Genomic DNA, 60,948 nt, shown 5'->3' with positions numbered 1-60,948 from the left:
GGATGATTGTATATATACATTAAGCACTGCACTTATTTTAATTATATTGTTTTTTCACATGATATAAGGAAGTGACGTTTATTTAAATTTCATTTGATATTATAGAGCAGCTCGCAAGTTTTTATTCACATTCACCCGGAAGTTCCCCCCCCTCCCTCCTCCTCCCCCGGCCGCTGGGCCATTTCAAAGTGCAGCATACTTCGTACAGCAGGGAACCAGGTCTGAAGCCACAAGGCCGGTTTCCCTTACCCGAGATGGTGGCGACTGCACCCGAGAGCCAATTGAAAAATCAGCTCAGGTGAAGACAGCGCTGGATTCATGGACAGCTAAGTGTCCGAATATTCAAAGTCAGCAGGTACAGTATTGTAGCTGCTGACTTATTTTTTTCTGAAGGAGTCTGGAGCTCCGCTTTAATGCCTATACTGTAGATATTGGCGTTCATCTATTATATGTGGCATATACACCATCTAGTGGCCAAAATGCAGTACAGTTTTCTGAAACACCTCAATGAGAAAATATACAACTTTTTGGCTACTAGATAGAGCTGATGATGATATAAATTAGAATGTTAGAGAAAATATAGGCAAGATTCAATGAGCATACACAAATGTGTGCGACATTCGGCCATCAAAGATTTTATAAAGTGATCTCCTGGTGTATCGAATTGTTATGCAATAGTGATCAGCCTGTTTTCACACCATGTGATTTGTCTTCTATAGTGTTGAGGGCAATCTTTTTTTTTTTTTTTTCCCTATACAAATGGTTTTTTTTTAAAGAAAAGAAGTGGCTTGAATTAATAAATGAAACAAGGCACATGGGATACTGCATGGGATAAACAATCACAATGGAAAACTAATGACAAAAAATGGATAACAATTTAAAATTAGGCGACCAGCTCTTGGGGGTTCCATACTGGACTGAGTGTTCACAACCTCAAAAAAAAAGAAGTTTTGGGACATCAGCTAAGGATTCAGAATTTCTTCTACATAGGGAGACAACATAAGGAAGAATGGAGGGTGGGTTCACAGTTTGTTCGCTGTGCTCGGCGCGTCACCAGCGTACATTTATAAGTCCTCCTTATTTAAAATGAATTCAGATGGCTCCACTTTGTTCCGATCTGTGCAGTCGCCCGGTCTTTGATCTTCTGGAAAATTGTCAGCTAACTTCACCCCTCTCTCATAACACTTTATCAGAGTTACATTGTAACTTCTCAGAAAAGTTTTGTCTGCCCAACGTTTCCGCCTAAGGATCCACAAAGGAGACTGAGATGTATCGGACGCCTTTCGTAACACGAAGCCCTTCGTGGTAATGAGTCAGTCTTCCTGGGTGCATCAATGCCCAACCTTTCCTGGGAGCTCTGATAGAACAATTATAACGGATGAACCTGCAGCCACCTCCCTGCAAGATAAAAGAAGACCAGATGGTTGAGTCTAAAGGGGACCGGTCATTACAAAAAAGGTATAAGTTAGTGTCATCAAATCATATTAGTAAAGAAAATTCCTCGTCATGAAGAGAAATTCTGCAGATATTACACAGCAATGTAAAATACATGTTCAATGACAAATAAAACCATTTCAGCGCTCACACCTGCATACCACCTATGAACAAGATTAATATTAAAAGTACACATTTTATTCTCTCAATTAGTCCAATATACTGTAAAATGACACCAAAATTACAACTCTGGCACAAAGCAGGAAAATAGTTAGGAGTAGAAGAGGAAATGAAGGTTAATTAGGGCTAACTAGGGTAAACTAAGGGGTATATTTATGAAATATTTGCTGTGCGAATGTCTTGAGCATTTGCACTGCCATTTGGAGTAATCCTGTATTTAGAACACCTTTATTTGTTATGATAATCTGAACTATTTTGTGGCCATAACATGGTAATAATGTGGTAATTTCCTGCAATACCTCAATCAGGAAAATACAACATTATGGCCATCAGATGGAGCTGACGGTCATAAGAAAAAAAATAATATAAGCAAAATACAGGATTATTTGTGATAGCTGAGTGAATGCTTGAGACATCCACACAGCGCATTTTCTATAAACTAACCAAAACATTTTTTTTAAATAAAATTTTGTACACTTGTCAGGTTGCTTTAACCGCTTCACCCCCGGAAGATTTTACCCCCTTCCTGACCAGAGCCCTTTTTGCTATACGGCACCGCGTCGCTTTAACTGACAATTGCATGGTTGTGCGACGTTGCACCCAAACAAAATTGATGTCCTTTTTTTCCCCACAAATAGAGCTTTCTTTTGGTGGTATTTGATCATCTCTGTGGTTTTTATTTTTTGCGCTATAAACAAAAAAAAGCGTCAATTTTGAAAAAAAACACAATATTTTGTACTTTTCGCTATAATAAATATCCCCATTTTTTTTTTAAAAAGCTAATTTTTTTCTCAGTTTAGGCCCATATGTATTCTTCTATATATTTTTTGTAATAAAAATAAGTGTATATTGATTGGTTTGCGCAAAAGTTATAGTGTCTACAAAATAGGGGATAGATTTATAGCATTTTTATTATTATTATTATTTCTACTAATAATGGCGGCAATCTGCGAATTTTATCGTGACTGCGACATTATGGCGGACACATCGGACAATTTTGACACATTTTTGGGACCATTGGCATTTATACAGCGATCAGTGCTATAAAAATGCATTGATTACTGTAAAAAATGTCACTGGCAGTGAAGGGGTTAACACTAGGGGGCGATCAAGGGGTTAATTGTGTTCCCTAGTGTGTATTCTAACTGAAGGGGGGATGGGACTTGCTAGGGGAAGAGACAAATCGGTGTTCATACCTTGTATGAACACACGATCTTCCTCTTCTCTCCTCAGAGAACCAGGATCTCTGTGTTTACACACAGAGATCCTGGTTCTCGCCGTGTCACGAGCGATCACGGGAGCATCGGCTCTGGGGGCGATCAGCGGGCGCGTGCGTGCCTCTAGCGGCCACCAGAAGAAGCAATTCGTGCAGCCGAGCCATGTTGCCGCAGTACAATATATTTACCTCCTCTGTTGCAGTGGATTTGCACAGGGCAGCCCAGATCCTTCTCTTCTCTGGTCCCTCTTTTGTGCTCCTCCCTCCTTCCTGTTGAGTGCCCCCACAGCAAGCAGCATTCTATGGGGGCACTCAAGCCGAGTTGCAGCCCTGTGTGTCCATTCAGACACGGAGATGCAGTTCGGTCCCGCCCCCCTCTCTCTCCTGATTAGCTAACTGATTTTGATTGACAGCAGCGGGAGCCAATGGCGCTGCTGTGTCTCAGCCAATCATGAGGGAGTGTTCCGGCTGAGACACTCTTGGACATCGTTGGACAGAGATGGGGCTCAGGTAAGATATAGGGGGCTAAGGTGGGGGCTGCACACAGAAGGTTTTTTATGAGGGTACAACCCCTTTAACTGACATCATATGCAGATGGAAAGTAATGCCTTTGATCTGCAGATGAATGAAACACAGCAAATACAAAAGTAACAATGTTACTTTGTATCGCTCTGAGTCTGACCAATATTTATAAACATTGTTTCAGGTTTTTTTGACAGTTGCTGTATTCACACAGATGTTCCCAGCTTTCATTTTGACAGTCAGGAATCACCAACAAGTGCCAGGGGAGGACTGGCAGAGGGGCAGAATGATGGGATGTACTACACCCGGCCTTGTGCTGGTGTCACAGGGACAGAAAGTGAGGTAAATTCTCCCAAATAGGGAGCAAAAGAAAGCCAAGAGACGTATTTACTATTTTATAGTCTATTCAAAACTAAAAAAAAAAAAATGTTTTGCCAAATGTTGGACTTTCAGTAAAGTATGTGAAATAAAAGCCATCAGTGTTAAAGGTCCATCACTACCATTCAGATCAATAACCCATTCTGAAATCAAGAGATTAAAAAAGGCAGCTTGTGGGACAACACAGACAGTTCCTCTTTCAAACACAATTTGCTAGAGCAGGCCAATTATTTAACAGGCAGCAGAAACATGGGACTTCTGTGGGGTGACTGACCTCGTAATCCTCACCCACGCTGTTTAGAGCGATGTTGATTGTAAAAGTGGAGGCATCATGGTGGGGTTCCAGGAGGGGCTGTTCATCTGGTTTGTACCGTACCACGAAGGCCAAATCAAACTGAGCCTGAAAGGATGAACACAGAGAGAGTGTGAGATATTGCCCTGGCAATCCTGCAGATAAATAAGGTAAACACTATAAAAAAAAAAGTAACTATCCAAAAAGCCAGTGAAACTGGAGGCCCATTCACTAACATTGCTTTCCATACTGAGACACAACTAGAGGGGCACAACGGGTCACCTGGTGCACTACAGTTTGGAATCTGAAAATCAGATTTAATAGTTAAAGACGTTAGAACCCAACTGAACATTTGATTTAAATCCAATAAATACATTCTAGGTGCATCAAGACAAAAAGGTCTTATAGTTCTTCTTTAGAAAGCAGCCACAGCTTCAATAGAAAAGCCTTGTCTTCTGCCAGCATGCAGTAGAAAAGGATCCTTGTTCTCTGAGTGGAAGCAAAGGTCTTTCTGCAGAGGTCCAGCATGCCCCCTGCTACATAGCACTGTAGTCTGAAAAGCAGACCTCTGCAGAGAGGCCACTGCTTCCACATACAGAAAAAAGGTCCTCTTCTGCAGCATGCTGGCAGGGGACAGTCTTACAGAAAATGAACTGTAAGACCTTATACACTTTCACTTTTTTTCATACACCTGGAATATATTTAGCCACTTGAAACTAAAAGTGGATTTGATCTTTTAATGACACTGACCATCTCTGTAGTGAAGTCATTTATTGAATGTTTAACTACATCATGACCTGAATTTGTGACCAGAAGGCATCAAACTGCACCCTGACTCTTATAAGGCTTATCATCACCCCCTGATATAGTGCTCCCACATTTGCCGGGATAGACTTTTACCTGTGGGTCCTTACATTTGGTTGCATCTTGGGTAAGATCCTGTGCAGCCCATGTAATTAAAATTGTCTTATATTGCCATTTTGTTTTTTTGTGATAATTCTTCTTCTCTTTCCTTATAGAAATAAAATTGTTTATGATTGCTCGCCATTATACAGAAACTCCTGAAGAAGCAGTAATATATCCGTGAAACATGTCGAGTGAAGGATATACACATGTCCTGTGTTAATCTGAAAGTGTCAACCCTTTAATGCCACTGCATCTATGTATTCTGAATATAGAGCATTCAGTGTCCTATGACACAGACTCTTTTTTGCTGTTATATGTATTTTTTCTATGTCTCCCTTTTTAACTAAGCAACTTTGTAATAAATATCATCTTTTATATATAAGTGTGTGTTTAAAGCCTTTGTATGGTACCATAAAAGTCCAATCACATATCTTCCTCATTATCAAGATTAAAGATCTCTACAGGTTGCAATATTGTAAATGTTTCTTTTTTTTAATATTTGATACACCTGGATAATGAATTACAAGTATAAGGATTAACATTCTGCAAAGGTCAGGGACGGGGATACAAACCCGCGTGTAATAACCAGGGAACATCTTTTCAGTCACTGGCGCTACAAAGTCCAGCAGAAACTTGTGCCATTCTTTTTCGAAGTTGATCTGGTTCATGTGAATGTCGATAGTTGGAACGTTTTCATATCCTCCCTGCAGCCGCTGGTCCTGCAATACATCAAGAGAAGGGATCGTTACTGCCACTAAATTACCTATTAACCAGCATGTTGTCTGTAAAATGTGTGGTGTATTATTGGCCTCTAGGTGGCACTGTGCACCTTATTTTGGATGTTTGTTTTTTTAAGCACTAAACAGCAACATCTTTTATAATAAACATTGAGGAAAAAAAATGAATGATACAGCATAAACTAATCCTGTACATTGAAGGGTAGAACTACAATTTATAGGGTCTCATAGCAACGCTTTGAGGGACCCCCACCCCATGACAACTACCAATTTAATTTGGGACAATAGTGTACGGCTGCCCATACATAGTTGTTTTTCTATTTTTTTGTTCAGCCAGCTGGATGAACGAAAAAACTGAACCAATTCACACATTCAGTGTGGATGTTGGAATCCTCCCCACTGTGTCATTGTATTCTGACAGATTGGAGACACAATGGGCAGGTGAACATCAGAACTGGACCACTGTCGGCAAAAATTATTATCGCAAAATATTGGAAATCAGCTGTCTTGCCATTCGAACAGCTAAACCACAAACTTTCCTGCATTATGATTAATAAGCGTATGACAGCAATCTTAAATGATAAAATGTGGATGTTCGAGAAAGTCTGGGACCCATGGGTCAAGTATTTGACTGAAGATCCTCGGTCTATACCCAATTAGAGCAGTTTCAGGATGATGGGATTTGGCACATGGGGTCATTTTCTATTTTCCTACTTTTCTCTTCAACCTTTGTTTTCTCTCCAGTGGCGGCTGGTGCTCAAAATTTTTTGGGGGGCGCAAACAAACTGAAAAATACTGAAACACCCCCCCATCAATTGCAGCCTCACTGTGCCCATCAATTGCAGCCTCACTGTGCCCATCAATTGCAGCCACTCTGCCCATCATATGCAGCCACGTGTGTCCATCATATGCAGCCACGTGTGCCCATCATATGTAGCCACTGTGCCTATGAAATGCAGCCACTTGTGCCCATCAATTGCCAGCACTTGTGCCCATCAATTGCGCCCACTGTGCCCCATCAAATGCAGCCACTGTGCCATATCAAATGCTGCCAGTGTGCCCCCCGCCGGCTGCACTTACCTGTCTCGGTGGGACAGCTCCTCAATGTCTTCTCCGGTCCTCTGCTATGATTGGACGCCTGGCATCCAATCCCAGCGCCTGTCATTTCAGCCAATCAGGTGACGGGTAACAGATCCGAGCACCTGATTGGTGGAGAGGCGGTTTAGTGTTGAATATTCGCTTTCCTAACACAGCTGAGTGACCTGTGAGCGCCCACTATGGCGCTCGCAGGTCACGTTTTTTGACGCCTATTAGAGCCTAGGGCTCTAATCAGGTGCTACAAAACCACCCCACGCCGCTGTAATTCAGGCGCCCTGTACCTGAAAAGGTGCCAGGAGCCTGAATAGGGAGTAGAAGCGGCGGCTATTGGTGCTAGAGGGGGTGGCAGGAGAGAGTGGGCAGCGCCCGGGCACCCTTACGGACGCACCACCACTGTTTCTCCCTTTAATTCCCTTTTTTGGTCTTTGCTGTAGTTTTACGAGGGTCTTCTGGCCTATTCCCTATAAACCCTGAACAGCGACTATTTCTTTAGTGTGAATTCAGATATCAGGGTGCCGAGGAATGTGGGATCCTCATTTTGCAGGTGTTGACCCCTTTCATTAATGCATACAGTAAAGAATAAGTGCATCTGCAACCTACAAAGAGTCACGAGCTGACTGTTAATTTGAAATTGCAATAAGTAGAGGCTCCATCTTTAATTGTATATGGAAATTAAGATGCTTTTTATTTAGGTCACATTTGAAGTTCTAAATGAAAATTGGGGCTACCCCAAACAGACAAGGCTAGTATAAGCTATATGGACAGCAAAGATCTATACTTGAAGGAACGCACACTTTAGGTGTACATATATGTTTACAAAAATGTTTGGATATCCACCAATTTAGCATATATTTTATACTGTACATGTTCTTTGTCAACAAGTCTGTATTCTCTTTTGTGAAAACCTTAACAAAAAATATTGAAGCAGAACTGGACCACTGGCCAAAAGAAGAAGGTGGTAATAAATAAGGAAGTCTCCGCGCTAAGGGTGAAAATTACAAGTGAATTGAATAGAAAATAAAATATAAAAGCTGCTCCCCTCAAAGTGCTCAATAAGTAAGCTTTGGGCTTGTGGGGGATATATAGTGATAAGGGGGCGCTGATGATGTATTAGTGTAATAGTAAAGTGCTTGTGCTTAATATTTCATAAACCAATGTGAACAATACTATATAAATATCATCATAAATTCATGAAAAATAATAATAGTGAGTATAATGTGCATCAGTAATATGGTGCTCCCAGCAGACATACCACACATCTGCCTACAAACCAAACATCCACAAATTGTGTAAAATATTCTGAACTGCTAAACCATCATGTGCATCATTTTTTAACATAAATGATCACTAGATGCAAACAATTATAAAAGTACAATATGCATCAATTCACAGAAAGGGAAGAAACCAAAACAAAAACGTCCATATATTATGTGAGGTAATCTGATCTTTCACACCATCACCATTGCCGGTTAGAACTTTTGGATAAATTAACACCCGGTGAGTATAAGTATCCTACTTACCAGACCACCATGACCTCTTTAATTAAAAAGATAGGTCAGGTGGGGCTTTGTGTGATGGTCTGTGGTCTTTACTTGTGTTAGGTAAATAATCCAGGAGGGAAGGAGCTCCGCCAAAATTTCAGAAAAAAAGTAGAAAAAACTATTCCATAGTATAATAATGTTTATTATAAAAGATATATATAAAAAAACAAAAGGCCAAGTGGCCACTTACTTTGTAAGAGCCTATCCTGGAGGTAACAGGCTCAACAATGTCAGGTGAGGTGTGGAGCCGCCGTGCTGCTTGCTCCCGCTTGCAGCGAGCGGCGTGCATTCCACCGCCTATTCAGCCGAAAAGCGGAAGTAGCCGGAAATGGCGTATGACCGGATGCCTCGACGTACGTTTCGTCGTAATGACATCGTCAGGAAGTGTGGCCTGGTTTGATGAGTTAGATTTTCTTTTACATCATGTGGATGGCCGTCACCGTGCATATGCGTCACTTACCTGGGGAAGAGATGCCACCAGGATGCAGTATGGGATGAAGGCAAACCAGCAGAGGCAGTGTGATGCTTTGGGCAAAGATCTGCTATGAAACCTTGGATCTTCCTATTAATGTGGATGTTACTTGACAAGTACCACCTACCTAAACATTGTTGCTGACCAAGTATACCCCTTCATGGAAACTGTGTTCCCTGATGGCTGTGGCCTTTTTCAGCAGAGTAATGCACCCTGCCATACTGCAAAAATGGTTCAAGAACGGTTTGAGGAACACTGAGCCTCACCTTGCAACCTACAGGATTTTAAGGATCTGCTACTGATGGCTTGGTGCCATATATCACAGCATACTTTCAGAGGTCTAATGGCATCCATGCCTCGACAGTTCGTGGTTGTTTTAGCAGCAAAAGGGGGACCTACTCAATATTAGGTGGGGGTCATCAAGTTATGGCGGATCTATATACTGTATATATGACATTTTATCCAGCATAGGATTTGTGAACCTGTTCAGAAGAATGATATTCAGCAGCCTGCTTACCTCTTTACTTCCAGATGACCACTGACCAAAGTGCTCCATTTCCTCCACCAGCTCATCACAGGCTGTTTCTGTGAAAACTGGGAACCAGTAGACATCAGGGCATGGCTGGGGATACCAAACAAAATCTGTGATTACCGAGTACACATCCTTTTACCAATAAATCATCTGTCTGATGCCCAACAACATTCAACCCACCTCCTCTTTGCCCAGGTTGTACTGAACCCACCCCAAGTCTGTGACTGAACAGTGAAAGGAGAAGCAGCACAGTGATGAGCTCATCTCTCTGCTGTCTCCTCCTATCAGCATGCTCCTTGTCAGTGCATAAACTGCCTGGCTCCTTGTACTGCTTCTCACTCTCCAGCTCTGCTGTACAAAGACTGGAAGAGGCGAATACCAGGTCACGTTCAGGTATGTAGACTACTTGTATTTAAATATATATATATATATATATATATATATATATGTATATATAATGGATGTATTAATGAAAAAGAGCTGCATTCATTTGTGTATAGAGTTCAGTTTCATGTTCTGTTATTTTGAGGGCTGTGTTAGGGACCCTCAACTCTTTGGAAACTATTTAACCTCTTTAAAAAAGGTGAAAAAAAATGTTGATTGGTCATTATAATTCTCCCTTCACATGAATCAGAATGTCAGAATAAGAAAAGTACAGTGTTATTTTAAGTGCATTTTTCTTGTCATAAATTAAAAAATAAATAATAATCTTCTCTAAGCTCAGTCATATGACCTAAAGCCTAGGCATGTTAGATCACATGGTCTCTGGCTTCTATTGAGTTTTTAGGGCAACTGATACTGCAGAGTCTTTACCAGACAGAACCGGTCACAAGTATGGAGCTATAATCTGAGACTACATTATGTAATGAACAAATATGGTTCCTCCATACTACTATATACTACATATACTGTATACTACAGATTATACCCAGAAAAAACAGTTTGTAAAACTAACATTCACTGATAGTATATGTGAAAATGGTTTATTTTGCATGTAGCTAGAAAAAGAAAAACTTGACTATAGTTTAATATAAGACTTACAGATTCAATATTGTTTCCTTTGAGGGCAAAACTGTGATTAGGATGGATGTACTTTTCTTTCCAGTCCTGTTTATTGAAATGATATATATTTTAATTTTATTACAATAAAATATGCTTCATCTAAAATATATAACATAGATATATGAGAGGGAAAGAGATAGAAAAGAAAAGAGGTTTATTATGACGTTGGAACCATTGGCAATCAAAATCCGGGGCCATCCAGATATACAGGGGGTTTATTGCGGGGATTGTGAGCACAAGTGTGCGTTGTTCACAGATGACATACTGCTACTTCTTTCTTCCCTGGTCACCTCATTACCCAATTTGCATCTGGTACTACGACAATTTACTTCTATCACAGGCTTGCGGGTGAACCATTCCAAATCCCAAGCACTGAAACTATCTTTACAAACACACATAGTCTACCTTTACAAAGCTCATTTCCCTTTAATTGGCAACCCAAGGCCCTTCTGTATCTAGGTATCTTTTTGACCCCCCTCCCTTCCCACACTTCAATTTATAGACGAAAATTACCTTCCCATGTTTAAAAAAATTTGGAGGATCTCAAAAGATGGTCAAATAATCCCCCTTCATGGTTCGGTTGAATGTACTCTGTCAAAATGACCATTTCACCAAAACTTTTATAATTATTTAGAGCCCTTCCGATATCAATAGTTATGTCTGATTTGAAGAAGTTTCAAGCAAAATTGTTGAAATTTGTATGGGGAGATAAAAGACCCAGGGTGAATAGACAAATATTGTACACATCAAAAATGAGGGGAGGTCTTGGAGTACCTGACTTGATAAAAAATACCATCATGCTACGCAACTGGCCCAATTGAACCAATTCCATACACTACAGTCCAGGCCAATAGATTAGCCACTTAATGTGGATGAAGGGGAAGATAGACCGGAGTAATGCTACGCCCGACTTTATCATTTTCCTTACACCTGTGGGACAGGCTGCTGGCCTTGCATGGATTTAAATCCCTACACAACCCATTGGCTCCCCTGTTTGTAATCCTTTGTTTACCCCAGGTCTTCACCCCCATAATTTTGCATGGTGGACTAACAAGGGTTTGATAAGAATAGCAGATTTCTGCGACCATAGAGGTGTCTTGTCGAAACAAGTTCTTCGGGAGAAGTATCATTTCCCCAATTCTGAACTATATCGCTACACTCAGATAGTGCACTTCTTGGTGACTTTGAATCGCACCTCTGAACTGTGCAGTACTTTCGACAAACACACTGGCCACATATCAAAGATTTATAGTATTTTGTCCTCTACTTTTACAAAGTTATTCTATATGCAAAAATGGGAGCAAGATTTAGAAATCAGTTTGGAAGTTGAAGAGTGGAGTAAACTGGTACAGTGTGTATTCAGATCTTATATTAATACCTCGTTGATAGAGGCAAATTATATGGTCTTGTTGCGGTGGTACATGGTGCCAGTGAGGGTGGCAACCTATGTCACGGGGGCCTCCCCGCAAAGCTTCAGAGGGTGCAGTATGGATGGCACCATGTTCCATATATGGTGGACATGCACAAAAGTGCAGAGGTTCTGGATACGCACGTATAACTTTATATACTCACTAACTCAAGTGAACGTCATTAAATCACCTCTGCAGGCACTGTTGGGGCGCCCAGTGCAGGGGACATATGAAGAGACTTATAGCCTTCATATTTGTAGCAGCAAAAATATGCATAGCCAGATCTTAGAAGTCCCCTACAGTCACTTTCCACCTGCTGAACTCTAAACTATCATGGATAATGGTAAATGAACATCTGTCGGCAATTTTGAACGATAAATATGCTTTGTTTGACAAAACATGAGATCCTTGGATTAAATACCTTTCGGATGCATTAGGAGATGGGATTGCCTCTGAAGTGCTTTTCTACGGGACTAGAGTGCTCTCTATTTCCTCTGTCATCTCCTATCCCTTTCTCTCTTCCTTCGATCTGAATTTGCATTTTGATGGACCATCGGGCCAATTGTAGTCTTCGGGACTACACAGGAGTTACGTTTGTATGTTGCATCAAGCAGATGTAGTAGAGGGGGAAGGGGGTCCACCTCTCAATGTTTTCCCTGATATGCATTAATATACATCTGTGAAGTACCGAGAGCGAGAAGGGTAACCCTGGAACTAAGACTATATTATGTATACATTTCCCTCCTAAATTTTGTATATCTCTACTTGGAAGAGAGGAGAGGGAAGGGAATATTGGGTAATATCATCACTTGATGCTTCTTATGTATTTTATAAGATTTACAGTGTTTCGTTATGGTTTAATTCTTCTATTTTTTATTTTCTCACATAAGACTAATATGTGGAAGATGATATACTAAGTTCAAGATCAACATATACTCTTCTGCAACGCAAACAAATCATATCCTGTTTTCTAATGCGCAATTACTCTTTGTTACAACGGCAAATGCTGAATTCGTACTTGTTCAAAATTTGCTGAATAAAAATATTGAAAAGAAAAGAAGAGAGAGATAACAGAAAAAGAAAAGTGCGAGAGAAAGAGAAAAGACCAAGATCAATACCACAAAGTCATAGATAGATAGATAGATAGATAGATAGATAGATAGATAGATAGATAGATAGATAGATAGATAGATAGATAGATACTGTATTCCTTCTTTGGGTTCATTCCTGAGGCATACAATTCCCAAGTCTCATCTTCATACAGTTCTCACCTGGGTGTTCTGAAAGATCTGCCACAGATCATTATGGAGGTGGCTGGTCTGATAATTATCCAGAGACAGGAGGTGGCCAAACAGTTGCCGGTTGGTCACAAACATGAAAACTCCCTGGAAGAAAAAAAGACGTCAGTACATGATAAGTGACACACATTCCATATTGGATTCACACACCCAGACAGCTCTCCCCTGACACACACAGAGGTGACAAACTATCACAAGTCAGATTAGCACTTGTGTTGACCCCCACGGAGTGGGAATGGTGCACATACAAAGTTCAGTAAATTTTCCTCCATACAGTGAGAGAAAAAAAATATTTGATCCCCTGCTGGTTTTGTACTTTTGCCCACTGACAAAGAAATGATCAGTCTATAATTTTAATTGTAGGTTTATTTTAACAGTGAGAGACAGAACAACATAAATATCCAGAAAAACGCATTTCAAAAAAGTTATAAAATCGATTTGTATCCTAATGAGTGAAATAAGTATTTGACCCCTTCTCAAAACATGACTTAGTACTTGGTGGCAAAACCCTTGTTGGCAATCAGAGGTAAGACGTTTCTTGTAGTTGGCCACCAGGTTTGCAAACATCTCAGGAGGGATTTTGTCCCACTCCTCTTTGCAGATCCTCTCCAAGTCATTAAGGTTTCGAGGCTGAGGTTTGGTAACTCGAAGCTTCAGCTCCCTCCACATACTTTCTATGGGATTAAGGTCTGGAGACTGGCTAGGCCACTCCAGGACCTTAATGTGCTTCTTCTTGAGCCACTCCTTTGTTGCCTTGCCTGTGTGTTTTGAGTCATTGTCATGCTGGAATACCCATCCACGACCCATTTCCAATGCCCTGGCTGAGGGAAGGAGGTTCTCACCCAAGATTTGACTGTACATGGCCCCCGTCCATCGTCCCTTTGATGCTTTGAAGTTCTCCTGTCCCCTTAGCAGAAACCCCCCCCCAAAGCATAATGTTTCCACCTCCATGTTTTAGGGTGGGGATGGTGTTCTTGGGGTCATAGGCAGCATTCCTCCTCCTCCAAACACGTCAAGTTGAGTTGATGCCAAAGAGCTTGATTTTGGTCTCATCTAACCACAACACTTTCACCCAGTTATCCTTTGAATCATTCAGATGTTCATTAGCAAACTTCAGACTGGCCTGTACATGTGCTTGAGCAGAGGGACCTTGCGGGAGCTGCAGCATTTCAGTCCTTCATGGTGTAGTGTGTTATCAATTGTTTTATTGGTGACTATGGTCCCGGCTGCCTTGACATCATTGACAAGATTCTCCTGTGTAGTTCTGGGCTGATTCCTCAACATTCCCATGATTATTGAAACTCCATGAGGTGAGATCTTGCATGGAGCCCCAGACCAAGGGAGACTGACAGTTATTTTGGGTTTCTTCCATTTGCGAATAATTGTACCAACTGTTGTCACCCTCTCACCAAGCTGCTTGGCGATGGACTTGTAGCCCATTCAAGCCTTGTGTGGGTCTACAATCTTGTCCCTGACAGTCTTGGATAGCTCTTTGGTCTTGGCCATGGTGGAGAGATTGGAATCTGATTGACTGATTGCTTCTGTGGACAGGTGTCTTTTATACAGGTAACAAGCTGAGATTAAGAGCTCTCCCTTTAAGAGAGTGCTCCTAATCTCAGCTTGTTTCCTGTATAGAAGACACCTGGGAGCCAGAAATCTTGCTGATTGATACAGGATCAAATACTTATTTCACTCATTAAAATGCATATCAATTTATGACTTTTTTGAAATGTGTTTTTCTGGATATTTTTGTTGTTATTCTGTCTCTTATGCCCTATACACAGTCAGTCTTTCTGATGGAATATGTGCAATCGAAGCTTGTTGTCGGAAATTCCGACCGTGTGTGAACTCCATCAGACTTTTTCCATCGGAATTTCCGACACACAAAGTTTGAGAGTAGGCTATAAAATTTTCCGACAGCAAAATCCATTCGCGTAAATTCCGACCGCGTGTGGACAATTCCGACGCACAAAGTGCCACGCATGCTCAGAATAAATTAAGAGACGAAAGCTATTGGCTACTGCCCCGTTTATAGCCCCAATGTACGTGTTTTACGTCACTGCGTTCAGAACAATCGGATTTTCCGACAACTTTGTGCGACCGTGTGTATGCAAAACAAGTTTGAGCCAACATCCGTCGGAAAAAATCCATGGATTTTGTTGTCGGAATGTCCGATCAATGTCCGATCGTGTGTACAGGGCATAACTGTTAAAAAAAACCTTTCATTAAAATTAAAGAATGATCATTTCTTCGTCAGTAGGCAAATGTACAAACTCAGCAGGGGATCAAATACTTTTTTCCCCTCACTGTATGTGAGAATGTACACATTAAAGTTTAAAATGCAACTCCACTTTTGTTTAAGAAAAAAACAATCCCCTCTGGTGATCAATATAGATTGCAGGGATTTTAGTACATTTGTAGCAGATTCACACCTTTTATTGTTGTGAAGAAATAGTGGTTTATTTCTCCATGTCCTGAGCAGGCTTTTTCTGAACAGGAGGGTCTGGTTCATTAAAAATCACCTGGTGTACTCTCAGTGTTCTAATGAGGTAAGCAGCAGGGTCAGCATCCTAAGTATTTATCCCTTGGGGAATATCTCACTAAAACTATCATTTATATTGCAGAGGATGCCTAAAATCTGACTTCCCAGATGTGCAGACGTCTGGGAAAAATCAGTGAGCCAATCACACAAGCTGGAAATTACATTTCTGGGGTTACTCTGTACACCAATAGTGTACAGAACGCCTCCATGCTGCATATTGCATTGAATTTTACAATTACAGCAGCTGCGGATTGAAAAGGAAAGGTAATTTTTAATAACATTCAATTACAATATGGCTTGTATAGCAATTATATATGCTATAATATCTTTTCCCCCACAGAAGTGGAGTTACCCTTTAAGTCTATATCTTTAAAAACATTGATAATGCAATGCAGACCAGTGTTACTGCTTTTAACAAGTGGCAAGTGGTTAATATTTATGCCATCCAATGAGAAATGGTCAGATTTTGCTTGTTGTGGAGGGAATATACTGGACAAATGGGATGTGGAGACTACATAAATATTCTATTATATACTGTGGGTGAACAGAGGCCAAAACATCTGTCTTCAACTTTTCTTTCATCCTTTGTTCCATTTCAGGGCTGCTGATCTCCTGCAGGCCACTTCCTGTCTGCCTGCACTCCAGCGATCCCCCCATGGCATTTTTCAGGGCAAAATTCCCGATGGTGACAACAATGGACCATGTCTACTTAATAGGTTTCCTGAAACAGCCCCTTGTAGTCACCACCAGAAGCCCATGTGACAGAGTGACAATGCATGAATGCAATTGAGAGAAGGGGCAGAACGTTGTCACCCTATAACAGGAAGTGCCTGAACAAGAACTCTTCATGGCAGGATCACCTTTTTTTTTTTTTATGAAAGCTGAAGATTTCGAAATAACGTAAAAGCTTAGATAAGATTTTAGAAATTGGATTTATATCAACTTTAATATGAATTGCAATCTTTATTAACCACTTCCTCTTGACACAATATCATAGTCCTTAAAAAAAAGAGTTCCTTTAAATGGTTGACTATTCCATGATCCCATTATGCATATAACCCATCCTGGAAGCTGCCCCCCCCCCCTTTTCCATGTTATAGTGACCTGTTTGCGGACGTTGTCACAAAACGCCATATCGGGGTCCAGGTGACCACTGCGGAACATGTCATACTGGTTCAGTTTAGTCCGGAGCACGCTGCCTTTCACCAAATACACATTGTTGATGTATGGGACGTTCCAGATGCCGCTGTAAGCACAGGCTCAGAGTCAGTAATTAGATGAACACGAGGATTAACCCGACATAATATAACCAAAGATGTTACAATCAGATTGTACAATCTATGCTAGTTTTACCAGCAGCTATGTGGTGTCAGTGATATTTTGGCCTTAGCCTTCTTTTAAAGGCTCAGTCCACTCAAAACTGATATTGCAGTGTTTACTGAATGCTGGAAAGCTAAACCTCCTGAAGTCCCTTTTATATATGTCATGAACCCCATCAGTGAGATAATAAACCAAGAAGAACTATATGTGTAACCACACCACAAAAACATCCGTGTGGACAAGTAGCCAGCACTCCATAAGTGTTTCACACCCTTAAACTTGTAAACCAATCAGAAAAAAGGGCAGCGCTGTCCAAAATATATATTCGTGTAAAATGTCATTAACGAATTAATTGCAAAATACGCTTCGACAAACTTCATAAACAGAAGTGAACTAAGTAAATACATATCCAACAATCTCACATACAATCATTTGCACAGAAAACAGTGTGATTAACCACTTCAATACCAGGCACTTAGACACCTTCCCGCCCAGGCCAATTTTCAACTTTCAGCGCTGTCGCAATTTGAATGACAATTGCGCGGTCATACAACACTGTACCCAAACACATTTTTTATCATTTTGTTCCCACAAATAGAGCTTTCTTTTGGTGGTATTTGATCACCTCTGCGGTTTTTATTTTTTGCGCAACAAATAAAAAAAAATTTTGAAAAAAAACAAGTTTTTCTTTGTTTCTGTGAAAACTTTTTGTAAATAAGTACGTTTTCTTCTTCAATGACGGGCACTGATATGGCTGCACTGACGGGCACTGATACGGCGGCACTGATGGGCACCGATGAGGTGGCACCAATGAGGTGGCACTGATGAGGTGGCACTGATGATGGGCACTGATAGGTGGCACTGATAGGTGGCACTGGTATGTGGCACTCATAGGTGGCACGGATGGGCACTTATAGGCGGCACTGATGGGCACTCGTAGGTGGCATTGACGGGCACTCGAAGGTGGCATTGATGGTTACTTATGGGTGGCACTGATAGTTGGCACAGATGGGCATGGATGGGCACTGATAGATGGGCACTGATGGGCACGGATGGGCACTGACAGGTGGCATGAATGGACACTGATGGGTGGCACTGATGGCACTGCTTGTTTGCAGTGATGCCCCTAAGGGTGGCATTGCTGGGCATCACTGCAACATAATGGTGCCAATCAGTGCCCATTTGTGGGCACTGATTGCCATGGGGTACATACCTGGCCATCCACATGTTGCCCCTTCCCTGGTGGTCCTAGTGGCGATCCCTGGTGGTCCAGTGTGGTGATCTGCGAGGGGGCTGCGCTGATAAACAATCAGCGCAGACCCCCCCTGCCAGGAGAGACGCCAATCGGCTCTCCTCTACTCGCGTCAGACGCAAGTGAGGAAGAGCCGATCAACGGCTCTTCCTATTGACAGCGTGATCAGCCGTGATTGGACACGGCTGATCACGTGGTAAAGAGCCTCCGCCGGAGGCTCTTTACCAAGATCGGTGGAGCGGTGTGTCAGACTGACACACCGCTCCACCGATGGGTGCGCTGCGGCATGTTATCCTGCTGGACGTCATATGACGTCCAGTCAGGATAACAGAACCACTTCCCGGACGTCAATCCGCCATAGGGCGGGCGGGAAGTGGTTAAGAGCCATTAAAGAGGAAGTAAACCCTGATGAGTTTACTTCCTCTTTGTTTCCCAGCAAAGGTAAAGCATAATGGGCTACTATGCATCGCATAGTAGCCCATTATGTGTCACTTACCTGAAACCGAAGCCTGCGATGTCACCGCTGTCCCCTCTGGTACGACGCGTCCATCTTCTTCCGGCATGCATCGTAGACAGAGGTTAGAAATTGGATTTATATCAACTTTAATATGAATTGCAATCTTTATTAACCACTTCCTCTCTGACGGAGACTTTTTACCATGTGATCAGTCGTGTCCAATCAAATAGGAAGAGCCGGTGATCAGCTTTTCCTCACTCGCATCTGACAGACGCGAGTAGAGGAGAGCCGATCGGCTGCTTTCCTGACAGGGGGGGGGGTCTGTGCTGATTGTTTATCACCACAGCCCCCCCTCGGATCCCGCCCAGGACCACCAGAGAAGCCGCCCAGGACCACCAGGGAAGCCATCCACACTGGACAACCAGGTATGCCCCCTAGACCCCCAGGGAAATACTAATCTGTGCCCAGGCAGCTGCCAATCAATGCCCAGGCAGTTGCCAATCAGTGTCCACTCACAATGCCTACTACTGCCAGTGCCATCAGGGATGCCTATGAGTGCCGCGTATCAGTGCCGCGTATCAGTGCCCATCAGTGCCATGTATCAGTCCCGCCTTTCAGTGCCCATCAGTGCCACCCATAAGAGCCCATCTGCAGTCTTTCATTGCCCATCAGTGTCACCTATCAGTGCCCATCAGTGCCCACCAGTGCCAACCATGAGTGCCTATCAGTGCCAGCTATCAATGCCCATCAGTGCTGCATATCAGTGCCACCCATCAGTCCCGCCTACCAGTGCCCAGTGCCCATCAGTGCCGCATATCAGTGCCCATTGTCAGTGCCCGCTCATTGGTGCCACCTCATCGGTGCCACCTTATCAGTGCCTGTCAGTGCCCATCAGTGAAAGAGAAAACTTATTTAGAAAAAATTTTAACAGGAACAAAAGCAAAACTTTTATTTTTTTCAAAATTTTCAGTCTTTTTATTTGTTTCGCAAAAAATAAAAACCGCAGAGGTGATCAAATACCACCAAAAGAAAGCTCTATTTGTGGGAACAAAATGATAAAAATTTCATTTGGGTACAGTGTTGTATGACCGCGCAATTGTCATTCAAACTGCGACAGCGCTGAAAGCTGAAAATTGGTCTGGGCAGGAAGGTGTATAAGTGCCCTGTATTGAAGTGGTTAATCTAGGCTTACCTATAGGTCAAAGTGGTCTATAAGGGTTTACAACCACTTTAAAGGCACCAAACAAACCATTGGTAACACAATACGCCACCATGGATTGAAATCGTGGAGAACCTGCAAGGTCCCCTCCTCAAGAAGGCACATGTACAGGCCCATCTTAAGATTGCCAATGAACATGTAAGGCTGTGTTCATACTATCAACGCATGCGGCTCACAACAGGGGTCCGGTGCGTCCCAGTTCACTGTTTCCGGTCCGATTTCAGCCTGAATGTTTAGTTGAATGCAGACCAAAAGATGCACAGGACCCCTGTGCAAATTTGCACAGGAGCCGCAGCGGAGATATGTGAACTGGCTTCTTAGAGCGACAGGCAAAGTCTTCTGCTATTGCGAATTGGATGTGGGGAACCCTCATCCAATACACAAAAGTGTGAACCCAGCCGAAATGATTCAGAGAAGGATTGGGAGAAAGTGCTTTGGTCACATGAGACCATAATTTAGCTTTTTGGCATTAACTCGACCCGCCATGTTTGGAGGACCAAAAATGCTGACTATGACCCTAAGAATACCATCCCTACAGTCAAGCATGGAGGTGAAACATTATGCTCTGGGGCTGTTTCTATGCTAAAGGTACAGGCCGACTTTGCCGCATTGAGGGACCAATTGATGGGACCATGTATTGTAAAATCTTGGAGAACCTTTTTCTCTCAGCCAGAACACTGAAAATAGGTTGCGGATGCGTCTTCCAGCTTGACAATGACTCAAAACATACCGCCAAGGAAACAAAGGAGTGGCTCAAGAAGAAGCACATTAAGGTCATGGAGTGGCCTAGCCAGTCTCCAGAACTTAATCCTATGGAAAATTTAAGAAGGGAGCTGAAACTTTGAGTTGCCAAGCAACAGCCAAAAAACCTTAAGGATTTAGAGAAGATCTGTAAAGAAGAGTGGCTCAAAATCCCTCCTGAGATGTGTGCAAACCTGGTCACCAACTACAAGAAACGTCTTACCTCTGTGCTTACGTACAAGGGTTTCTCCACCAAGTACTAAGTCATGTTTTGCTTGGGAATCAAATACTTATTTCACTCACTGAACTGCAACTCAATTTATAACATTTGTATCATGTGTTTTTTTTCTGGATTTTTGGTTGATATTCTGTCTCTATCATTTTAAATACACCTATGATTAAAAAAAAAATATATATAGACCATTGATTCATGGGCAAACATACACAATATGCAGGGGATCAAATAATTATTTTCCCCACTGTATGTGGTTATCCATTGTTGCAAGTCACTTTTTTTTTTATTTTATTTAGGACATTTTTTACTTTCCAATTGCCTTAAATGGCTCTTAATCATACTGTTTTCTGTGCACATGACTGTATGTGAGATTGTTGGATATATATTTACTAGTTCACTTCTGTTTATGAAGCTCCAAGGTCTGCACACTTGCCTAATATGAGGGGTTCCCACCATACCTGTGTTGAGCTCTTAGGTCTGCACACCTGCTGTGCCTATTATGAGGGGTTCCCACCATCCCTGTGTTGAGCTCCTGGGTCTGCACACCTGCTGTGCCCAATATAAGGTGCTCCCACCATCCCTGTTGGATTTTTTTTAAGAATATGAAAATAGTAATAGGAAGAACTGGAACAAAAAAAAGTTGGGTGGGAGGAGTGTCAGAAATTATGGCCAGGAGACTCAGCACAAAAGGCTCTAACTAGAAAATAAAATATCACTTTTTGGGTCTGCCCTGAAATCCTTGCTCAAAGGACCCGTAAATGTACTCACATTCTCCTTCTCTGGACGAGATCGATATAATCCTCTGATCGGGCATAAAACCCATCTTTGCTCAGCGCCCCCCAGAAATTGGACCAAAATTCCTGAACCCGGCTGACCATTGGGGAGAGGATGGACCTGAGGGGAGACATAGTGACCTGTTAGACCTATGCAGAGCACTGCTTTAATCATCACAACGGCGGCTATAGGTTCACTTTAAAGGGATAATGTTATAACCACAACATACTTGTTCTGTTCTATGAGTGTCTGTAGTATGCTGGCATTTTTCAGCACCACCTGCACGTCAATGCTGAAATAATATTCACACTCCAGGTTCTGTCGGCACATATCCCTGGAAGGGGGAAAAAAGTACAAAATTAAATAAAATCTATCAGGGTATAAATACATAGACAAATATGATTGTTAACCACTTAAGGAACAAGCCTCTTTTTGAGATGAGTTGTTTACAAGTTAAAAACAGTTTTCTTTGCTGGAAAATTACTTAGAACCCCCAAACATTATACATTTTTTTTCTAACACACTAGAGAAAAAAAATGGCGGTCATTGCAATACTTTCTGTCACACCACAGTCTTACAAGCACACTATTTTTAGAAAAAATACACTTTTTTGAATTAAAAAATAAGACAACAGTAAAGTTAGCCCAATTTTTTTTTATATTGTGAAAGATAATGTTACGCCGAGTAAATTGATACCCAACATGTCACGCTTTAAAACTGCACCCACTCGTGGAATAGCGACATACTTTTATGTTGCGTACACACGATCGCACATTCCGACAACAAAATCCATGTTTTTTTTTCTGATGGATGTAGGCTCAAACTTGTCTTGCATACACACGGTCACACAAATCTTGTTGGAAATTCCTATCGACAACAACACGGTGACGTACAACACGTACAACGAGCCGAGAAAAATGAAGTTCAAAAACCAGTGCTGCTCTTCTGCTTGATTCCGAGCATGCGTAAAACTTTGTGCGTCGGAATTGTGTACACACGATTGGAATTTATGAGAATGGATTTTGTTGTCGGAAAATTTGAGATCCAGATCTAAAATTGTGTTTGTCGGAAATTCCGGCGGAAAATGTCTGATGGAGCCCACACAGGGTCGGAATTTCCGACAACAAGCTCCCATCGAACATTTCCCGTCGGAAAATCCGACCGTGTGTACACGGCATTACCCTTAAAAATCTCCATAGGCGATGTTTAAAAAAATTCTACAGGTTGCATGTGTTAAGTTACAGAGGAGATCTAGGGCTAGAATTATTGCTCTCGCTCTTCCGATCGCGGTGATACCTCACATATGTGGTTTGAACACCGTTTTCATATGCGGGCTCTACTCACATATACGTTCGCTTCTGCATGCGAGCTTGGCGGGACGGGGCGCATTTAAAAAAAAAAAAACTTTTTCTTATTTATTTTACCTTTTATTTTTTATTTTTACACTGTTTTTATAAAAAAAAAAAATGGTGTCACGTTTATTCCTATTACAAGGAATGTAAACATCCCATGTACTAGAAAAAAAGCATAACAGGACGTCTTAAATATGAGATCTGGGGTCAAAAAGACCCCAGATCTCTTATTTACACATAAATGCAATTAAAAAAAAAATGTCATTTAAAAAAATGGCGCTTTAAGAGCTATGGGCGGAAGTGACGTTTTGACGACGCTTCCGCCCTGCGTCTTTATGGAGACGGGTGGGGGTCATCTTCCCCTCACTCGTCTCCATGCCCAGCCAGGGTGGAGATCCAATCGCCAAGTGCAGCGGAGGGGGGGGGGGGGGGGGGTCGGCCCTCTCCCGACGCCGATATAAGTGATCTCACAGCGAATCCGCTGCAGAGACCACTCTTATCAGAAACCGGACTGCTGGCCAAACATGAGGATACTGGGCTTAAGGCAGCTAGCTGCTGCCATAACAACGATATCCCCCCCGTCAAAGTAAGGACGTATATCGCTGTGCGGCGGTCTGGAAGTGGCTAAACTAAATGTGATTTTAGAAGAACAATCTACATCTACAGAACAATCTTTTAGTACATAGTTCTAAAAAGGATTTTGTGCAATTAAAAAATGACCTGCATTCCTAATTCATTTCCCGGATGCTGTGCAGCTGGGTGCCAAGGCATCGGTCAAATAATCCCTGGGAAGGGGAGGTTTAGGACAGAGAGGGACACAATAAATGGTTGGCTCTTTGAAACTCTTTCAGCAAAGACCACTCAACCTTGGCACTGTCAGAAGTCCTGAGCACCATTTTCTTCACTAATACTTCCTGTGTTACGGTTTTATTGTAGACATGTCTAAATGTGACTATATGTGGTTTTATGGCTTTCTGACATTTGTAATTAACGAAAAATTATTGAAAAAGTTTGTTACATTATTAATAAACAAGGACACCACAGTACAATATAACCAATGTATTTACTGTTAACTTTGTTTTGATATATATATATATGCATCACATGGTCTTACATTGCTGGTTTTAATAAAGCTGAAGTTTAATCTGCTCATATCTCCCCCCCCCCCCCCAGCATGCTAATAAAATACAAAAATAAATAAGACTATATTATTTTATTATTTAGTATTTATTTTAAAATTGTATATATAAAATACAACCTATTCAATAAAACCTCTCTGTTTTCATTAGATACCTTATTTTAAGCCCAATGAAGTCATCACTGGGTCTCTGAGGTTCTCTATGCAAGGCAGGCAGATAAGCAGATGGCTGGTGGGAGGGGCCGGCAAGGTACTGTACATAGATACCTGAAAACATCAAAGCACTCTGCATCAGTACTCTTCTCAATAGCCATTATAGAAGCAGTGGACTGGCTCTTAGGAGGAGTTATGCAAATAGCAAAATGCCTTGATAAGTGGTTGTCAAAACAGAGGAGTGGGCATTCCTAGGCAGGCTGTATTTGCATGCAGACCACCCTAGATGACACCCACATGTGATTCAGAGTCTCCATGACTCAACTGAATTCCAGACAGGCTGAGATAAAAGAGTGAAATGATGCTGGACGTTTTCCCAGACAGAAAATTAGGCGGGCCCTGTCTGACTTGCTGCAGCTACTACAGTACATTGTGAGAAGCTCACAGTGTGCGGCAAAATCAGAGTAAGTAATTTCAGTACGGAAGAGGAGCCTGTGCAACTGTATAAGACTGAAAGGAAGGCTGGAGGGCAGCTTTAAAAGGAGAAGTATAGCCAAAGCTCGTTTAGCTGTTCTTCTCCTGTGGATCACAGGAGTGCAGTTCGCTGTCGGCTGATGTCACAGACTCGGGCATCGGGAGCGCTCCACAGCCCAGTGAGCAAGGAGGGGCAGAGCAGACAGCCAGTGACAGCTTTCTGCTCAGGGCGCTCTAAGAACCGAGCGATTGGCGGTGATTGATTGCTCGGTCAGGGCGTGACCTACATGACAACCCGGAAGTGACCCTTGCGCTCCACCATTCACTACCATCTACCAGGAAGCTAGTGCGGTGTCTGCAGAGAAACACACACCCCATCCTGGACGGCTGGATATGGTGACAGCGCCCTCTGGGCCATTTTATCTGCTTGTTTTACTTTGTTAAAATGTATGTAGTTAGGATTAAGGGGACCGCTGATGTATAGGAGATTTTAACATTAATAAACAGGACTACGCTATGTGGTGTTACTCTTGTATTTTATGATATATATGGAGCCCCTTTTCCAGTGGATCCTGCTGATGAGGAGGACCTAGTATTGATGTGGATGATGATTACCTTTACTCAATGCTTTGTTATTAGCGGCTTCTGGTGAGTTTGACCCCCTGGGGGAGTGTGCATCACGTGGTGGAATACGTTTATTTTTCTGGTGAAAGGTGCATGCTTGGACATCAGTGATTCTACACCTGTAAAAACCTTTGAACTCTCTTCATTATCACCTTCTACAAAGAGACTTACAACTGTGTTTCTGGCCACGTGCTGTGACACCATTTTTGGATTTTTTTACTTTAGCGCTGTTTTTGGTATTTAATGTTCCAGCGTTTGACTGCTAGACTTTTATACTACTGTATTTATGTCATTTTCTTTTTTAAACAGCTGCTCATTACTTTTTAATAGTTTGAGTATTATATTTTAAAGTGTTATGTTTATTTTCTTTAGTTTCAAGCACTGCACATAGAACTGTGGGATTGATCTGGCGCTGAGCGGGTGTGTTTGCAAGCCATATTATACACCCTTTCTTTTACATAACTGATTTCCTAGGCAAGATGGCTGACCCTAAAATCAGATAGGTTGTAGTCCTGGGTCCCCTCTCGCTGCTCCCCAAGTTTGGTGTCCCGGTCACTTATAGTTCGGGAGCAGTGCCATGTCAAGCTGACCAAGATTTCCCATAGACGCCAATGTGTGCGTACTCGAGACTGTACATAAAGTAAGGGTACTTAAAGCGGGATATGCCTGTAATTAAAGGCATTTTTGTTTTTTTAGCTTTGGATGGAGTGGAGATGGGCAAGAACCCCTTCAGTTTTTATTGCAGTCTGCGCCCCATTAAGGAGATTTACCTTCTCTATTTGCCCCGTTTACCATAATCATTGAAACTGAAAGTAAGAGAAAATCCCAAATTGTGGGTTGTCCCCGGAAAAGCAATAGAGGGAAATCATCCAATAGGGACACATTCTGGTGACCTGGGGGTCCCCAAGGAACTCCCTTATTTTGTGGGTGTTTGGCTATGGGACAGGAAGTGAAGGCAAATCTCCAAAATGGGAAACAGATGGCAAAAACAAAAAAATCTAACAGGGGTTATGACCCTCTATCCAAAATTAAAAAGATTTGCCTATAGTTCTACTGTAAATATAATTTTAATGGCTATTACAGTGTATTTAAACTGAGAGCGCGATTTCAGCTGAAAGTGATCCTTTTGCTGTTTCATATTTTCGAAACTGTATAATATATACATATTTGCAGATTCTCTCAGTAGTGGCTTGTCTGAGGTATGCAGCAACCTTGTAAAAACCACTCCTTAGCTAAACATAAATGGTGAATTATCTACATACAGCACTTTAAAGGAAGCAGAGGCCATAATATATATATATAACGTTTAAACCAGCCAATAATACTATTTCCATGTTGTTCACATCCAAGGCCAAAGATAATTTTTTTTCCTGGGGGAGGGGGTTCAGCCTTGGGAACTAAAAAGGGGAACAATTAGGCGGTGCGTGTGGGTACTCTATTGAGGTGGCCCTTTTTCAATGTAATCAGAAAAGCTAAAGAAAACAGATTTGTTATCTGAGGCTATCTAGCCAACTGCGGAGCCTGCACCATTGATAGACACTCTAGGGATGTTTTGAACCCCCATATCCCCCCCCCCTTTATCTACCCCCTTTGATCACATCACATAATAGGTATATTGCAAAAACTGTATAGACTATATAGGTTTACTTTGTGTTACACATATATAAAAGAAAACAAAAAATAAAAAAACATACATTCCAGCATTGCGGGCATCCGCTGCGTTTGACATTTCTTCTGGCGCAATGTATTTTACTAGGCTGTATTCTGCACTGTGTTCCTTCAAGAACTTCTCCACTTGTCTCTGATGATTGGGCTCCTGGATTTTCAGGAAACAAAAGGTTAAGGCATGCTGGGAAATGTTTTGTCAGGCATGTAGCAGCAGTGAGGAATGTCACAGATGAGCCTGGATTCTTCATGTGTAAGCAAGCCTAGCTTCAGAGAGGAATCACTGCAAGTTTACATCTGCCGGCTGAGCAGCGAGCAAAGGAGGAGGCACCGTCTCCATTCTAACAACAGGGTCATACTCACGTGATTGGCGATATACAGCTGGATCCGCTGCTTGGGGTACTGCAGGCTAGTGATTCTCTTGAAGAACTCGGAGATAAATGGCGTGGGCTGCTCGATGAAAACACCGATCACAACCAATGGGAAGGAGTCATCCGTCTGATAAAAAAAAAGCAGAGTAAGCTGGTTAGATCAGTTGATTCAGAGCAATAAATATGTCAAGTTAAAAAGAAGAAAAGGTGTTCCACAATATAAAAAAAAAATAATAATAAAAAAATGTTTAGGAACAGTCAAACTGCAGCATTTAGGTACCTAATATCTGACAGTACCAACTGCCATTTTGCAGCTGCCAGAGGATGTACAGGAGCAAGGAATAGACCAGATCATGTGCTTCCCCATCAATTGCTCTCATTCAAATAAAAATGTAATAAATACAATTTAATACATAAACACTGAATACATTTTAATAAACTAAATGCAATAATTGAATGCATTAATATGTTTAGTAAATGAATAAACAAAATACATTTAATAAAGTTTTTCAAATGCTAGCAGTGTAAGTGCCTGAATGTGACGTGGGTATCAGCCTCTTGCAGTCCCTGTACAGCAGAGCTCAGACTGAAAGAGGAAGAGGCCACACAAGGGGCCAATCAATTTATCTCCAGTGCGCATGTGCCAACAAGGGACTAGATGATAGGGAGGGGAGAGAAGAGTCACAGAGAGATAAGGTAATCAATCTGTTGCCCCTCCTTTCACCGTCCCGTCACAGGCTGGGCGAGGAACACGATCTGCAAGCGTTACTTAAAGTGTTACTAAACCCAGGACCCTGCATTTACTATATCTGATCTCCCACAATACACAGAACATGGAAATGCAATCGTTTTAGTAAATATAAACTGATAAATACATTTTCTTATCAGCACTATATAACAGTCTTGTGACTTCTATCAGTGTCTGGTTAAAGCCTGTAGGAGGAGTTTTCATTCTCCCATTATTGTCTTTTGAGAATGCAGGACCCCTGACCCTCTGTCTGGATAGTGCTGATTGGCCCTGTGCTGATCACATGTACCCAAGAAAAAAAGAAAAAACTCTATAGCAATAAACACCAAACTGAGCATGTGCAGCTTGTCCCCTAGCCTTTGTACTATCCAGAGATGGTTTGGGGACTCTGTAAGATGGGGAAGATCAGAAAAGACAGGATCAAACCGCCTTTTTACACAATGCAGAGGATTAACCCCTTAGCCTCGGTTCACACTGGGACAACTTGTCAGGCGACCTAGCCGCCTGACAAGTAGCGTCCCGTTCTGTACAATGGAACCGTTGCGTCGCTCCGACTTAGAAAAAGGTTACTGTACAACTTTGGGGGCGACTTGCATTGACTTCTATACAGAAGTCGTTTTGCAAGTCGCCGCTGAATCGTGTCCTGGGTCGCCTGTGGCAGTCGCGCTGCAAGTCGTGCTGCCTCAGTGTGAACCGACCCTTTGGTTTCACAGTAAGTATAACAAGCATGCTTTACTGCATATACAGACTGATTTCACTGTTGTGGGTTTACTAATGCCGTGTACACACGGCGGACTTTTCGACGGACTTTCGAATGAACGGACTTGCCTACACACGATCAACCAAAGTCCGACGGATTTGTACGTGATGACGTACGACCCGACTAAAACAAGGAAGTTCATAGCCAGTAGCCAATAGCTGCCCTAGCGTCGGTTTTTGTCCGTCAGACTAGCATACAGACGAGCGGACTTTGACCGGACTCGAGTCCGTCAGAAAGATTTGAAGCATGTTTCATTTCTAGGTCCGTCGAAGTTTTGGGGAAAAAAAGTCCGCTGGAGCCCACACACGATCGAATTATCCGACGGAGTCCGGTCCGCCGGACCAAGTCTGCCGTAAAGTCCGCTCGTGTGTACGCGGCATTACATTTCAACTGTAGCAGATCAAAATTAGGTCTCCTGCCCTACCAGAGGGGTCTGTGCTGTGTGGCAGAGCTGTGTAACTTCAGGACTGGATGGACAGAAATACAAATCCTTTGGCAGGTAAAACAGCTCTCATATATTCATGTCATCAGTGTATTTAGACTTTTGCCTGGAAATCAGCTGTTATGGTTTGGATTTTTCACTAAAGGCACAATAAAAAAAAGGAGTAATGGTCATTTATTTACCTTAAATTCAGAAAGTTTCCTTAAGCCTTCATCACAGACGACACAGCCGGTCTCGAAGGTCCATACCCGAGGGATGTAATTCCCCAGATAATTCATCAGAAGCTGATTGAGAGACATAAGTGTTAGCCACAACCATGTAGAACCAATAATCTACATAACCTGCACTCATAGGGGCTGGAAATTGGTCAAATGTTTTCTCCTGTTTATAAACATAAATTCCCAACAGAATGAGATATACTTTGCGTTATCTGGACATTTGTAATAATCTGAATTGCCACACATTTATAATAGTGCATCCTTACCTCTCAGGGATAGCTGTACTGTTATTTACTTCCCGTATTCTCTCCCTGTCAGAGCAGACATATCGGGGTTAATTTACTAAAACTAGAGAGTGCAAATTTGTGTGCAGCTCTTCAGAGGAACCAATCAGCTTCCAGGTTTTTTTTTTTTGCCAAAGCTTAACTGAACCACTTGAAGTCAGAAGCGGATTGGCTACCATGCACAGCTGCACCAGATTTTGCACTCTCCAGTTTTCAACCCCAATAGGTCAGCATCAGGCTGTAAAGATGACCACAAATGAGTATTCTTTTCTTGTTCACCCAGTGGGCTGAACAAAAAAGAAAAGAAAAAACAAAAACAAAACACAGATTACTCCATGTATACCGTATTTATCGGCGTATAACACGCACTTTTTTCCCCTTAAAATCAGGGGAAAATCGTGTGTGCGTGTTATACGCCGATCCCCCCTGTTTGTGAGGGGTAAAGCCGCCGAAGACAACCGAGAAGAGCACACAGTACACTCAGCTCGGCTCTTCTCGGCTGCGCTCGTAGTGACGCCGTCCCGTCTCCCTGCTGTCTGAGTGGGAGAGTTGTGAGCGTTGACGAAAAAGACCGAGCCGAGCGTACTGTGTACTCGGCTTGGCTCTTCCCGGCTGCGCTCGTAGTGACGCCGTCCCGCCTCCCTGCTGTCTGAGTGGGAGAGTTGCGAGCGTCGCCGAAAAAGACCGAGCCGAGTGTACTCGGCTCAGCTATGCTCCGCTCGCAGTCCCGCCTCCTAGCCCCGTCATTGGACCGGTGATGTGTCCATCATAGGAGCCGGGCCAATGGGCGGGACTGCGAGACGAGTGGCGCAATAATTCAAATTAATCGATACTCCTGCTATTTTGTTCAATGCTGCTGATGAACACTGGGCAAGGCTGGACACTGGGCAAGGCTGCAGATGAACACTGGGCAAGGCTGGACACTGGGCAAGGCTGCAGATGAACACTGGGCAAGGCTGGACACTGGGCAAGGCTGCAGATGAACACTGGGCAAGGCTGGACACTGCAAGGCTGCAGATGAACACTGGGCAAGGCTGGACACTGCAAGGCTGCAGATGGACACTGGGCAAGGCTGGACACTGGGCAAGGCTGCAGATACACACTTCAAATGTAAGTTTTTTCCTTAAACTTCCCTCCTAAAAGTATTTTTCTTTAAACTTCCCTCCTAAACTTGGGGTGTGTGCTATACGCCGGCGCGTGTTATACGCCGATAAATACGGTAAGTACCTAAAATAAATAGAAATAAAATAAATCTATAAATGGAGGAATCCCCCTCCCCCTCTGGGAAATTGTATGTTGACAGCAAGACCCAGAGCTGTCAGAATACATTGTTCAGCGGTTGCAGCCACTGATCGATGTGTTTTCCAACATACCCATTTGCCAAAAGTCAATCAGCGGACAGCCACACAATAATCGAAATTTGGCCAGCCTCTGCAGAACCAGCTAAATTTCAATACATCTATGGCCAGCTTATGGCCCCTATGGAGGCTGACCTATCTGCTGTCTGTGTGTAGGACTAATAGATGACACCATCTCCGGGCTGCTGGAGGAGGTAAAATGACCAATTACCAATCCTTATTTATGTGCCAGTCTTTAAATCTGTTCAGCACTGAGCTCAGGAGGAGATTGGATGGTCTTAGAAATGGATACAACCGATATGGCAGGGAGAGAATACAGATATATGGTAAAAAAATAAAAAAAAATCCTGCAATCTCTGAATGATAAAGCTGTACTTTTAAAATGAACCAAGAGTGAAGATTTAAATCATTACAGATGCCTATTAAAAGACAGGTTCTCTTGAAGGTTTTGCCAACTTCATATAGCTATTTTGCACTAACTTGGCACAGAGGGACATTTTGATTATAAGGCTATACTCATTAATGGGCAGGATATATGTGTGGCCCTCATACACATACATACACTATATTACCAAAAGTATTGGGACACCTGTCTTTACACACACATGAACTTTAATGGCCAGTCCGTAGGGTTCAATAGTGAGTTGGCCCACCCTTTGCAGCTATAACAGCTTCAACTCCTCTGGGAAGGCTGTCCACAAGGTTTAGGAGTGTGTCTATGGGAATGTTTGATCCTTCTTCCAGAAGCACATTTGTGAGGTCAGGACCTGATGATGGTTGAGAAGGCCTGGCTCACAGTCTCCCCTCTTATTCATCCCAAAGGTGTTCTATCAGGTTGAGGTCAGGACTCTGTGCAGCCCAGTCAAGTTCCTCCACCCCAAACTCGCTCATCCATGTCTTTATGGACCTTGCTTTGTGCACTGGTGTGCAGTCATGTTGGACATGTTGGAACAGGAAGGGACCATCCCCAAACTGTTCCCACAAAGTTGGGAGCATGAAATAGTCCAAAATTTTTGCTATGCTGACACCTTAAGATTTCCCTTCACTGGAACTAAGGGGCCAAACCCGACCCCTGAAAAACAACCCCACACCATAATCCCTCCTCCACCAAATGATTTGGACCAGTGCACAAAGCAAGGTCCATAAAGACATGGATCAGCAAATTTGGGGTGAGGAACTTGACTAGCCTGCACAGAGTCCTGACCTCACCCTGGATAGAACACCTTTGGGATGAATTAGAGCAGAGACTGCGAGCCAGGCCTTCTCATCCAACATCAGTGCCTGACCTCACAAATGTACTTCTGGAAAAATTGTCAAACATTCCCATAGACACACTACTAAACCTTGTGGACAGCCTTCCCAGAAGATTTGAAGCTGTTATAGCTGCAAAGGGTGGGCCAACTCAATATTGAACCCTACGGACTAAGACCATTTAAGTTCATGTGCGTGTAAAGGCAGGCGTCCCAATACTTTTGGCAATATAGTGTATATCTGACATAAGGCATAGATTCCCACCTTAGTAGGCCCATCGCCATGCACCAGAACAGGAAGCGTGTCGTAGGCGAGATTCCGCGCTCTGACTCGTCCGTTCTCAAACTTCATCACCACGTCTCCTAAAAGAAATAGGAACCGATTAAAGGGAAACTCCTTTGTCATCATAGAAAAGTCCTTATAATAAAATGGCCTGTCCGTCCTAACATGATGGCTTCTCGAGCACTTCCTCCAATCCTGGTGCTGCATGGGCCGGGCTAAGCATGAAATACCTGAGCACAATATAAGATACGTGTAGCCACCACAGCATTGTGTCTGCTTCAAGTGTATTTTATTAGTGAGTAGGGATGAGGGGTATGTATTCAGAGATAACAGAATTCACTATTGGCAAACTTTAAAGGCATTAAACCCCTCCTACCTGCACCTTGTGTTTTTTACCTGCATAAGATGTGCACTGATCATGTTCTTTTATGGTGTCATTTGTTGCCCTGTATGCACATCCTATAGAAGAGTAAATCTTCACATTCTGGTGTCAGCAGTTTGTGTAAAAACATGAGGCATGCAGCATGGCACTGCACAGGTTAATACATGACCTCTGTCTGTAGTCTGAGAACTGACATTTCCTTTAAAGAAACTAAATATCCCACAATCCCTGGGTCTCTCAATCTGGTGTTCTGCAGGTGAGAACTACACAGTAATTAGATCCGACACAGCAGGCAGAACTTTCACAGACACACAGAGAGGTCACCGTGCAGCTGGAAGATTTTTCTTTTTACATTAGCACTCCCACATTTGTGATGCAACACAGAGTGGATCGCAACACATGCCCTGGATGCTGTGTGCCCTGGAAGAAGAAGTAGGGACCTAGGGAGAAGTTGGCTCAAGCAATGCACAAACATAGGGGAATCGATCAGTCATGATACTACAAACTGCAGCTTTTATATGGGAGCCCATCATTACAAGGTAAGGCAAATAAACAGCACAGGGAATATAAACACCCTAAACATTTGAAAGCATAAAACGCCTTTGGGGGTGTCTATTTATAAAGAAAAAAAAAATCACTGTTCAAATGTCTCAGCATTTAGACATCCACTCTGAATAAACACCATGTGTCTACTGTTTATTTTGCTATGATCGCCAGCTCCATCTAGTGTCCATATTGCAGTATTTGCCTGAAGTACCACAATTGGGAAAATACCACTTATGGCCACTAGATGGAACTGATGATCATGCGAAATATAGTAAAAAAAAAAATCAGTAGTTATTAAATAAAATCAAATAAAACTCAATTTGTCTCAAAAAATTACATTAAATGTATTTGTGTACACTATTGCATGACCAAGTAATTGCCAGTCAAGCTATCATGGAACTAAAAAAATGACCTGGTAATGAAGGGAATCATCCAGGCTGGTATTCAAGTGTTATTATGATCATTCAGTAATGTTCCTCCTGCATGCAAATACAATTCCGACCATGTACTCACCTTCGGATCCATGCAGGCTCTGGAAGATTCGGCACCGGTGGTCCAAAGTAATGTTTATTTTCTCCTATTAATAAAATAAATAAGTATTGTTAGAATCAAGTCCGCTTTGTAGTGTTCTGTTCTGTCAAAGCTGACCCTAACCCAAGATTATACATGGCAGGCGAACAGTCCTCAGACATGATGGCTGCATTTGTTTTCTGTTTTCAGAATGTTGTCCCCTTAATCCTGTCTGTAACATTTTTCTTTTTCTATTGTGACAACGCTCTCGGTACTTCATCTATGGAGGAGCAATGCTGTAGACTCTAGCACAGGAAGTGTGTTAGGACTACCATCACCTCTCCCTCTCCTCTTCTCCCCAACATAGCGGGAGGTGGTCTGTACTCCTTAGGGATATCCAAGAAAACTAACAGTAACCACTAAACGGATCAAGGTGGTCGGGATGGTGGCTCAGGATGAGCAAAGTGATTTCTGCTGAATTGATTCTGCCACAAAATGACCAGTTTTATGATTTGCGAAATGTCATTAAAGCCAATTCAGTTTCACTCACTGAGCTGGGAAAATCAGTTTTTATTTAGCAGAGTTACTTTATTTCACTTAGTGGTGCAGTTATTTGTCCTGCAATATTGCATGTACATTTGTTTTGTGTGAATGTCGTCACAATCGACTGTACTGGGCTATTTTCTCTCCAAGCCGGGTGTTTCATTCATAAGAAAAATGTTATCATGAAAATATTGCATTATGGCCACTAGATGGAACTGATGATCATAACAAAATGTATGTATACATGTATATACACACACACACACACACACACACACACACACACATACTATATACGGTATTGTATATATTCCTTATGTTCATCAGCTCCATCTAGTGGCCGTTTTTTCCTGGTGTCATCCCACTTGGATAGAAAACAACCTAGACAACATTCGATTTTGCCAGCGTTCACATAGAAAAAATGCCCAATACTTAATAAGATTAATAATTTTCTTAATTGCATTGTATACATACAATAGAAAATTATCAAGATACTCTTTACAGCAATTAAAAAAAAAAAATTCTCAAACAACCACACATACATATTACATACTCCTAGCAAGCAAAGTCACAGGGCAAATAGCGCCGCAATTTTTTAATGAACCCAATAGTGTTCTTTGCATTTGTGTTTTTTTCCCTTTTTTTGTTATGTATTTGCTATTTCAGTACTATCAGTATGTTAACTTTTCTTTTTTTAACGTTTTATTTTTTCTGGGGCCGTGAGGACCATTTTTTGGCAGAAGAACAGGTTCAATATAGATTAACGGTGCTTCTGTGACCCTCAGAAGCGCCTTAAAACCCACCCAAACCCCAAAAAAAAATAGATTAAAAAAAACACCTTATGCTTGCCTTCCCTATTAAACTGAATTTTTCTAATGCGCGAAAAATTTATCGAAAATTCAGTACATCGCTTACGTTTCAGGGAAAATAAAACTCTCAATTTTGCTCATTGGGAAAGTTGCGCCGGTTGTTTCTGGTTAGAATACCCCAAACATTGCCATGTGTATGAGCAGCTTTGGGTCTGGCTGTCTGCACGTCACTTACTCGCTTCACGGGGTCTAAGAAGATCTTGGTGTAGTAGAGTTGGTCGCTGTCTTCATCCGCCCCGTCCCAGTCAGCCACCAGTTTGTGTAGATACGGAGCGTAGCCAATGAAAGCTGCAGAGAGCGAGGAGAGTCAGTCATCAGAATTGGGGGGTTATTACTGACACATGGTGACTTCTTCTCGTGACCTCATGCACACAGGTCTATGAGACCGCATACAGCATAAAATGAGATGAATTTTAGCGTCCGGGAAGCCCAGGTGTTGCACACAGCCATGTATAGTTGTGTACAGGTGTACACCAGTACTTGGGTAACCTGCATATATTATACCTGAATGCAGGCTTTCCAAGCTTGGGGAATTCTATCCACAGTTTTATGCATGTACCAGTGTATACCGTGCATTCATGTCTGTAGGCAGCTATATGCAGCAACTGAGGTTCCCGGGTGCAGAAATACACCCCATTTTATGTCATAAAGCATGAGACCCAACAGAGCTGCACAAAGGGCAACCATCACACGTACAATCACAGGTAGCAACCAGTTTCACTTCTGTGTAATGGAGTCAGACTGAAAGGATGTATTGAGTCCTGAGGGGTGCTTATTATTAAACTAAAGCAGTAGCCTCCACATTGTGGCCAGATGTGGCCCTTTGCTTGTTTTAATTGGCCCTTAGGGCACTATTTCATCCGCTGATACCAACAGTGGGGCACAATTCCCCCACTGACACAAATGAATGGGGCCCAATTTCTCCCAATGGCACCAACAATGGGGCCCAATGACACCAACGATGGGCCAAAATACCTCCCAATAACACCAATTATGGGGCCCAATTTCTCCCAATGACACCAATGGTGGGGCACAATTCTTCCCAATGACACCAATGGTGGGGCACAATTCCTCCTAAAGACACCAATAGTGGGGCACAATTCCTCCTAAAGACACCAATGATGGGGCACAATTCCTCCTAAAGACACCAATGATGGGGCACAATTCCTCCTAAAGACACCAATGATGGGGCACAATTTCTTCTAAAGACACCAATGATGGGGCACAATTCCTCCTAAAGACACCAATGATGGGGCACAATTCCTCCTAAAGACACCAATGATGGGGCACAATTCCTCCTAAAGACACCAATGATGGGGCACAATTCCTCCTAAAGACACCAATGATGGGGCACAATTCCTCCTAAAGACACCAATGATGGGGCACAATTGGCACAGCACTGTTGGGGACCCTGATGCAAGGGGGGGACACTGATCGGGACCCTGATGCAAGGTGGGACACTGATGGGGACCCTGACGCAATGGGGGATACTGATGGGGACCCTGATGCAAGGGGGGACACTGAAGAGGACCCTGATGCAAGGGGGGACACTGATTAGGACCCTGATGCAAGGGGGAACACTGATGGGGACCCTGACGCAAGGGGGGACACTGATGGGGACCATGACGCAAGGGGGGACACTGTTGGGGACCCTAAAACAAGGGGGGGGCACTGTTGGGGACCCTGACGCAAGGGGGGACACTGATGGGGACCCTGATGCAAGGGGTGACACTGATGAGGACCCTGATGCAAGGGGGGACACTGATGGGGACCCTGACACAAGAGGGGACCATGACGCAAGGGGGGACACTGATGGGGACCCTGACGCAAGAGGGGAAACTGTTGTGGACCCTGACGCAAGGGGGGACACTGTTGGGGACCCTGATACAAGGGGGGGACCCTGATAGTGATTTTATTCAGCTCATGAATATTAGGAAAATAAATGATGCGATACGATGGCACTTGTACTGAAAGGTTTGAAGACCCCTGGCTTAAGATATCAATAAAAAGCTGTTTATTTTACCTTACCCCTCCCTCCACCAGAAGCCGCCACTCTCCTCTTCCCTGCAATGCTCTATGTTGTGGGGGGGCCCTTGTCATTCTCACTTACAATGCAGGACTGCAGATCCTGCATTGTATGTAACGACATCAGAGTACCACTGCCAACTAGAGTGCCTTAGAGAAGAGGCTTTGGTGTACCAGGTGTTCAGGAGAGAGGGACAAGCCAAGTAAAAGTCTCTTTTCCAGTACCCCAGGCAAAAACGAGTTTTTAACTCTTGGAGTGTGGGAGGCGTCCCATTGCAAGAATATTTTTTTCTTTTCCTCAAAGTACTGGAGTTCCATGTGTTGGTGATATACCTCCTGATCCCAGGAAGCGTTTGCCCTCTAAAACACTTGGATATTTGGGCTCCAGACGACGTTCAGGATAGGCCACGGCTTCTGCTGTAAAGACCACCTTGCTTTTGGCTTGCTTGAATTTCTTCACAAGTTCAGCTGGGCCTGAAGAAAATATGTCATCGTAGCTGCAAAGGAAATAAGCAGAACAAACCAATAAGGAAAAGTCTATACCAACATACAGTATCTTGTATATGAATTCCTCAGTCCACCTGGAACTGAATTTTCAGCGTTGAGGGAATTTTCAGTGTTGAGGGATGTTGGAGTGATCCCTGTGCTGCGTTCCCAGGTCTGCGCACCAGCCGTGCCCAATCTTAGGGGGGTTCCCACCATTCCTGCATTGAGCTCCTAAGTCTGTATATCTGCTGTGCTCATTATGAGGGGTTTCCACCATCCCTACATTGAGTCCCTGGATTTGCACACCTGCTGTGCCCATTATGAGGGGTTACCACCATCCCTGTGCTGAGTTCCCTGGTCCACACACCTGTTGTGTTTATTATGATGGCCTCTCACCATCCCTGCTGGATTTTTTATTTTAGATTATAGAGTATTTACCAGGGGGCGCTGGAACACACAAGAGTGGGCAGAACAACCCCCAGGTGGACAGGAACATGGTCAGGAATTATGGCCAGGAGATCTCAATGTTAACCGCTTGCCGACCAGCCGCCATCGATGGCGGCAGTTCGGCTCAACTGCACAAATCGCTGTAGCTGTACAGCAGCCCCGCTGCACGCTGCGGGAGCGTGCCCACAGGTCGAGCAGACGCGATGTCCACCGGCGACCCGCAATCGTGGTATACAGAGGCAGAATGGGGATCTGCCTTTGTAAACAAGACGGATCCCCATTCTGACAGGAGACATGACAGAGATCTACTGTTCCCAGTAATCGGGAACATTGATCTCTGTCATGTCCCTGGCAGCCCATCCCCCCTGCAGTTAGAACACGCTAAGGGAACACACTTAACCCCTTGATCGCCCCTACTGTTAACCCCTTCCCTGCCAGTGTAATTTTTACATTGATCAGTGCATTTTTATAGCACTGATCGATGTAGCAATGTCACTGGTCCCCAAAAAGTGTAATTTGGGGTCAGATTTGTCCGGCAGCAATGTTGCAGTCCCGCTAAAAATTGCAGATGGCCGTCATTACCAGTAAAAACTATATAAAATAAATAAAAGTCCCTAAATCTGTTCCATAGTTTGTAGACGCAATCCGTTTTGTGCAAACCAATCAATATACACCTATTCCGATTTTATTTACCAAAAATATGAAGAAGAATATATATTGGCCTAAACTGATGAATACATTAGTATATATATATATATATATATATATATATATATATATATATATATATATATATATATATATATTTATATGTATTATAGCAAAAAGTAAAAAAAAAAGTTGTTTTTTTTTTTTCAAAATTGTAGCTCTTTGTTGGTTTATAGCACAAAAAATAAAAACCACAGAGGTGATCAAATACCACCAAGAGAAAGCTCTGATTGTGGGGGGAAAAAAGGACATCAATTTTGTTTGGGTACTGCGTCGCATGACCACACAATTGTCAGTTAAAGCGACGCAGTGCCGTATCACAAAAAATGGCCTGGTCATCAAGGGGGCAAATCCTTCCGGGGCTTAAAGACTCAAGACATATAAAAAGCCAAGGGCAGTCACAGCCACACAGACATCATCTATATCTAAAATTGAACTTTTGCGCTGACTGACCCTTTAAACGTTATAGTGTGCTATAAAGATGAAATGTATCTAAAGTCAAAGCCTTTTTTTTTTTTAAGAGTTTTGGATAGAGTAAGGATTTTTTTAAAAATGCCTGTCAGGGTTTTGTATTCATTCATTTGTTTATTTTTCCCAGATACCTTTCGGTGAAGAGGATAATCTGATCTTCGTTGTCGGCATATTGTTCCAGGGCAGCCTTTAGGAGTCGGACCTTCTGCCCCTCTCCGTGCCACTCTTCCCCAAGCCCCAGGACCTGCAGGAACATCATACAGGGGTATTACATTGCTTTTAACGGCTGCAATCTTTGCCAAATATCTTACTAGGAACATAAAAATGGGTCTCAGCCAAGACTATGGGACCTGGCAAAAACATATGACTTGCCTGCATATGCACCGACGTTCATTTGTAGATGGTGACATGAGAGCAAGGGGAGCCTCATCTGCATGAAAGACAATGCTGGACCTTTTGAGTGGTAAGTATGTTTTGTTTTTTTTTCATATAAAGACAAGCGTTAGGGATTTGAAATCTCATTTAGGATAGGTAGGGCGAACATCCTCTTTAAGTGAATTTGTTACTTTCTCTGCATTACAAAAGCACATGTTCACTTTTAAGAGTAACTTTTTTTTAAAAAGTCAGAAAATACTGTGACTGCTGACTTGTAAGAAACAGACTCTCACCAGCCCAGGAGTTCAGCACTGTCTTCACCGAAGGCGATTCTTGCTGGACTTAGAATCCGCAATGCTGCCATCTTGAATGTGGGAGCTGGCTGTGACTTCCTGTGGTTTTGACAGCTGGCTCCACTCCCATATGTATGAGCTCACATGGCGCTGTCAGACTTGTCCCACAGCCTCCATGGACGTGTGATTTGTCCCATGAGGTTGCGGGCTGGGGGGGTGGGGCAGCCGAAGCTGATACAATTCTCGCCTAGACAGTCAGATAAAGGTACCCGCTTCCAGGAAAAATATGTTAGAGGAGGAGGACGACAGGTGGAAGAGTAGTCATTTCATTTCCAGGTGAAGGTCCACTTTGAGCTTCCTAAAAACTCGACAGCTGTTCAATATTGTTCAACCCAACCACCAAATAGTCTAATCATTGCCATTGGGTGTGTGCAACTTCTAAAAGAGGAAGGGACATGCTGAGGAGTTGAAAGTCCATTCTGATCTATCAAATTTTCTCTGAGCAGGCTCTGCCAGGGTCATGGAAATGCCCACAAACATGAGAAAGTTCACCAATCCACCTCAGTGAACATTCTCTAACATTTTTAGGCTCCTCAAGCCACAGCCAAACGAATTCTGATCTGCAAAATATTTCCCTTAGTCTGCTATTTCCTGTTCTTGGAATTCCTTTGTGCAGAAAAAGATGCCCTCGAGGGGCCACAGACCTGGTTCTTACTCACCTTCACTTTGTAGTTGAAGCATTGTGCTGATCTCTGGAAACGCCGGAATCCGTCTGTCTCTTCAGTGGCTACAGTCAGAACCAGAAGCTTCTCTGTCCACGGGAAAAAAATAAAAGTATTGTTATTTCTATTACTTATTATTAATATGTTATAATTATTATTATTAGGTGTTGTAGTTCCCATTATGTCCATAAAATATGTCAAGTGGCACATATGTATAAAAGCCATTTCTAGCCAGCCATTGCTAACAAACTTTTATAGTTGAAGTTTGGGTATGCCAACAGTTACATTGTTCCAGCTTAGACCAATATATGTTTGTATGTGTCATACCTTTGGGATCCTGTGGAAGTCTCCCCTATCCATGCGTTCGGCCCCCTAATCTACATGCGGGGCGCCGGTTGCATGGTTCCCCTTCTGTATTTGTTTTTTTTGTTTTTTTTGAAGCACGTGATTAATGCCAGAGGTACTGAGTCCTGAGCCCACCCAGTTGTGTGACAACAACGAATGAATATTCACTATTGTCACACTGATCCTCCTCCCAGCCAATCAGGAAGCTATTCCTGAGACCTGTCACCCGAGTGGCTGAAAAGGACAGGCGATCCTATTGGACGCCTAGAAGGAGGAGGGAAAAGACGCACGGCGGAAGCTGCCATGATGCAGAGGAGGAAGGGATGTGATGGAAGCCGTCAGTAGGAGCGCTGCCCGCCCAGGACCTAGATGGGGTAAGTACGAGGCTGGATGACCGGGGGGGGGGGGGGTGCGGGTGCCGACAGCGTGTGAGGTATGCTGTATGCTGCCCCCCCCCCCCCCCCCAAAAAAAAACACCAGCCACCACTGCATAGTAGGCACCACTACTATAGTGATCACTGCTAGCTTCCAGATCCCGTGCCAAGCAACAGCAAAGGCTCTGCATTCATTGAGAGAATGCAAACTGCTCTCTGAATAGTGACCGTGCTGAGCAAAAAAACCTCCTGTGTTCTGTAAACAGCAGGGCAACCACACAGCACAAGACCTGGAAGCTAGCGGTAAGTGGCAGATGCCTACTACAGTGATTTCCAGCTTCCATAGGGATCGTTCAGGTATGGAGCATGCATGCTTACACTGGTCTGACCTGGACCCAAATTAGTGATGTAAAAATTGCCATACCTAGACTTCAGCTTTAAGCCCCGAAAAAGAGGGCATGTTTGCACCCTGAAACGTGTTGACATTTTGATGGACTTTTGAGGAAATAAAATGACAAAATTATAAACATCGCCACTTGTTGCAAATTGTTTACATTTGATGCTGTTACACTTCAATTTACTCTGTGCCCATCGATTAACTGGTGCCCCATTTGCAGTTCGAGGGCCACATACGGCCCTATGGGTTCTTTGACACTTGATTATGCAGTCCTGGGCTCCCTCCAACCAGAACTCAGTGTTTCCTTGCCTAGGTGATTACTCAGAAACAATGAAAGAATAATTTTCATTAACCCCTTTACAACAGCGAAAACGCATACATGCAGTGGCAGGGCAGGTGGGCCCAGCCGCCACATATATCTGTCACAGTCTTGTTCTGAAGCGCGCTCCATTGGCGCCCCCAGAACCGTCACCAAAACTCATTAGAAACTACTGACAATCAGAAGCTGGTAGGAGGATCTGTCAATGATGTCAGAACTGTACAACCAATCACAGTGAAGCCTACTGGCTCTGAGCATCATGGCCCATTTAAAGCACCAGCATAAAGGGGTAAGCAGTATCCTGCGAACTTGAATGAACGTTTTATGTCTTGAGTAATTTTTTACTTTCTCTATTTTGTGCAGTTGGTTTCTGTGTATTTGTTTTTTTTTCCTCTAATATCTTTTAATGGATCTTGCTTAGAGGGTTATTAAATACAATGGCGGCAGTGCCGAGCGAGCGCCCCTCCTGGGGTCAGTGTGGGGAGGAGAATATCACAACTATCACTGTAGTAGCCAGTGGCGGCCCGTGCATTGTGGGCGCATGGGCGCCACCCCCCCTATCCCTGCTGCCACCTCCCTATCCAAGCGCACGGCGCCTTTCAGGACGCCGGACGCATGGACTCCTATGGCGGGGGGCAGCAGGGGGTGTATTTTTTTGAAGAACCTGATTAGAGTCAGAGGCTATAATAGGCTTCAAAAAAGGGGGGGCTCTGGGCGCAGAGTGCGCCCTGATCCCACTCAATTGTGTGACCATAGCGAATGAATATTTACTATTTTCACACCGCATTGCCTCCCTGCCAATCTGGAGGCAGGTCAGTGAGACCTGTTTCCTGATTGGCCAAAGTGCCGGGCGTCCCTACTGGATGCTCAGCGCTTTGGTGGAAGTGGGACAGAGCAGAGGAAGCTGACTGGAGAGGAGACGCTGGAGAAGAGTTAAGTGCCGGTCCTCCTGCACGGGGTGTCCCGCGATCCATCCCCGTGTGGGGGGGTTGTGAGTGGGGTGTCCCGCAATCTATCCACAGGGGGGTGGGGTGTCCCGCGATCTATCCACAGGGGGGCGGGGTGTCCCGTGATCTATCTGTGGGGGGGGGGGGTGAGCGGGGTGTCCCGGGAGGGACACTGGCAGCATTTGATGGGCACGCTGACAGCATTTGAGGGTGCAGTGGCTGCAATTGATGATTTTTTTTTCAACATTTTTTGCCCCCCCCCCCAAAAAAAATTTGAGCACCAGCCGCCACTGGTAGTAGTGACAACTACTACAATAACTATCAGTTTCCCCAACAGTCCCCACAGGTATGAGATATGTATACTTATGTTGCACCAACTATACACTAACTATGCACTATAGATCATACTTGGAGTTCAGCTTTAAACTGATATTATTTAATGTCCATTTCTATAGCACTTTTTTCCCTGGATGAGGTGAGGCAGACATCTTGGGCGCACTCCATTGAGCTAAATAACCTACTAGGAATACCCAGAAGAAAGCCACACAAGCACAGTGAGAACATGCAAACTCCATGCAGATAGTGTCAGGATTTGATCTGAGGACCCCGGTGCTGCAAGGCAGAAGTGCTGACAACTTGAACCTAATGCTCTTTTCTTTTTTTCCACCTAGCTTACTGCCTTACTCTGGATGTGTGAAATATAAAGGGGATTTCTATGTTGTAACTCTCATGGGCTACCCATCTCCTGATGAATACAGAGGCACCAGGAGGAGACAAGAACACCCTTTATGTCTGAGCTGCATGTGAAGTCTACAATTACAGCTCACGGGGGCAGGAAACCCCTTCATCAGAAAGACTATTATTGTACGGCATTCCCTCCATAAACCGGGGATGAATAGGGCCCTTTATTCCTCTCTTCCAGCAGTCTATGAGAACCCCGTGTCACATCCTACGAGCCAATCACCGGCCAGGATTTACACGCTGCATGCATTTTACAGGTGACCTTTAACCTCCCCTATTGATGCTACAAAAGGTCTACATACCAGGCCATAAAGTGAACCTGTCATGTCCATCCACTGAATGACAGCCAAGCTGCTGCCCGGCTTATAGCCAATCAATTTGCATGAAATAGTGACATCATTTATGTGCCAGGGATTCAGTAATGTCATTGGTTCCTAGCAAAGAAGGAAAACTTTTGGATAATAACTGTGAGTTTCTACCGCATGAAAATGACAGGCACACATTTTGTGTATAAATTATTATAGTTCGCTTTTTCCGCCCAAAGTGAGATTTTATTATGAGCGGACACTGCCAGGATAAAGCAATCGCTGGATTTTTATTATCTCTCAGAGACTCAGGCATACCCATTTCCTCTGTAATGGGGGGAGGGGGAGCTGGAAACTCATGTGCACATATACTGTATTAAAAATAAAAATAAGAATCGTGCTAAATAACAAATGTGAAGTCCATAGGTGAATCCATATGGATTATATTCATCTGTGCAATAATGTCCACAACCAACGTGATAACAAATCAATATTATTAATGACAGTGTCCATCATCCATCACCAAAAACCGCAGTGAATCCACCACCAGCTGTAGAAACTGCTTACCAGCTCCTGTAGACCCCTTATTATAGGGGGTCGGTGTACACCTGTGGTTTAAAACCAAGCCAGGGCCTTTCTCCACATCTCAGGGCTTCTCCATACTTCCGATGTCACTCAGTGAGTTGAATGGGAGTTGGGCACCAAAAAGAGACCAAAGGCTCCACATAGCATAAAATCCTTGGTGGGTTTATTATGTAATACAATTATAACACTCACAGCATTAAGTAAATAAAAGCAACCTTGAGTTTGGTGTGTCGGCCGGCACACAACCAAACTAGCCCATCCGTCGGGACACGAGAGAGATGGTGACGTCAGCACGTCGCTCCTCCCTACGTGTTTCGTCACAGATGACATCGTCCTGGGGCACATACACTATATTGTCAAAAATACTGAGACGTCTGCCTTTACATGCACATGAACTTTACTGGTATACCAGTCTTAGTCCGCAGAATTCAATATTGAGTTGGCCCACCCTTTGTAGCTATAACAGCTTCAACTCTTCTGGGAAGGCTGTACACAAGGTTTAGGAGTGTGTCTATGGGAATGTTTGACCATTCTTCCAGAAGCGCATTAGTGAGGTCAGGCACTGATGTTGAACGAGAAGGCCTGGCTCACAGTTTACGCTCTAATTCATCCCAAAGGTGTTCTATCGGGTTGAGGTCAGGAATCTGCGCAGGCCAGTCAAGTTCCTCCACCCCAAACTCGCTCATCTATGTTTTTATGGACCTTGCACACAATAAATGTGGCTTTCACCATTTCCTATACTATTTAAAATGAAAAAAACAACTTTAGATACACTTTAACTCACATTAAGTATATATGAGAACTTATAATAAATTGATGTTTAAATATTAAAGTATTAAAGGCCAGTTTTCATCTTTGCAGTCTGTTGTCACAGATTAACATTTGTTGCACTAAGCAGCCCACTCATTTTGACAACAACACGCATTAAAAATGATACACATACCGTTAATAACAATGCAGCACACTGCAACTGCACAGCAACTCAGTTCCATCAGTAAGGTGTGTTAGGTTGCCATTCAGAATCAGTAGCACTGCATCCCACCAACACATGTAGCGTGTATTACGATGCTTTATCCTAAGCGCCCTAAACGCCTATTCACACTTTTCCCCACCTTTGTGTTGCCTTACCACACATTCATTAAAGTGTGTTATGGCTCACCATTAATTTTGAATAGGCTGCTAATGCACAGGAAGAGACCAAATGAACATGTCGCATGTATTCCAATGCAGTGTATCACAACGCACAGTAGTGCATTATCACGCATTGTAATGAGCTGTAACGCATGTGTGTCAGAGCTGTGTTGCCTTAGGTCCCTTTCACATGGGCAGTGGATTTTACCACCCCTCTGAAAAGTGATCCACCGCAGTTGAGTGGTAGTTTACAGGTGTTTAGGAGACAATGGGCTTGATTAAGGGCCCATTCACACTAGGAACTGCATGTGAATTGAACAGGATCGCTCTGCGGTTCCTGTGTGATTCGCATGCAGTGCAATTTCAGCCCCATTCATTTTAAATGGGCTGAAATCTCACCGTACCAAAAGTAGTGCATGCACTACTTTTTGAAACACAGGGCAACCGCATTATGGTACTTTTTTTTACCATGCGATCCGGTGTAGGCAAATGCACTGCGATTTTGCGACCTGCATGTGAGGTGTTGTTAACTTTGAACTGACCCCTGCAGGAGATCTCAAGGACAATGCAATTGGAATGCAGTGCAGGAGCCACACTGGAACACGGATATCCCACACTGCATTCTAGTGTAAATGGGCCCTTACTAAAGACAAATAAGCACATTCCAAGGGCATTTAGTAGTCCAGAGCTTAGTAAATGAGGCAAAACTTCTCTTTGCAAAGAATACCCAATCACATGCAAGGAAAAAGAAAAAAAAACAGCATTTTTTGCTTGAAAATTATAGGATCATGGAAGTCAGCAGAACCTCCCTTCATTTACTAAAGTCTGGAGCAAACTCCCTGACAGAGCGCAACAGCACTTGCATAGAGCACAGTCTATTTGCCCTAAGGCTCAATTCACACCTACGCGATTTGAATCTCGGGTGAAATCTCCAAGATTCTGCCCGCGATTCCAAATCGTGGCAAAACGCGGGATGCCAATACTTCTTAACGGCACCCCAATTGCACCGCGATGTTGTGGCACGATAAATCATGCTGCAATCGCGGCAAATCACAGGGAGCGACGCTATCGCCCCCAAAAGAAGCTCCTGCTGCTTTTTTAGCGACAAGCTTTCTGCGTTGCGATTTTGCTGTGATTGCGGCACGACAATCACGGCAAAAATCGCACCACGTTTAGGGTGCCATTAAGAAATAATGGCATTGCAAACGCGCCCCGCGTTTTGCCGCAATTCCGCCCGTGAAACAAATTGCCTAGGTGTTAAAAATGTGTCATTATGGAGGAATAATACCTATGTCTTATCTCACCCAGAGTATGTATGAGAACTGAAGACACAGCTGGAGGGATTCTTCTCATTTGATGGGGCTCCTCCAGCCATATCTTTAATTTATGGTGCACTCATAAAGCCTTCGTCAGGGGCATATAGATTCAGTTGGCTTTAAGAGAAAGAAAAAAAAGAGAAATTTACACATATCAACACTCTTCGCTGATATTGCCCAGCTGGAAAGCCAGCATAAAAAAAATCTCCCCAAAATTCAACATTAACAAGACTCACACAACTCAGAGATGAGCTCAAAACGGCCTTAATAGCAGTCCATGACAAATTCATCAAAGGTCGAAATTTGACATCTTATTCACACAAAAAATAAAAGCAGGGAAAAGAACGGCCTCTCAACTCAAACTAAAAAAGAGCTACCCTGTTTCCCCGAAAATAAGACCTAGCGTGACTGTCAGTGATGGCTGCGATATAAGCCCTACCCCCCCAAATAAGCCCTACCCTGTTTCCCCGAAAATAAGCCCTACCCTGAAAATAAGACCTACAAGCACTTTAATTAGGGCTTATTTGGGGGGCAGGGCTTATATTGCAGCCATCACCGTCAATCACGCTAGCCCAACTTCAACACCATAAGACAGGTAAAACTGTTCTCAACCCATCAGAGAGCTCATAGACATAGAGATTACTACGCTTCATTGTATAATTTGAAGGATGACCATACAACCCCCCAACCTAACACAGAAGAAATCTCTAACTTCTTAAAAAAACTGAATTTTCCAGTCCTAGACAACATATCACTAAGCCATCTTAACTGCCCCATAGAAGAACAAGAAATTTGAAATGTCGTTGCAGCCCTCCCACCTAGAATAGACGGCCTCTTCTATCAGTATTATAAAGCCCTTACCCCAATTTTAAGCCCTCATTTAGGCCATCTTTACAACAAAGCTGTCTCCATAGGAAAATTCCCAAAGGAAATGCTGGAAGCAGTAATTGTAACCCTCCCAGATCGTCTAAGTGTAAATGGAGCCTTAGTAAATCAACTCCTATGGCAGATATAAAGCAAATAGACTGTGAACTTTGCAAGTGCTGTTGCGCTCTGCAAGGGAATTTGCTCCAGACTTTAGTAAATGAAGGAAGCTCTGCTGACTTCCATCAGCCAATCACGTGCAAGCAAAAATGCTGTTTTTTTCCCCTTTCATGCATTCTTTACAAAGTGAAGATAAGATTTGAAGTTTTAGGGTAAGAGGAATACATGGTAAATAGGGTGAAGTAGGTGAAAGGCAAATCCCCCATTGTTCCACTCCTTATAAAATGATCAATTTAAAGTGGTTGTAAACCCTTACAGCCTAGATTAAGGCTTACCTGTAGGTCCAAGAAATATCCCCTAAACCTACACGGTTTAGGAGATATTTGCAAAAAGATAGGCACCATGCGGCGCGCAGGCGCACTGAGCATGCCGGTGCTAACAGCGATATGCCGTTAGTGGCGGCTCCCACGCGCATGCGCGGGAGTGATGTCATCGCGGCTCCGGCCAATCACAGCGCTGGAAACACAATACCCGGAAAGAAGATGGACGCTTCGTAGGAGAGGGGACAGCGGCGACATTGCAGGCTCCCTTTTCAGGTAAGTGACACATAATGGGCTACTATGCAATGCATAGTAGCCCATTATGCTTTACTTTTGCAGGGAAACAAAGAGGAAGTAAACTCATCAGGGTTTACTTCCTCTTTAAAAATTCATTATAGAAGCAGAGAGATAAAAGAATTGGGAATTTTATGGGTGAGTTGTTTTTGTTTTTTTTTTGTTTTTTTTTAAGTTTTCCACTACTCCCTCCTCCCCCCTTTCTCCCTACTTTCCCCTTTCCCCTTGCAAAGTGCACAGTCTATTTGCCTTCAGTAAATCAACCCCACTGCTTCCATCTCCTAAATACCTTCTTTTATTTTTTTCCAAGGGGATTATTAATCGAAATACTATGGACTTCAAAAAGTGTGTTTGGCAAGTAACAGCAACTACCAAATGCGACATGCTGACTTCAATTTGCCACATCACAAACGCGGCAATGCGAACAAACCTGAGCGTCCGTCATGTTAATATGTAGGTACAGGGCCAGGAGTGTTAAAAATGGTCAGCCGCCTGTTTTTACCACCCCTATGCCACCTGTGCGCTGGGGTGCCAAAACACGTAACGTCTGTTATACGCTCTCGGGCTAACTTTGCGTATTGCAAAGGAGTATTTTAGCGGGATTATTCTGAATAATTCTTAAATCTTACATTTTGTACCACCACCCCCTCCCTTTAGGACCCTCCTGTCCCCCCTCTACATTGTAAAGCGCTGTGTAAACTGTTGGCACTATATAAATTGTGAATAATAATAATAATAATAAATCAGATGCAGAAATCTCAAGCCTCTGAAAGCTCCATGTGTCGTTCTTATTTATGAATCTATGTGATGCTCTGGCAACCAAAAACATTAGTCATAACGTGTTACAATGTTACATAATATATTTGTAAACTGTTTTCCACGCAGCAGAAACGTCATCTGACTTGACCCCAATATGTAACACATCACAGTCACATGACTGACATACTCGTTGGGGATTGGCTGGAAGTTATCAATTAAAAAGATCTGTAGAATAACACAGAGCCGGAGATCTTCATGTTACTACAAATCATTCATTTCTCATGTTCTTCTGCAACTCAGAAGGTGAACCCAGCCTGGCTGGCAGGATTATACCAAAGGATTCCAACACCAGATCTATTCTAAATATGCGTGCTTTTTTGCATGTTCCCACACGTCATATTTAGGGCTGCTCATTCATTTCAATAAGATGACGCACAAAAAAAAAAAAAAAAAAAAGTTCAAAGTTTTACCCCCCTTCATGACCAAGTAATTTTTTGCCCAAGTGATCAGGAACATAGGAACAGCGATCTCTCTCTACTCCCAGTCAGTCAGTCCCCCCCCCCACAGTTAGAAACACATCCAAGGGAACACTTAACCCCTTGATTGCCCCCTAGTGTTAACCCCTTCCCTGCCAGTGACATTCATACAGTAATCACCCCCATCAAATCATTCTTTGCAGCTATTACCTTTTGTACCACCACCCCCTCCCTTTAGAATGTAAGCTCTACGAGCAGGGCCCTCCTGTAGCTTTTGTATTGAACTGTACTGTAATTGTGTTGTCCCCCTTATACATTGTAAAGTGCTGCGTAAACTGTTGGCGCTATATAAATCTCGTATAATAATAATAATAATAATAATAATAATAATCAGTGCCTATTTTTAGCACTGATCATTGTATAAATGTCACTGGTCCCAAAAAAAGTGTCATAAGTGTCCGATCTATCCGCCACAATGTCGCAGTCCCGCTAAAAAACGCTGATCGCCACCATTACTAGTAAAAACAAAAAATAATAATAATAAAAATGCCATAAATCTATCCCCTATTTTGTAGACGCTATAACTTTTGCGCGAACCAATCAATATACACTTATTGCGATTTTTTTTTACCAAAAATTTGTAGAATACATGTTGGCCTAAAACTGATTAAGAAATGTGTTTTTTTACATTTTTTTTGGATATTATAGCAAAAAGTTAAAAATATTGTTTTTTTTTTTTCAAAATTGTCGCTTTTTTTTTTTTGTTTATAGCGCAAAAAATTAAAACCGCAGAGGTGATCAAATACTATTTGTGGGGAAAAAAGGACGTCAATTTTGTTTGGGTACAGTGTCGCACGACCGCACAATCGTGAGTTAAAGTGACGCAGTGCCGTATCGCAAAAAATGGCCTGGTCAGGAAGTGAAGTCACAAAGCGGGTAAAAAGCGCATGAAGCTTGCGGATCAAAAAGGAGTATGAGCATCTTTGCTGGGATTGTCATGCGTAGAGCAGCCCATTGAAATGAATGATGTGCCCTATGTGTTATGTACGAACACGTATACGCCAAATGCCTGACGCCATGTGACAGTGTGAATGGGGGCAAGGTGTCATTTAAAAAGGATAAAATGTAGGAAATGTAGACCCTTTCAGATATTTGAGGGAAATGCTCATCTGTTCTATCTCTTCCCCACTCTAATAAAATGTGTCCCCGATGGATTGTTGCCACCACTTCCTATCGTGACACGATTGTAGCGATCGTATTTTCTTTCAAAGTCAACAAAAACAACATTGAAAAAAAGTCACACAATCCAAAGTAAATGACTGTTATGCCCCGTACACATGATCAGAAAATTCTACGGAAAATACCGTTTTCGAAGCGATCGTGCGATAATCAGTTCGTTAGTACAGAGCTTTCGAGGGCCGATTATGAAAGTTCTATCGGACATGCACGAAAAAAAAATTTGTGCGATGCCAGATCGTACGATTTTCGTTTAATCAGTACAGCTATCGTTCGAAGATGTAATACAAATGCATTACAACACATGACATCACTTCCAATGTTTTTTCTGTCGTACGGGAATGTTCGTGACTTTAGTAAACTCATCAGATTCGATCAGAGATTAGCATGCAAAAAAAAAACGGACGATCATTCGTGCGATAATCTCATCATGTGTACACATAAAGATTCCAATTGTATACTCCCACAGCCACGGGAATATACAGAACTATACAATCACACCATACACACAGCAATCTGCTCAGGCCTGGTTCACACCTATGCAGTTTGCATATTCCAGGTGCCTTTTGCATTTTTCAATACATTTTTGATCCATTGAAGTCTATGGAACCAGAAAAAAAAATCCCTGACCCTTTTCCATAAAATGCACAGATGTGAACGTGATCCATAGGAAACCATGTTAAATGGACTGTAGTGTGTTTCTGCAAAACTGAAAAAATGCACTAAAAAATGCATCTGTGTGAACCAGGCCTTAGAGCCAATGAGAAGAATTCTAGCTCATCGAAAACCCCTTCCAGTATTTAGGACTGAGTTGACTCCACCGGGACTCCCAACGGAGGGGGGATTACCCCCGCTCTGTGTCCCTGCAAAGTGTTCCCTGATTGGATGAGGTGGAGAGGCGTGGGAGTGACATCACAATCCACACCCCTTATCCAATCAGGAGGAAAAAAAAAATGCAATGTGTTCTCTGGGTGGCTGAGCCGAGTGAGCGACCTCCTGTGTTCACTAGGCTAGCGGCAGTAGTGGTGTAGTAGCAGCTTCCGCTGGGATCCATCCCGCAGGTATGACACACATATACTTACATTGGTCCGAGATGAAACAATGAAACTTTGTACACATCCATACCGGGAATTCCGCTCTAAGACCCCTTTCACACTGGGGCCGCGGCGCTGTTAGCGCTAAAGTACCGCTCGTTTAAGCGGCGCCTTTCAGCCGCTAGCAGGGTGCTTTAAACTCCAAAGAAGGGGTTATAAACTACTGTGTTGCGGCGCTTCGGAATTGCTGCACAATTAATTCCAATGGGCAGGGCGTATCGAGAGCGCTAAATACAGCGCCCACAAAGATGCTGCTTGTATGACTTTTCGGGAAGTCCTGCAAGCCCCAGTATGAAAGTTCACACTACAATGAATGGGAGGCGGTTTTCAGGAGCATTTCCAGTGCTAAAGAGCCTGAAAACCGCCCCGGTGTGAAAGGGGTCTAAAGCTGGCCATACACCATACAATTTTCTTAATCAATTTTCTTATTCAATTGTCTTTAGATTTACCTTCAGCTATGTAGTGCAAGAGCCTGCATGATTGCATACAAATTGAAAGTGTTCAGGTTTGACCTCACATTATATGGTTTTGGTAAATCTAAAGGAAAGTTGTACAAGAAAATTGTATAATGTATGGCCAGCCTTAGTGATCATTTTTTGATATCTCATATCTCTTATGGTAGGTCATACACACATCAATAAATGATTTCTAATCAATCTATAGCCAACAAGCCCTGCGATCGATACGACACACACAGCGAAAGTGGACTTCGATTGATAGGATGAAGATATCATCAGAACTTCTCACTTCATCTCCACCATACAACCTCATAATCTGATCAATCAAAACACGATCGGATTCAGGAGTAAAGTATCTTGGTGCTGCTGATCAATGTAACGTGATCAATCACTTTCCCGGCCTGGCTGATCGGCTCAGCTTTGGATCAACTCCAATCTGAATGAAGTGTAAATTGATCGGAAGTGATGGCTAATCGATTCATTGCACATCGATCAGATGATAATATTATTGAAGCATGCGTGGCCACCAACTGATTGTATCAATAGAAAATACCATACATATCGCACCATGTTATACCTTATCTTATGATGAAATGCTTGTTTACAATCAATCGATCAATCATAGAAAAGATTGTGTATGGCCATCATAAAATCTGCCTGGAAGCTGCAGATAAGATGTTCACCATGTACAACCAATGGGAGCACAGAGAGCTGAGAATTCCTCTAAATGGATGGGGACCCATCTACCCAGCAAAGTGCCCATCAAAGCTGGCACTGCCCACAGCCCGGGGCACAGAAATCACTCCGATCTCCTAGGAAGAGACACCAATATAGAGATAGAGATCATACATGGGGGGTGGGGGCTGGGCACAGACAGGAGCGCCCCCCTACGATCACTCACCCTCTGGGCTGGAGCCAAGAGCCCCCCAGGACAGGATGGAGACGAGCCCGAAGAGCACAAGCCGCACACTCATCTCCGACACCGCTCAGCGCTACAATCCCACTCTACACCGGGATCCCCGGGACCCTGCCACGCAATGACCACGCCCACTGCATGCCACTCACACCCAGCCTGGACTCTCATTGGCTGGGGAGAGCTCAGGGTCTCTTCCCACATCCTGAGAAACTTCTGGCAACACTTTCACTGCCAGAGTGCAGCCAGAGCTGGGGAATGTGTGTATTGTATGTTATGTGTCATTATTGTATATGTATGTATTATGTGTATGTAACTGTTATTATATATATGTATGTGTGTGTATTATGTGTTCATGTATGTATTATATGTATGTGTGTGTATATATATATATATATATATATATATATATATATATATACACATACATACATACATACACACACAATAATAAACAATACATACATAAAATACATACAAACATATATAAATATAATATAAATGGATATATATATATATATATATATATATATATATATATATATATATATACAGTATCTCACAAAAGTAAGTACACCCCTCACATTTTTGTAAATATTTTATTGTATCTTTTCATGTGACAACACTGAAGAAATGACACTTTGCTACAATGTAAAGTAGTGAGTGTACAGCTTGTATAACAGTGTAAATTTGCTGTCCCCTCAAAATAACTCAACACACAGCCATTAATGTCTAAACCGCTGGCAACAAAAGTGAGTACACCCCTAAGTGAAAATGTCCAAATTGGGCCCAAAATGTCAATATTTGATGTGGCCACCATTATTTTCCACCACTACATTAACCCTCTTGAGCATGGAGTTCATCAGAGCTTCACAGGTTGCCACTGGAGTCCTCTTCTACTCCTCCATGAGGACATCACGGAGCTGGTGGATGTTAGAGACCTTGCGCTCCTCCACCTTCCGTTTGAGGATGTCCCACAGATGATCAATAGGGTTTAGGTCTAGAGACATGCTTGGCCAGTCCATCACCTTTACCCTCAGCTTCTTTAGCAAGGCAGTGGTCATCCTGGAGGTGTGTTTGGGGTTGTTATCATGTTGGAATACTGCCCTGCGGCCCAGTCTCTGAAGAGAGGAGATCATGCTCTGCTTCAGTATGTCACAGTACATGTTGGCATTCATGGTTCCCTCAATAAACTGTAGCTCCCCAGTTCCAGCAGCACTTATGTAGTCCCAGACCATGACACTCCCACCACCATGCTTGACTGTAGGCAAAACACACTTGTCTTTGTACTCCTCACCTGGTTGCCGCCACACACGCTTGACACCATCTGAACCAAATAAGTTTATCTTGGTCTCATCAGACCACAGGACATGGTTCCAGTAATCCGTGTCCTTAGTTTGCTTGTCTTCAGCAAACTGTTTGCAGGCTTTCTTATGCATCATCTTCAAGAGGCTTCCTTCTGGGATGACAGCCATGCAGACCAATTTGATGCAGTGTGCAGCGTATGGTCTGAGCACTGACAGGTTGACCCCCCACCCCTTCAACCTCTGCAGCAATGTTGGCAGAACTCATAGGTCTATTTCCCAAAGACAACCTCTGGATATAACACTGAGCACATGCACTTAACTTCTTTGCTCGACCATGGCGAGGCCTGTTCTGAAGGGAACCTGTCCTGTTAAACCTCTGTATGGTCTTGGCTACTGTGCTGCAGCTCAATTTCAGCATCTTGGCAATCTTCTTATAGCTTAGGCCATCTTTATGTAGAGCAACCATTCTTTTTTTCAGATCCTCAGAGAGTTCTCTGCCATGAGGTGCCATGTTGAACTTCCAGTGACCAGTATGAGAGAGCGAGAGCGATAACACCAACTTTAACACACCTGCTCCCCATTCACACCTGAGGCCTTGTAACACTAACAAGTCACATGACACCGGAGAGGGAAAATGGCTAATTGGGCCTAATTCAGACATTTTCACTTAGGGGTGTACTCACTTTTGTTGCCAGCAGTTTAGACATTAATGGCTGTGTGTTGAGTTATTTTGAGGGGACAGCAAATTTACACTGTTATACAAGCTGCACACTCACTACTTTACATTGTAGCAAAGTGTCATTTCTTCAGTGTTGTCACATGAAAAGATAGAATAAAATATTTACAAAAATGTGAGGGGTGTACTCACTTTTGTGAGATACTGTTATATATATATATATATATATATATATATATATATATATATATATATATATATATATATATATATATATATATATATATTAATATGTGTTTGTATGTATTGTGTGTATTTTATGTATGTATTGTGTGTACATGTATGTATGTATTTTATGTATGTATTGTTTAAGTATGTTTATTTACTAAAGGCAAATCCACATTGTACTACAACTGCACTGCAAGTGCACTTGCTGTAGATCAGAGGGGACATGCAAGGAAAATAAAAAAACTGCATTTTTGCTTGCACATGATTGGATGATAAAATCAGTAGAGCTTCCCCTCATTTCAGATCTTCTCTTCAGATTTACAGCTATTGCACTTCCAAGTGCAATTTCAAGTGCACTTGTAGTGCAGAGTGGATTTGCCTTTAGTAAATCAACTCCATAGTATATGTGTGTGTGTATGTATCTACTTTATATAATATATGTATTGTGTGTAGTTCAAGGTGATTATAAAGAATACATTACTCTTAATTATGGCAAACTCACTGCAGGCCGATATAGCCCTTCCCCATCATGGTACAGTGAATATAAAAAGTCTACACACCCCTGTTAAAATGTCAGGTTTCTGTGATGTAAAAAAAAATGAGACAAAGATGAATCATTTCAGAACTTTTTCCACCTTTAATGTGATCTACAAACTGTACAACTCAGGTACTGTAACCCCCCCCACGATAGCAGAATGGCTCAGACACATAAATAAAACCACAGAGATGGAGGAGCTTGTACACCAAGCAGAGGAGACTCAGTCCAAATTTACCAAAATATGGTCATGCTGGCTTCACTTTATTACGACAGATGAATACGCCAAACTCATGACCTAACCAATTAACTTAAACCCCCAATATTCCTAGGCGGAGGAGAATAGAAACCTTGTCCTCCCTTTCCCTCACCCATCTTCATGTTCTTCTCCCAGATGTTCCGAGACCCTTCCCCCTTTCTTTTTCACCCTTAGACCCTAATTACGCTAGCCCATATTTCCTTTTACCTTTATTATTAGAACCCACAAGTTACCACACTATACTAAAGAACTACAAGTGTGAATGACTAGCTCGAACCTCATAATGATAACAGAGAAGTTCTGATAAACAAACGTCATGACACAATCAATGTAGATTTCTGTAACCTCCCTGGCGGTTTTCCCGAGTGTGGCTCGGGGTTAAAATTCAGTACCATTAGCGGTAACCCCGAGCCACACTCGGGATCGCATTGCAGGATCCTGGGGCGGCGTTACTTACCTTGTCCCCGGGATCCTGCGATGTCACCCGCAGTGTCCGAGGGCTCCGTCCTCCTCCGAAGCCTCTCCGTGCCAGGCTCCGTTCCCTGCGAGCGGCGCGACGCACGGGGGCGGAGCCTGGCAGCAAATTCAAAAAAATGTCAAAAGCATAACACATACAGTACTGTAATCTTACAGATTACAGTACTGTATGAAATGATTTCACATCCCTTTTGTCCCCAGTGCTTTGTCCCATGCCCTGCATGCAATTTTACATGATATACACTGTTCTTTCTGCCTGGAAACTGGAGATTGTCCATAGCAACCAAAAAGTGTCCCTTTATGTCAAAAGTGGCTTTAGACCAGCTAGAAAACAGCGATAGTAAATAAAATTAGAACACTTGCAGAATTGAGCGATAGTGAATTGTGGGGAAATTTATTTTATTACTATTTTTTTTTTTTTTTTAATTATTTATTTTTATTTATTATATTATAATTTATGTTTTTGTGTTTCAAACTTTATCATACCCGGGATATCTACTAGACTCTGGTTTGGACAGATTTAAGTGTGTTATTGTTAAGATTTACAGACCTACAATATAAAACGCCAAATTTCCATGCAAAATAATGGTACCGCTTTCAGCACCTAAAATCCGAAATAATCATACCGCCAGGGAGGTTAACCACCAAAAATACGTTCTCCTTAGAATCAAGGAGACATAGACACCTCCAAGCAGAACCTCTTCACCATAAACACACTGTACAATCAGCACAGACGGTCATAAGACGAGAGGTCTAGATACACGCTGATTGAAATATTACCACTGAAGATGTAAAGCAAGTACCTTTGGGAAGGAACAGGGGTTGGGAGTTGTGGTCCCTCTCCGACACAGTCTGATCCCAGTTGGGGTGTCGAGGGAGACCAGACTATACATCTAACCCGGTTCCCTAATGTTAATATGATACACTCTGTTTAAAAGGTCCATTCATAAGACCTACACCCTACTCTACCAATTGTATTTAAGAATGTGCCTCACTCATTATGTGATCTCAATATCCGATGATGTATACAATTGGTCTTATGCTATATGATCTTTGTTATCTGTAAACCTTTCAATAAACATTATTGGGAAAAAAAAACTGCACAACTCTGCTGAACAACAAACTGAAATATTTTAGGTGGAGGGAAGTAAAAATAAAAAACTAAAATAATATGGTTGCATAAGTGTGCAAATCCTTAAACTAATACTTTGATTTTATTACAGCACTCAGTCTTTTTGGGTATGAGTCTATCAGCATGGCACATCTTGACTTGGCAATATTTGCCCACTCTTCTTTGCAAAAACACTCCAAATCTGTCAGATTGCGAGGGCATTTCGTGTGCACAGCCCTCTTCAGATCACCCCACAGATTTTCAATCGGATTCAGGTCTGGGCTCTGGCTGGGCCATTCCAAAACTTGAATCTTCTTCTGGGGAAGCCATTCCTTTATTTATTTACTATTGGGATATATATTCTTCCTGTTTATATCATTTTAGCCGCTGAACATAGACGCTCTTCTGCCATTTTACCCTGGAGTGTGGTATCTAAAATCTATCAGCCACTATAGACAACACTTTTGTGCGAATCAACACAGGGATCAACCCTCCATTATGCACCAATAGGTATGTTCACAGGACTCCTGTGGATGCGTGTTTACAGGAGAAAAATACTTACTTGAGTAACACTTGTTTATCATATTTTCCCCTTTTTTTTTTTTCTCGTTCTCCTGGTGCTGACTCATAGTATCTCTCACACCTGGGGTGTTGTCAGTTGCTGTATACCCGCTCGAGGAGTCAAGGCTTAGATAACCCTAGTCTTCTGCGTTAATAGGTATGTATAACTCAATACTTACTAGAGTCCCCCGTCCCAAACCCACCAGGGGGGAACCTTCCATATATTAAAACAGCAGAATGTTGTTCTGGGACCTCTGTGTCCCACATATACAAACCCTCCCCTCTCCTTTTTGGTCCTTAGCTGATAAAGAGAATTCGTAACACAGCTGACGGATGTGACGCCCTCTGTGTCTGGTCCTAACCTGCTGGCGGTCCTGGTTTTGCGGCGGCGTCGCTGGTATTCGGATCTGGGCCCCGGTGGTTTACCGTCCTCCCCCTCCCCATCGTCTAGAGTGGATGCCATACAGTATTGACCCCGCAATAGCATGGTTAGGATATATTTTTTGTAACTACATCACAATCTGATTATGTAAATAGTTGTATATATGCATGATCTTTGACATATAACAGTCTTCATTGTGTGTTTTTTTGTCTCTTTTTTTGTAACAATGTTCCGCAGACAGATATACACCTTACCTCCAGCCCCTGAAGAAGAGGTCGCAATCCTTATATAAAGCCTCGAAACGCGTTGGGCATGCACTGTCAATTGGCTCCTTGCTGATACAGCCTCTGTGGGGTTTTGTGTAGCTCTGTCGACCTGTCGTTTATATCCTGGTTGTATTTTTCATCATTTGTAAATTCTGGCATCCATTGTTGCTTTTATTCATTGTTCCCACTCTAGCACATGTTTTACTTTTAAACTTTTGATACAATAAAATTTTGATAATTTTTTATATTTTTTGTTATACTTTTTTTGAGACCTCCGCCCTTTAAAATCCCACTTAAGAGGAAAAACCATCTTCTTTTGGAATTATAGCCAAAAAAGTGCAACCTTGGATTCATCAGACCAGAACACATTTTCCCACATGCTTTTAGGAGACTTCAGATGAGTTTTTGCAAAATTTAGAGGGGCTTGAATGTTTTTCTTTGTAAGAAAAGGCTTCTGTCTTGCCACTCTACCCCATAGTCCAGACATGAAGAATATAGGAGATTGTTGTACAGTTTATAGGTTACATTAAAGGTGGAAAAAGTTCTGAAATTATTTATATTTGTCTCATTTTTTACATCACAGAAACCTGACATTTTAACAGGGGTGTGTAGAATTTGAATATCCACTGTATGTCATTTACATCTTAGGAACACCAGTTTATTTGTTAGAATTGCAATACACACTTCTCCTAGCCATGAAAATACAATATTTGTCTAGCTGTTCCAATTTCAATGCAAATTAGGTCTTCCTTCAAAATAAATAAATGTGCTAGTATGGGAATCTGTTCCTTCCTCTAATGCTGTGTACACACGAGCGGATTTTCTGTCGCAAAAAACTTGGATGGATTTTCCGACTGAATTCCGCTCAAGCTTGCCTTGCATTCACACGGTCACACAAAAGTTCTCTGAACTTTCGACCGTCAAGAACGCAGTGACCTACAACACTACGACGAGCCGAGAAAATGAAGTTCAATGCTTCCGAGCATGCGTCAAATTGTTTCCGAGCATGCGTAGGAATCTTGCGCGTCGGAATTTGTA

General features: G+C 42.8%; 1 protein-coding gene across 1 annotated transcript; it reads right to left on the bottom strand.

Annotated features, from left to right (window-relative positions):
• Positions 1-719: 719 nt before the first annotated feature.
• PLOD1 (procollagen-lysine,2-oxoglutarate 5-dioxygenase 1) lies at positions 720-54,264 on the bottom strand. Its single transcript, XM_073603180.1, has 19 exons — positions 54,097-54,264; positions 41,112-41,203; positions 39,856-39,968; positions 37,946-38,109; positions 35,763-35,875; positions 34,179-34,242; positions 32,720-32,817; positions 29,527-29,628; positions 27,387-27,521; positions 27,053-27,174; positions 21,847-21,951; positions 21,612-21,737; positions 16,724-16,865; positions 13,051-13,164; positions 10,350-10,415; positions 9,294-9,398; positions 5,501-5,647; positions 4,005-4,130; positions 720-1,398 (listed from the first exon to the last, which is right to left on the bottom strand). Exons 1-19 carry the CDS (start codon positions 54,167-54,169, stop codon positions 1,243-1,245), a joined length of 2,163 nt encoding a protein of 720 aa, XP_073459281.1. The 5' UTR covers positions 54,170-54,264; the 3' UTR covers positions 720-1,242.
• Between the last annotated feature and the right edge of the window lie 6,684 nt (positions 54,265-60,948).

The sequence above is a fragment of the Aquarana catesbeiana genome, linkage group LG10 (genome assembly GCF_042186555.1).
Source record: "Aquarana catesbeiana isolate 2022-GZ linkage group LG10, ASM4218655v1, whole genome shotgun sequence".
Taxonomy (NCBI): Eukaryota; Metazoa; Chordata; class Amphibia; order Anura; family Ranidae; genus Aquarana; species Aquarana catesbeiana.
The sequence above is the reverse complement of the archived record's forward strand: the minus strand, read 5'-3'. Positions and strand labels throughout refer to the sequence as shown.

Excerpts from the sequence above, each read along its gene's own strand:
- PLOD1 (XM_073603180.1), bottom strand. The coding sequence starts at position 54,169 with ATGAGTGTGCGGCTTGTGCTCTTCGGGCTCGTCTCCATCCTGTCCTGG. Across the intron at positions 34,243-35,762 it reads TCTTAGACCCCGTGAAGCGA|GAGAAAATAAACATTACTTT; the intron begins GTAAGTGACGTG and ends TTTTATTAATAG. Across the intron at positions 27,522-29,526 it reads GGAAACTTTCTGAATTTAAG|ACGGATGACTCCTTCCCATT; the intron begins GTAAATAAATGA and ends TTTTTTTATCAG.